The following is a 72,089-nucleotide window of genomic DNA, read 5'->3' as shown; positions in this document are numbered from 1 at the left end:
CTCAGAAGGATCTGAATATGCGACAGCGCAGATGGCTAGAGCTGGTCAAAGACTACGACATAGATATCCTCTACCACCCAGGAAAAGCCAATAAGGTGGCAGACGCACTTAGCAGAAAGTCTGATGCTACCTTACTATCCCTAGCAGCCAGGTCACCGCCCCTATAGAGAGAGATCACAGATTTTGGTCTTGAACTCATAGTTGGACAGCTCCTTACGATGACATTAGAGTCTACCTTGCTTGGTGACATCCAGACAGCTCAGGAACAGGATCCTGAAATTCAGAAAATCAAGCAAGGGATAGCAGAATCAGAAGGTAGAGAGTTTAGAGTGTCCACTAGCGGGGTGTGTATTTCGGCGACAGACTTTGTGTTCCAGATCAGGAGGAGCTACAGAGGAAGATTCTGGACGAGGCTCATAGGACTCCCTATGCGATGCATCCTGGTTCCACCAAGATGTACCAGGACTTGAAGAAACGTTTTTGGTGACCTGGGATGAAGAGAGACATCGCTAGATATGTCAGCACCTGTCTAACTTTCCAGAGAGTTAAGGCAGAACATTAGAGACCAGGAGGAGTTCTGCAGCCTATCCAGATTCCAGAATGGAAGTGGGAAGACATCTCCATGGATTTTATAGTGGGACTACCCAAAACCACGAATGGTTTTGATACCATTTAGGTGATAGTCGACAGGTTGACTAAATCAGCCCACTTTTTAACTATCAGGATATCCTACTCCATGGAACAGCTAGCTCAACTATATCTCAAGGAGATCGTCAGACTACATGGAGTCCCAAGGACCATCATTTCGGACAGAGACAGTAGGTTCACCTCTCACTTCTGGGAGTGTGTACAGTCAGCATTGGGCACGAAGTTAAAATTCAGTACAGCTTTCCATCCTCAGACAGATGGTCAGACGGAGCGAGTAAATTAGGTACTTGAAGATATGCTCCGCGCCTGTGCCCTAGACTTCAAGGGAAGTTGGTGCAAATATCTGAGTTTAGCAGAATTTGCATACAACAACAGCTATCAGGCCACCATCGGTATGACACCTTACGAGGCTCTCTATGGGCAGAGGTGTAGATCTCCAATCTGCTGGTATGAGAGTGGTGAGCAGAAGGAACTAGAACTCCAGACAGATCTAGTAGCAGATACCACAGCAGCTATACAGTAGATCCGCCAGAGAATAGAGACAGCTCAGAGCCGCCAGAAAAGCTATGCTGATACACGACGCAGACCCTTAGAGTTTTCAGTTGGGGATTCAGTATTCCTCAGAGTAGCTCCCATGAAAGGAGTAATGCGTTTTGGGAAGAAGGGCAAATTGAGTCCCAGATATGTGGGACCATACCTTATCACTAGAAGAGTTGGCAAGGTAGCATATGAGCTAGAGCTACCCCAGGAGATGTCAGTCATCCATAATGTATTTCATGTCTCTATGCTGAAGAAGCATATCCCAGATGCCACCCAGGTGATTGAGCCCGAGTCAGTACCAGTCCACGAAGACCTCGGCTATGAAAGTCAGTCTATTCAGATAATAGACCGAGCAGTTAAGAAATTGCGGAACAAGGAGGTACCATTAGTAAAAGTCATTTGGCAAAATCACACAGCAGAAGAGGCTACTTGGGAGACAGAAGCCAGTATGTGACAGAAGTACCCAGAGTTATTCTAAGTTCGAGGATGAACTTTTTATAAGGTATGGGGGATTATAACACTCAAAATTTCTTAAAATAATTATTAGAAAGACGCAAGGAGATCGTCGAGAAGATCGTCTCCACCGGAAAACTAGCGACTAGATTCATAAGAAAACTAGCGACAAGAGTTAAGAAACCCCTCACCTGCAGTATAAGTAGCTTTCGTATGAATTTTAAGCTTCAGTTTAGTAGCATGTAGACTTTCGGCACAAAGGATGCGAACTAGCGCATACCAAGTGTTCGAATAAATTGTTAGCACAGTTAAAATGCAACTTAGGCATTTTATTAGCTTAGATAAATGCAATAGAAGCATTTTCACAGCTTATTTAGTCTTGCTACAGCTCTTATAGGACTAGATGTCCAATGGGTGGGCTCCCACAGTCGCCTCTAGGTTCAGACAACCTAGCTCTAGGTTCAGATGACCTAGAAAGAGCAAGACAAGTAATAATTAGCTATGTTCAGTATTTTACTTTCTCAGTGGCACTGTACTGGATTAGATATCCATTGGGTTGGGCTCCCATAGTCGTCCCTAGGTTCAGCTAACCTAGTAAACCCTACTAGATTCAAAATTTGCAACCCCAGGTTTAGTTAGGGATGCGCACACAGCAAGTACAGTTGTCGGGCCCAAAACAGCAACATGATTATTATTTTAATCTACTTATGAATATAGTTTTCAAAACTTCACAACATAGTTATGTGAATTCAGTACAGCTTTAGCATCAGTTTCGTATTAGCTTAGCTCTGCTTCTGTATCAGTTCAGTTTTCTATTGACACAACGTGATAGTTATGATTAGCACTTATGCCATGATCAGTTACTTATGTTTATGTTTTGTCTGCCATGCCATGCTTTAGCATATTCAGTGCATATTTCAAATAACATGTTTTCAAAGCATAAATCGTATCGCATGCATGTTCTGTGAGGTAGATGGTTTCTTACTAAGCTCTCAAGTTTACAGATACTTTTTCCTTATACTGCAGATAAAGGTAAAGGAAAGATGGACTAGCGGAGGCTGGAGGTCAATGCAAGGAAGATGTGTGTGGGTGGAACTTGGAATAAAGATCCTAGGGATCTAGCCAATTTTGTTTTAAGCATTAGAACTCTGTAGTTTTTATTCATTCCGCACTTTAGCATGTTTAAATGCCATGAACTAGTGAACTATGCATTAGACTATGCTTAGAATACTAAATATTCGTTGTTAGATTGTTTTCCAGTTATATTAGAACTTGTGTATGTGAGTTAGGCACGAAACAGTGCTGAAATCAGAGTTTACTGCGAAATCAGAAACCCCAATCGATCCGTGGATCGATTGGGGGCCCTCAATCGATCAGAGGATCGATTGGGAGCCTGGTTCCGCGAACAGTAAGCCTCTGGATCGATCAGCCGATCGATCCAGTCGCATTCTGTCGCGAACAGTAAGCTTCTGGATCGATCAGTCGATCGATTCAGTCGCGTTCTGTCACGAACAGAGAGTTTGGGGATCGATCGGGAAATCGCTTCCGCGAACAGAGAGCTCTGGAATCGATCATTGGATCGATTGATCAGTCTGGATCAATCAGCCGATCGATCTAGAATATTAACCCGAGCACAGTAGCCATCGGAATCGATCCGTGAATCGATCCGAACGTCCCAATCGATCAGCCAATCGATTGGAATGCCTGTTTCGATTGGAAGTACCTAAGTTCAGTCTTTAATCATATGTGAAGGTTAGATCCTCTCTTTTTAGTATAGGTACAACCTTTAAAAAGGTACTTTTCAGCATAAGATCAGATTTAGTAGCAATTGGCATGAGTTTAGCAAAATTTTAAATTAGATCACATTTCCGCACCTTAAAACATAGCCTAGCACAGCATATTATGACGGTCCGACCTTACAGCCTAGTTAGTAGAAGGTGGGTCGTTACAGTGTCACCTTGACCGAGACCAAGAGGAATGCGCGGTCGTGTGAAGCCACAAAACCGTGTCACTCCGACCGACAAGAAGAGGTGCACGGCCGTGTGAAACCACACGGTCGTAGCACCCTGGCCAAGAGGGAGCAGGTGATGGTCATGTGAATCCATACGACCATGTCACCCTCGCCGAGAGGGAGCAGGTGAGGGCCATGTGAATCAACACGGCCGTGTCACGAGCCGTGCAGGGGTCGCACACAACACTACAAAGGAGGTTGGTTCTCCCCTTTGTACTCCCTCTTGGCTTACCGTTCTCTCCCATTTCTTTAGGGAGAGTCTTTGACATGCTAATTATTAACAAACTGTCAATTTCATCATACACAATTCTTAATAATATTTTTATATTAAGCGAGATAAGAAAATAGGTCCATCAGTACCAAAATCTAACACATTCCATGCACTAGTAAGTTCCAAGATCACTTCCCACTATTCCGTCACACACACCAGCAAACATCGTTCCTGCTGCCCCTCCTTACTCGAGCTTTCTTTTACCTTTATCTGTTGTACAAGGAAAAGTAATATATAAGTAAACATTTAGTAAGTACCATCTACTCATAAAACAATGATTAAAAAGGGAAAACATGCTTTGCAAAACTGCTTGAAAGAACACAAAACATGCACTCAATAATTACTCATGCTAAAATCCGTAATTTGGAAATATGTACATGACAAGTATTTTTAAATAGACTCATCATGCAAACATCAACATTTTTAAATAGGATTATCATGAGACGTCAACATAAAACTCTGCTTGTATTGAAAATAAGTAATGAAAACCTTAAACTTTGCCATGCAATAGAGTTCATCAAAACTGCACCTTATAGTCTCTAATTCCCAAATTTAAGAATGCTTTCACTTAAATAAACAATGAACTTGGGAAAACTTCATATTACGTACTAGTGAAAATAATAATCAACTTGCTTTGGGTCTGTCATTGTACCACTTTGCGCGCACCCTTAATAAGATCTAAGGTAGCTAATCCCTAACCTATTAAGGTACTACTAGGTGATCTAGGGGCCTAGGGGCGATCTAGGAGCCCACCCATGGACCTTGTGTCCAGTACATGTCATCTTAAAGTAAAATACTTTCTTTTTAATACTTCTTTCTTATACTTGCACTAACTTGTCATTTCAACAAATACCTTGTGTGCACTTAATCCCTCACACTTATAGGGAAGCACTATGGGGCACTTGATTATGCTTCTTAGTTCCAAAACTTAATGGGAAGCAAATCAAATACTCTAAACGTGCTCTTAATTCCAAACTTTAGAGGGCATCTTACAATTATAACATCTATCTCCTTAACAATACATAAAACATATCATGGCATAAATCTTCTTTTAACTTACATAGATACATACTACAACATGCATCGACGAAGCAACTTATACAACAGGTGAGAAGTACTTATATCCTTTCGCTAGATCTTACTGTTATAGAGGGTGTAGGGAAGAAAATCCTCTCTTGAACGCCTTAATCTCAAAAACCCTTTTCAGCACGTACTACTTCCTTGGGAGAGACCCTCCCCTTAGATTCTCCCCTTGAAAACCTTAAGAATTGAAGCCTTAGGGTTCCTTGGCCAAAACTTGAAAGGGAGTAGAAGAGAATTTCGGCTAGGGAAAGGAAGAGAAGATGAAAACTAGGGTTTTCTCTCATCCATCCCCTTTTATACTAAGTGGAAGTTGAAACATCTCCTCCCACAAATTCTGCTTATAAGGAATTATTTCCTTTTGCCAATGTGATGCTTTACCACCACCTAATGGTTATTTAAACTAATTTCAAGTAAGAGGTCTAGGGTTCAATCTTAGCCCAGGCTATTTATGATTGTATTTTTATTTCTTTTTCTCTTCTTCTACTTCTTTTTTCTTTATTTAAATAGAGGAAATTTATGGGTGTTACACTAGGTATCCGGGTGGTCCAAGCACCTAGAGTTACTCTAGGTGCCCAGACAAACAACATTTCATCATCATGCTGAGTTGGAGTGTGACGAATGGCTGACTCATGTTAGCGGTCCAGGTGCCTGGCGGGGGTTCGAGGGCTTAGACATGGATAAACTTCCAAGATGAAGTTTCAATGAGAGCTCACCATGTCAGCATAGTCCAAGCACCCGGGAAGGAATCTAGGTGCCCGGATGGGGCAATAAATGGAGGCTTCGACCAGTAGCTTAAATACATCAATTGAAACAACTTTCACTCTTGCACGCTGCTCTGAAACGGTCTCTATGATACCTAAAAGCTGCTCCGACAACAACTACATTGAAGATCTCTTTCTATAAGTCGTCGGTATTATTTTTTTTATGTAAGTTACTTGTACTCATTTGAAATTGTATTTGTATCCTTCGATTAATTAGTGATCGCCCAATGAAAGCACTCTCACATGCGGGCCTTGGAGTAGGAGTCACCACAGTCTACGAATCAAGCAAAACTTAGCCATGTTAGAATTGCATTTTCTTTCTATTCTATCTTATTCTATTGCTTCTTACTCTCTGAGTTTTAAACGAATGTGAAAGCCACGAGCGCTATTCACCCCCTCTAGAGTTTTCAATCCTACAATTGGTATCAGAGCGGGGCTACTTTGAATCAGTGAAACCATCGTTCAAACAATTTTTTCATGGTATTATTTTTGAATTTTTCGAAGTCATCAGAATCAGTGCTATCACCCCTTCTGATCAATTTTTTTTTACAATCAAAGTTTTTTTTTCTCAAAGTTGGTACAATACCACTAGAGTTATTTAGTTTTCTTTTTATCATGCACTACTAATCTAAGATCAAGTCTTGGAACATTCTTCATTTTTTTATGTATAAGAATTATTTTTCTAATTGCCCACCAAGAAGGCTACAACACTACTCTTCCACCTCTTTTCTCTAGTGAAGACTTCGGTTACTAGAAAAGTTGAATGGAGTACCACTTGAAGACTCAAGTTGAAATGTGGATAATCATCTAAATGGGCTTCACACCACCACTCGACGAAACTGGGAAACCATAGACATGCGACAACTGGAACCCACACCTAATGAAGAAGGTCGATGCTGACGCTATAGCCACTCAGACCATATAGTGCGGACTAAGCAAAAAAGAGATAAACCAAGTCAGTCCATTCTCAAGTGCAAATTCTATGGGAGAAATTGATCGAACTACAGAGGGCACCTCTGATGCAAAAGTAAGTAAACATGACCTTATTTTAAATATGTTATATAATATTAAAATGGAGGATGATGAATCGGCAAGACAATTACACACTCGAATCCAAGACCTTCTCAATGGACTCCATGCGATCAAACAAAAGGTGGAGAATCGCAATGTTACAAGGTACTCATTAAACACTTTCCTGAGGAACACTTTGTGGGCATCCATGGTAGATGCTTACAAAGTCTCTAAGGACCTTTCTTTAATTAGATTAGACAAACTATTTTTTGAGTTTGAACTTCATAAACAATCTAATGCTACTCTGATAGAGAAAGGTATCACGTTACTTGCAGGAAAATTTCAAGACTAAGAAGGAGAAGCCCAAGTACCAACTATAACTCAAATTCGAAGACAAATCAGATTCCAAAGATGAAGACGAGATCACTGTCAAATAGTCAACCTAGTTCTGAAAATGCTTAAGAAGAAAAAGATGATCCAATCCAAGAGTAAGCAGTCAGGTCTGAATCAAGCAATGAAACTCAATCAGAAGTAATCTTCTATGGGTGTAACTAGAAGGAGCACTATAAGACGGATTGTCCAAACCAGAAGCAAAGAAGAAGAAAGGCTTTGAAAGCAATGTGGTCCGAATCCTCAGAAGACTCTAATAAAGAACATGAACAAGCGAGCTTCCTTGCTTTACTAGTACAACCTCATGTCACTGAAACTGAGTCCAAGTTTGAGTCCAGAACCATAGCTGAATCAGAATCTGAGTCCAAGAGAAGCCACAGATCTGTATTCATTTTCAAAGGGCCAAACAACACTGTAAGTTCCCCTCAAATAGATAAGTTGCATAATTTGATTAATTATTTGATGCGTAAATTAGCTAAGTCCAATATCTGTGTCAAGTCACTTCAAAAGGAGGTAACAATCCTTAAGGAAGTGACTAACCTAAGTCCCTTAACCGAACCTATTCATGCTGGAGCTTCAACTCAAGTCTAACAACTTGAGGAAGAAAATTTCAACTTGAAAAGTCAAGTCAATGAACTAAAGGACACATTAGAATGGTTCACCTTGGGTTCCAAGAATCTTGATCTGATTCTTGGAAAACAAAGAGTCGTATACAATCAATCTGGACGTGGGTATAAGGCTAAATAAAAATTTAAATCTTACTTGTCTCTAGTTAATCAAACCAATAGAAAAGTAGTCCAACCATGGGTCCCCAAGTCTAACTTGATTAATCAAGCATGGGTCCCCAAGTCTAACTTGATTAATCAAGTTGAACTTGATCAATATTGGATTTCCAAGGATCAAATCCACTACCTTGATAGTATGATGTAGGGAGAGCCAATAGAAAGACCATCTTTATTATTGGATAGACTTGTTTGATGTTTGATTTACCGCTTTCATTATTTATGCTTAGATTAGGATAGATAAGGACTTAGGCTTGATCGACACTTATTTAGATAGACCAAGGATTCTCAAAAAAAAAAAAAAATTAAATATTCAATTTCTATAAAAGACTTTGTCTAAAAGTAGTTGTAGCTCCAATACCCAAGAAGACCTCGTGCCTCGCCATAGTCTGAAAATCGATTATTGAAATGATTATTTAGCTGATTAACTATCAAACCTTAGTTTAACTCAAATATAATGAATCCATAGACTTCAACTTAAATAAAAAATAAAATTAACCATCTCACAAAAATCTTAAGGTTCCTTGATTGAAAATCTAAAAAAGGATGAGATGGATTGAAGTTAAAATTGAGAATTAGCCTAACCCAACCAAACAAAATTAATTTAATCTAATTAAAACCAAACAAAATTAAGACTAATTTACTCTAATTAAATCCAATTGAAACCAAAGAAAATTAATTTAATCTAATTAAATCCAATTGAAACCAAAGAAAATTAATTAAATCTAATTAAATCAAATTAAAACCAAACAAAATTTAATCCAATTAAATCTAATTAAAAACAAACCAAATTTAATCTAATTAAACCAAAATTAACTTAATCAATCCTTAAATTAAACAAAACTTAATCTAATTAAACCTAAATCAAGCTCTCTTAATCTAATTAAACCAAAATTAACTAAATCAAACCTAAATAAAATTAAACCTAAATTAATGTAATTAAACCTAATGAACCTTAAATTAAATGTCAATCAAACATCAAATCTAAGTTAAACTTAATCAACCATCTCACAAACACCCATAAGTATAATATAATTAAAAATCTAGATTGGGTGAGATGGAAAATAAGGGGTTGATTTCAATAAATCTATCTTATATTCCATTTAAATTAGATCTAAATCAAATACTTTATGTACAAGAACATAATGTAGTATCGATGATGTGCTAGAAGGGGGGGGGGGGGTGAATAGCACTCGTGACTTTTTTACTTTTCAGAAAACACAATAGAATAAAGAATAAGTAAAACAAACACCAAATTGACACTTTTGATTTTACTTGGTTCAGAACCTGTGATGACTCCTACTACAAGGCCCGCGATCGTTGATTGCTTACGTTGGGCAATCCACTATCAATTCGTAAAGGTTTTAAAGATATGCAAGTACACATATTAAAAACAATGACAAGAAACTATGTTACAAACAATAAAAGAGTAACTAGAAGTTCGTCGATTGTTGGAGCAATAGCTGTAAGTTGTCGAAGCACTTTAGAGAAGCACACAAGAGCGTAAGCAGTTCTGAATTCGATTGTCTCGAAGTACTGGTTGAGACCCCTTTTTATAACCACTTAAAACTGATCTAGATCCACTCATCTCGGGATCAGGTTTGACCTAACTCTGATCGGTCGACTGATCCTTCGGATCGGTTGACCAATCCTACCCAAATCAGCTCAGCTTCTAATCCAGGTTCTGTTGCTCAAATGGAAGTCTTTGTTCGGTTGACCGATCCCACTATTCGGTTAACCGATCCCACCGTTCGGTTGACCGATCCCCAGCTCATCTGGTCTGATCAACTCAGCTTGACCATGTCAATGCCTATCTACTGTTCAGTCGACTGAACCCCAGGTTCGGTTGACCGATCCCTTAGTTGAACCTGATCAGCTTGCTGGAAATCTGATCCTTTTGTTTGTCGATCGACTGATCCGGAAGTTCGGTCGACAGATCAAGGCTGAATCTAACCCTGCAAAAAGTGTTAGTCTCATGCAAAATAGAGTTAGAAAAATAACAAATAATAGTAAAACAATATATGACTTTTGACAACCTTCAGACTATCTGATTCTGACTTTCGAATTTTCTCCGGAAACTCTAGGTCGAACTGACGCTTACTGTTCCCTCTTCGGGGAACGTGTCCTCACCTACTCCTCTCAGGAGAATTTACCTTTTGCCAGACCGGTCCTCTAGACTGTCTGGACTTTTGCTCAGTGCCCAAGACTTCAGGTCTTTATGCTGGACGCCCGCTCCATGACCCGTCCAAACTTTCACCTAGTCCGCGACCACCAGGGTTTTCACTTATAGTCCCCGACTCTAGGATTTCGTCCAAAGTGCTCGACTCGCCAAGACTTTCCACCTAGGGTTACCACCGTCTAGGACCTAGGGTTACCTCCCCCTAAGATTTTCCACTAGAACTTTTGCCTAAGAACACTTAGGACTTTCCTGCAAGCTCAATCACACTTGTTAGATAACAAGACAACTTAACTTTGAACCCTTTGTCATTATCAAAACACAGGTTTGATCGTCTGGTGCTTCCCACACCAACAATCTCCCTCCTTTTTTATTATGGCAATACAATTCAAAGTTAAACATAACAATATTTACTATAATATAATGAAAACAAATTTAAGCATGAGCATAAGTAAAGTACAACAATAAGTAAAACATAACAATATTTACTGTAATATAATGAAAAGGAATTTAAGCATGAGCATAAGTAAAGTACAACAATTTTGATATATTTATTTTAAAAAAACTCCCCCTTATGCTCATGTTTTATGTTTAACTCTTAACTCTAACTTTTCTCTCTCCCTTTGCTATATATAAAAAAAGGTACTAAGTTAGAGAGAAAAAGAATCTTTAAATCTGAAAAAGCGTACTAATTTTTTAATCTTTTAAACTCTCCTTGAAGGGTAGCACATACTTGGTTTAAAAATTATTTATCTTTTAAATCTTTTAAACAAAATAGCTAAATACCTAGCTTTGAAAAGGATGTATTTGAAAAATACTTAACTCAATACTTAGCTTTGAAAAGTTTTTCTTAAAAAAAAACTTAGCTCAATACTTAGCTTTTAAAAGATTTTTTTTTAAAAAAAATTTAGCTCTATACATAGTTTTTAAAAGATTTTCTTTAAAAAAAACTTAGCTTAATACTTAGTTTTTAAAAGAATTTTAACAAAAACTTAGTTAAGTACTTAGCTTTAAAATTTTTTGATAAAACTTAGTTAAAAAAAAACTTAGCTAAATTTAAGTTTTGAAAAGAATTCCTTGTAATAATACTTAGCTAAGAAAATGATTTCTTTGAAAAATACTTAGCTAACTTAAAAACGCTATATCAAGTACTTTTCTTTTTGAAAAGATTTTAAAAATACTTAGTTAAGTATATAAAAACTTAGTTAAAAATAATTTTTCAAAAATATTTGAACTTAGTTTAGTTTTCTAGCTAGAAATATTTAAACTTCCTTTTTCAAATAAAGTTTTAAAGTTTTAAAGTTTTAAAGTTGTTTTTCAAAAATAGTTAGACTTTCTTTTCAAAAATAGTTAAGCCAAAAAAAATTTGAACTTCCTTTTTTAAAAATACTTTGATTTGAAATCTTGAAAAACAATACTATTACTTTGAGAAAACATTTAAGAAAAATTAATGTCACTCTCCCGTTAAGAGAAATAGTTAAGAAATCTTGAACTTCCTTTCACTCCCCCTTAATTAATGTAAAAAAAAAATGAATGCTTTAAGTTTTAGGGTCCTAGAGTCCAAGCATGAGACTTCAAAGTTAAAACACAAGTTTAAAGTAAAAGTAATTAGTTTCCCAATTTTTCATCTCACTCATTCTATATTATCAAGCATGTTCAACTTATGAGTTTGTGTGAGATGAGGTTAAGTTAATTTTATCTATCACCTTGAAAAATATTTATGATATTGAAGAATATTTAAGTTTGAGGTTACATTTGGATTTAAAATATTGAATTTTGAATTTTAAGTTTGAACTTAAATTTGGGTTTAAAATATTAAATTTTGAATTTTAATTTTGAATTTAAAAATTAATTAGAATTTAAAGATTAATTAGATTTGAACATTTGAGGATAATTAAAATTTTGAAGATTAATTATTATTTGAAAATATTTAAGATTTTGAAAATTTATGATTTGAAAATATTTAAGATTTTGGAAATTAATTATGATTTGAAAATAATTATAATTTTGAAATTAATTATGATTTGAAAATAATTATGATTTAAAATTAATTATAGTTTTAAGATTTGAAAATAATTATGTAACGACTCAATTTTCCTCATTAGGAGTTCTAAAAGTTCTTAAAAATATTTAGAAATACTTTAGAAAAATTCTGGAGATTTTTAGAAATTTTTAGAATATTTTTATGTAATTTTTGGGGTCGTTTGGTATTTTTACTAAACGAAAGAAGTTTCGACAAAAAAAATGTCCAAGCCAAGTTTCGAACCCGAGACCTCCGACCAAACCAAACCTTGATCAAATCCAGCTAGTCAACTGTTCTGCAAGAGTTTTGTGAACATATAGGAACCAAATTATACTTAAGCCATAATAGGAACAGAAATACCAAAATAAAGGGAGCCAAGCAGAGTTCGAACACGCGACCTCCAACTCGCGCCAAGCCGCGGTTGACCAAGTGTTCAAGCCGCCGGTTCTATTTAGAAAAGGTAGCAAATTTATTTAAAGAAGTTAACCGAATATGAAGTTATAAAAGAGGAACTTAACTTAGGGCTTGATTACCCGTGACCTAATTTCTTACCTCTCCTTCTTCTCTTCGCGCGGCGTCGACTCCTCCTCTCGGGCGAAACCACAGCAAGGAGCTAGGGCTTCTCCGGTGGCCGGCCAAAGGGATTCCGTGAGTTCTTCTCAGATTCGAGCTTCCCTTGTCAAGAGGGAACTGTTAACACGAAGAAGGGCTAGAGATCTCAAGCTGTCCGAACCCTAGAAGTTTTTCCCATTCGGTTTGAATCCAAGAACACGCTGTAAGTGCTTCCTCACCTGCAGTAGAGTAGCTTCGGATTCGTGTCGGCTTCTTGTTTTGATTTCGAAGCACATTTTTAAGGGAGCTAGGTTTTTGTGCTTGCTGCCGTGTGTTCCAAGGGGAGAAAGGGGATGATTTGTATAAGCTTGAGCATGTAGTTTGAATTCTTTCACCTCTATGATCAAGTACATCCGATTCAGACATGTTTAGATTTGGGCATCTGTTGTGTCGTTTATGTAATGGGTTTTTATGAAAAGATCTATCTTAACTTTGGAGGTTGATCTAAAGAAAGATGTATGAAAAACTTCGGAACATCTGATTCAAATTATAGGGTTTGGGTGATACCAAAAACAAAGAAACTAAGTATTTGAGCTGCTTTTAAATAGGAGAGTGAAAGACAACTGCTAACCTGCGCATTAAGAAAACCAAGTTCTCAATCAAGCTTCTTTTGGTGTTCGTTTAATCAACTGATAGTCGGAGTGGTACAAAACTATGGATATAATAGCATAGTTTATTTTAGTATAAGACTAAGTTGTAGCTCATCTTGGCACAAATGATTGGATATGGATATACATCTAATTACTAGTTAATACGAATACAAAGCATATTTTTTCTGGATAATTATCAGTTTTGTTAGGAAATTGTTTACAAATGGAGATGATTGTTATCATTAAGCTCATAGATCTGTTCCTCAAGTAGTCCACTCTAATTTTGTATGTCAAAACCAATTTATCTTAGGTTCAAGACCTTCAAACTTTATATTAACTGGATATTGAAAATGTAAGGAATTTGAGTCGTCATGAACATCTACCTAGGTAATGCGCAACATGGTAACGTATGCAATTTCAGTGAATGAGAATTGAAAATTTTACAATATTTTGTATAATGACTAAGGGCTAGTGACTTATTATAGGTCTAATGATTTGTTATTCATATAGAAATTGAGTCTAGGTTTTTCACATAGATTTATAATCCGGTTCTAGGATGAGGTTTAATTAGTTTGATATGAGCAACGTATGTAAGTTCAGTTAATGGATTATTGTTTTTAGTTCTTTTTAGTATGAGATAGTTCTATGCTTTTAGGTTGCTTGTGACCTTAAACAGATTCAGTTTTGTTGGTTTAGCATTGGAATAGCTAGAGATTTTTGAGTAGCACGCATTCTTTGCTCTCTTTCTTTTATCTATGTTGTAGCAAGATTTAAGGTTTTAATTCCCACAAGTTTTAGATTTAGTTTAAGCTTGTATGATATGCAGACTTTCATAAGTATTGCTTGCAGATTTTGATAAGTATTGCATGCAGAACTCCAAACTTAGAATAGATTTTTATTAAGCTTAATATGCAGAATTTTATTAGTATAGTAGGCAGATTTTTGATTTAAGCATTTTAAAGTTAGAATTTGCTTAAACATTTCAGTTTCCTTTTAATGAAGCATTCTTTTAGAAGTATTAACAAGTATAAGAAAGATAAAGAAAAGCAAGAAGAAAAAAAAGGCCAAGGCCTTAAGTAGATCCCAAAGTCAAGACTTTAGGGATTTTTGGCACACAAGGGGCTTGTTAAAATGTCGAGGCATTATATATTAGAAGTATTAAAAGATAACAAGTATTTTACTTTTATCAGTGGCACTGTGCTGGACTCTCAGTTGTCCTTGGGTTGGGCTCCCATAGTCGTCCTTAGGTTTAGATAACCTAGTAGTAACGGCACGGGCAACGGTCGACGGTCGATGACCCGAGGGTCGCCAAATGGGCCGCCAAATGGGTCAGGTCGTTACAATAGTAAACACTACTAGATTCGGGACTAGCTACCTTGGGTCTAGTTAGGGATGCGCGCATAGCAAGTACAGTTGTCGGGCCCAAGAAAAAAGTTGATTATTATTTTGAAGTATTATAAGTATAAGTTTTTGAACAAGTAAAACAAGTTTCACACAAGTATAAAAGTATTAAAGTAAAAGTTTTAAACAAGTGGAATAAAAGAATAAGTTTAGAACAAATGAAATAAGTTTCATTTTTATTTTAAATCAGCAAGTTTAGTTTCCTTTTATGCTAGCATGTTATTTAGATTAGCTTACTGTTCTTTGCTATTAGAAGAGCATGAGTAGCTTTACATGTTTAGCATTTCAGTATGTTTGTTTCTTTTACTAGTAGTTGAGCATGAGTAGTTTTCCTTTTTAGCATTCAGTTTTAGTTTTCAGTATATTCACATGCATATCGAGATTTTGTGAGTTAGATAGCGCTTACTAAGTATTTTGCTTATAGATTGTATTTCCTCTTACTGCAGATAAAGGGAGGCGACAAGGAGGTGCGGGTGGTGTGTGATGCCAGGACTATGGGAGAGACTTGGGCATTTTTAAGTTTCCGCATTTTAGTGATTGATAAATATTTGAGTTTGTATCTTACATTTCTTGTCATTGGAGATTATCTGGTTTTAGATTGTATGCTGAGATGAGTTTGACACTTATTTAATTGCGTGGTTGTTTGTTATATGTTCCAGTCGCCTGTGGCTGATGTATACCATGTATGTATCTGAGTTTATGATCACCGGTACAGGGGAGATGCTGCCGAAATTTTTCGATAGAGACTCCTCGTGGTTTCGATCATACCGGTTAAGTAGAGTTTGTAGTTAAGTAATGGTCATCCTTAGAGTGTAGTAGTAGTAAGAAGGGTGGTCGTTACAAATTATAATTTTGAAATTAATTATGATTTGAAAGCAATTATGATTTGAAAATAATTAAAATTTTAGAAATTAATTATGATTTGAAAATAATTAATATTTTAGACATTAATTATGATTTGAAAATAATTAATATTTTATAAATTAATTATACTTTGAAAATATTTTGGAAATTAATTATGATAATTGTAATTTTGAAAAAAAATTATAATTTTGAAATTAATTACGATTTAAAATTAATTATATTTTTGAAATTAATTAAGATTTAAAAATTAATTATTGTTTTGTAATTAATTAAGATTTTAAAATTAATTAGGATTTTAAAATTAATTATGATTTAAAATTAATTATTGTTTTAGAATTAATTATGCTTTTTGAAATTACTTATGCTTTTAAGACTTTGAGATTAATAAGATTTAAAATTAATTAGGGTTTTGAAATTAATTATGATTTAAAATTAATTATAGTTTTGAAATTAATTAAGATTTAAAGTAAATTAGGATTTTTAAATTAATTAGTATTAAAGTGACTTAGATTAATTAATTTGAATTAATTTTAATTGAATTGAGCTTAATTAATTTGAATTTGGTTAAGTACTTTTTATTTTAAACCTAGGTCTATCTCACTTTTTTCTAAATTTTCAATCAGCGAACCTTAATGGTTTTGTGAGATGGTTAATTTAATCTTCACTTCAGATTAAAATCTAAGGATTGATCTACATTTGAGTTAGACTAAGGTTTAACAGTTAGTTAATTAAATATTCATTTCAATAATTGACTTCCAAGGTGTGGCGAGGCACTAGGCCTTCTTGGATATTAAATCATCAACCACTTCTAGACAAAGCCTTTTAAAAAAATTAAATATTTAATTTCATTTCTAAAAATCCTAGGTCTAACTAGTAAAGTGTGAACCAAGCCTAAGTCCTTATCTACCCTAATCTAAACATGAATAATAGAGAGCAGTAGAACATACATCAAACAAATTTACCTAATGAATATAGTTTTTCTATTAGCTCCCCCGGACCATAACCTTGATAGGGTCTATCAAGATAATGGATTTGATCCTTGGGGATCCAATATTGACCAAGCCTAACTTGATTAATCAAGTTAGACTTGGGGACCCATGCTTGGATTATTTTTCTACTTGTTCGATTCACCAGTGCTAAATAAGATCTAAACTTGCAATTAGCCTTATATCCAAGTCCAGATCGATTGTATACGACTTTTTATTTTTCAAGAATCAAATCAAGATTCTTGGAACCCACGCTGAACCGTTTTAATGTATCTTTCAATTCCTTGATTTGATTTTTCATACTGGAATTTTCTTTTTCAAGTTTTTGGACTTGAGTTGAAGTTTCATTCTGAACTGATTCTGTTAAGGAACTTGGGACAGTCACTTCCTTGAGGGTTTTGACCTCCTCTTGGAGTGACTTGATCCGGAGGTTGGACTTTGCTAACTTTTTGGACAGGTAAGAAACTAAGTTATGCGATCTAGTTAAAGAGATACTTACATTGGTTTGGGAACCTTTTGAATCGGATACGGATCCGTGGCTTCACTCAGACTCATCTTCCGACTCTGTCTCGGACTTAGATTCAACAACTTATTCTCGGGTTGGAAGTGCGAGGAAACTTGTTTGTTCGAGGTCATCCTCAAAGTCTTCCGATGAAGATTCATCCCACATTACTTGTAGCACCTTCTTTCTTCATTGCTTCTTCACTTCTTTTTATTTGGACAGTTAGCTTTGATGCGGCCCTTCATGTTGTAGCCATAGCAGGTGACTTCATCCTTAATTTTGGAGATTGGGCTTGGTTGCATCATCTTTGACTGGATTACCTTTTTGATCTCCCATTTTGTGAAGCCCTTCTTTTTCCTATACAGTTTTCATACAAGGTTGATGAGTTCGGCAGTGATCTTGTTGTCATCCTCTGAGTCTGACTCGTCTTCAAGCTCAGGTTTGGTTCGGCGCTTGACTTTTGGTTCCTTTGTTCTGTTTGTACCTATAATAAGAGTAATACTTTTCTCGACCAAAGGTGTATTAGTATGCTTATGTAATTCAAATTCTAAGAACAATTTATCTAACCTAATTAAGAAAAGGTCCTTAAATACCTTGTAAGCATCTACCATTGATGCCCACAAAGTGTTCCTAGGAAATACATTTAGTGCATAACTGATGACATCACGATTCTCTACCTTCTGACCGATTGCGTGGAGGCCAATGAGAAGGTCTTGGATGCGTGCGTGTAGTTGACTCACCGATTCACTATCCTATATTTTTATGTTATATAATTTATTTAAAATTAGATCTCTTTTACTTACCTTAGTATCAGAGGTCCCTTTGTGCAGCTCAATTAGATTCTCCTACAAGTCTTTGGTGCTTGAGAAAGGGCCTACTCGGTTTAGCTCCTCTTTTGTTAAGTCACAATAGAGAGTGCATGCTACTTTGGTGTTAGCCTCAATCTTCTTCATCAGACTTGTATCCTAGCTTTCGCATGATACTAGTTTTCTAGTGCCGTCGAGTGAAAGTGTGAGGCCAGTTTGGATGATCATTCACATCTCGACTTGCATCTTAAGGCGATACTCCATTCGACCCTTCCAGTAGCCAAAATCCTCATCGAAGAAACGAGGTGGGTGGGTTGTACTGTAGCCTTCTTGGTGGGCCATTGTTAAAGAGAAATCTCGCACACAAAAAAATGAATGTTCCAAGACTTGGTCTTGGATTAGTAGTGTGGGAGAGAGAGAATATAGTAAAACTTGAGTGGTGTTTACACTGACTTTGAGAATAAAAAAAACTCAATCGATAAAACTGATCAGAAGGCGCCAACGTATCCAATTCCGATTAACTATAAAAAATTCAAAAATTACCACGAAAAGAAATTTACATGAATGGTGGTTTCACCAATTCGAAATGACCCCGCTCTGATACTAATTGTAGGATCGATGACGTGCTAGAGGAGGGGGGGGTGAATAGCACTCATGGCTTTTTCACATTTTGGAAAACACAAAGTAAATGCAACGGAATAAAGAACAAGTAAAATAAACACCAAGTTGACACCTTTGGTTTTACTTGGTTCGGAGCTTAGGACGACTCTTACTCCAAGGCCCACGATAGTTGATCACTTATGTTGGGCAATCCACTATCAATTCATAAAGGTTTTATAGATATGCAAGTACACGTATTAAAAATAATGAAAAGAAACTGTGTTACCAACAATAAAAGAATAACTAGAAGTTCGTCGATTATTGGAGCAGCAGTTGCACGTTCTCAAAGCACTTTGGAGTAGCACAGAGGAGCGTAAGTAGTTCTGAATTCGGTTGTCTCGAAGTGTTGGCCGAGACCCTTTTTTATAGCCACCTTAGACCTGATCCAGATTCACTGATCTCGAGATCAGGTTTGACCCAACTCTGATCGGTTGATTGATCCCCAAGATCGGTCGACTGATCCTTCTCGAATTGGGTCGGCTTCTTGTACAGGTTCTACTACTCAGATAGAAGTCTTCGTTCAGTCGACCGATCCCACCGTCCGATGGACCGATCCCCTGCTCATATGGTCTGATCAACTCATCTTAACCACGTCGATGCGTATGCACTCTTCGGTCGACTAAACCCCAAGTTCAGTCGACTGATCCCTTGGTCGAGCCCGATCAGCTCACTGGAAATCTGATATTTTTGTTTGAGGGTTCGGTCGACCGATCGGACGTTCGGTCGACCAATCAATGCCGAATCTAACCCTATAAAAAGTGTTAGTCTCCTATAAAATAGAGTTAGACAAATAGAAAATAATAGTAAAGAAATATATGACTTTTGATAGCCTTTGGACTATCCGATTTTGACTTTTGAATTTCCTTCAAAAACCCTAGGTCAAACCGACGCCTACTATTCCCTCTTTGGGGAACACGCCCTCGCCTACTCCTCTCAAGAGAGTTTACCTTTTACCAAACCAGTCCTCCAGACTCTTTGGACTTTTGCTCAGCGCTCTAGACTTCAGGTCTTCATGCTGGACTTTCGTTCCACGACCTGTCCAAACTTTCACCTGGTCCGTGACCATCAAGATTTTCACCTAGAGTCACCAACTTTAGGATTTTGCCCAAAGTGCTCGACCAGCCAAGACTTTCCACATAGGGTTACCACCCCCTAGGACCTAGGGTTACCTTCCCCTAGGATTTTCCACCTACCTAGTATCCATTAGGACTTTTGCCTAAGTGTTGGGACTTTCGGGCCGCAAAAATCGCTTTTTGCATTGCGGAAACCCCGAAGTCTTGCCACCGAATCCGTGCGAAGATTAAAATAAATTCATGTACTTGTTTCTATCCTAGATCTACTCTAGATCTACATGGTAGAGATTTTATACCTTTGATGAGAAGCCCTTCACTTATCCCACTCGTCCAAGGTTGCCGGATCTCGAGAGTGTCAAGTGAACACTCCTCTATATGTATCCACACGAACAATGAGATGGAGAAAAGACACTAGAGTGTGCTAGCACTCTTTGTGGCTCACGGCAATGGAGGAAGAGGGAGAGTAGAGAGGAAGAGATGAGGAAGAAGAAAGAGTGAATGATCACACAATTGCATTCACTTGCAATTAAGTGGCCGACCACTTCATGGAGAGGTTATAAACCTCCATGGGATACCAAGAGTCATGGCTCTTGGTCTCCCTCATGAGGTGGCACACACATAAGCCAACCTTGATGATGTGGAGCATCATCATTGACCCACCTTATTCCAACACACAAATGATGTGGCATTGGTCAAGTCAAACTTGACCTTTCATCTTTCCTCTCAAGTCAAGTCAAACTTGACCTCTTATCTCCCATGGTTGATCAAATCTAACCATTGGTTCAAGTCAATTTGATTTAATAAATCTCTATTCATTGAATTAAATTGACTCAATGAGTCCAAGTCTAAATTAGACTCATTTAACACATGAATCAAATTGAGTCTAACTCAATTAGTTTAATTTGGATTACTCTTAATCCAACTTGGTTCATCACATGAACCTAATCCTCTTGGTTCATCAAATGAACCTAATCTCCATCTAATTGCCCTTTGTGTGTGACCCTATAGGTTCTTGTAACGTTGGCAATGCTCCTAAACCCATTTAGAAGCATAAGTAATGAGCGGTATCTAGCAACACATCATTACTACCCAAGTTACAAGAATGTTGAGATCCAACATCACCTTTGTGACTACTAATTGTAACTCTCACAATATGTGACAATGTCCTTCTATCCTTGACATCTAGATTGATCAATGTGAGGCATAGATCGTGTCATCCTCTAATCAATCGAAATCTTGAACTCCAAGTAGACTCACTCTAATCAAATGAGCTCAATATCTCATATTGACTCATTTGAGCATGACCATGCACTTAGTTGTCTCACTCTATCAAGAATAATGATGTCACTCCTATCATATAGGAGGGATAGATCTCATCTACATTACTCACATCCCTCCGTATAATTTGTTACATACCCAGTAATCGCCTTTATGGTCCACCTAATTACGGGTGACGTTTGACGAAGCCAAAGTATGTAACTCCTTATGTAGGGAACCATGGTGACTTCAGGTCCAAGGACTAATAGTCATACTAATAGCCACATGAGAAAGTATATGACACTCATATAACGATCCATGATACTTTCTCATGGCGGGTCATTCAGTATACATTCTCCAATGCATACCCATATGTCAACTTGATATCTCTATATCCATGACTTGTTAGATCAAGTCATCGAGTTGACTTACATGCTAGTCTCATCGCATTAACATTGTCCCTGAATGTTAATACTTGACTAGGAATGATTAAGAATAGTGTTCTCTATATCATCTCACTATCGAGTCAACCAATCGATTGATATAGATAAGAACCTTCTACTCATGGACGTTATTATACCTAGTTATTTGGCGCCAATACAAGTTAGTATAATAACAATAAAGAAATGTCTTTATATATATATAGGAATATGATACATCGAGTCCATACAACAATCATCATATGATTGGCTCTAGGACTCTAACTAACACTAAGAACACTTAGAACTTTCCTACAAGCTTAATCACACTTGTTAGATAACAAGACAACTTAACTTTGAACCTTTTGCTATTATCAAAACATAGGTTCGATTGTCTAGTGCTTCCTGCACCAACACATAATGATTTTGAACAATGGATGTTGAATAGTGGATACTTTAGACAAATGACTAGAGACAGATTGAAGTTGACCAAGCTAAAACTTAAGAACTTAGGTTGGTTGTATTGGCAACGACGAAAAACTTAAGGTAATCAGAACAGGTAATATTGAACTGAGTTCTGGTTTTATTATTTGAAAAGTACTATTAGTTGAAAATTTTAAATTTAATTTACTTAGCATAAGTCACACTACAACAAAAAAGCTAAAAGACAATGAATTTTATTTGTTGTCTTTGTCTTTCCAAAATCATTGTAACTGATGGTGTTGTTAAATACCCCACTCAATGATAATGATTTTTAAACAGTTGTCTTTTAATACTAACAACAAAAGTTTTGCAACGTTTAAAAACCATTATCCTTTAAATGCGATAGATAATAGTTCTGTAATGATTTTAAACTGTTGTCTTTTAATACCATAGATATATAGAAGATAAATGAAAAATTAAATCTACTTCAATTAATAACATATTATTAAATAAACAACCAATATAAGTATACAAATTAGCATCCTTACACTTCTATAACAAACATAATTACTTGCACACAAAGAAATTTTAATTAGAAGACACTCAACACTAATCCTCTTTGTTAGATATAACACCTAAATAATAATAAATAATAAATATTAATAGAGGGATTACCTTATAGAAATTTATGGGAATTTTTAGAGATTTTTTAGAATTTAAACGGAGGTCGTATGACACATTTAAGTGAATGAGTCGATTTGGCTTAGAGAAAACCTATTTGGAATATCCATTTATTTGGGAGTTGATTGAGGAATTTAGGGTTTAATTATATTAAACCTAAGTTATTATAAGATTTATTTTTCTTTTCCACTGATCTCCGCCGACCAAAACTCCTGATAGCCATCATTTTGTATTGATATTTTGATTCATATAAGCATGTCATTTGATCTTCTCATGTGTTACTTCCACATTTATATCATATTTCATGAGTTAGAGTCATTTGTGGACTTAATTGCAAATTATATCATATTTGTGGTATTTGATGCTAATATTTGGTTGTATTCTTTGTAGGCATCAAAAGGGCAAGGGCTCAATCGGATCAGACCAAATTTGGGTTCAAATCTAGGGCTTAAATGAAGAGATCAAGCTTTGGAGTAATATGGATCGTCCATTCAAGACTTGAGGAGATCTGAGCCATTTATCATGATCCAGTCCATCCAAGCCACAGGGGAGGAGATCACGACCATTGATCAAGATCTGAAGATTTGGAACAGATTTGGAGCAATTTTCACCGTTGGATCGATCCGGATAAATCACAGCCATCTGTTCTAATCTTGATCAGTTTTAAATGGGATGAGAAGCTACAGTGATGGCGCCAATTTTGCTACAGTAGCTTCGCATTAAGAACAGAGAGGCGGGAGCAATCTTGCTCCGGCGATCTTGATTCCATCCACCACCGGCGAGCAAGCGAGGTCAAGGGCATCCCTTCCTCTGGCTGAAATCCATCTATTAGCAACCGGCGACGCCACTTCATCCTTCTGTTCCAGATCTGACTGCAATTTCTGCCGCGACTTCGTGCGAGGAAGAAGAAGCAAAGAAGGAGAAGAAATTCGGTGGTTTGAGCCGATTCCTTTGTCTTACGGCCGGTTATCTTCCTTTCTTGAAGCTTCACACCCATCTCTAATTGAAGCTTTGCTGATCATCAACAACGCCGAGTTATTTTCATCGCCGAGTTCTTCATCCGATGCACACCAAATCCAAGCTAGGGTTTCTTCAGTTTGATTAGTGTGAATCCTCTGAATGCTAGTTTCTTCATCTCTGTTTGAATTTTAGTTTTGTTATAGCTGATCAATGCATAGTTGATTCAAATTCCCTTGCTATTGCTTTGAAACCTTCGGTTAAGGTCATTTTTCTTGATGTCTGATCAATTTAGATTTGCTTAATTATTGCATTAGGTTATTCTTGTTTGCCATTTCTTTTAATGCAGTAGTTTAAATTAGTTAGCTTCTTTGTTTGTTAATTTCCATGAGTTGAATTTACAAATGTAGCATAATTTTAGGTCCTTACTTCTTCTCTTTGTTCAAAAGTCAATTCTGAAATCCCCAATTTATACAGAAAACCCAAGCCAACAATAATTGATCCCAAGACTATCATTTTACCGTTTACATTCGTTGGGAGACGACCTGAGTCATCTCTATGCTACATTAGTGTAGAGTGAATTCGGTACTTAATTCTTTTGATATCCATTTTGCGACAAAATTAGGGTAAATCAACTGTCGATCTCTTCTCTCTCGAATCTCCCTCTTCGTGTATTCCATTGCCGCCTTCGAATCACCCAATGTCACCGACCTCGACTCGGTGCCACCGTTCCTCTTCGGCCACATGCAAGAGGTTACCAATTGCCCCTCTTGTTGCGAACCCTAGGCAAATCCACTCGCTATGCCGCCCGATCGCCAGTCACCTATCTAAGCTGAAGCACAACCTTGACACAGCGAGCAACCCACACCCATGTCCTGATGCATTGTCGATCGTCGAAATTAGTAGCGGCCCTTTTTCCCCGATTTGCCGACGCATCACCTGTTACTTCTCTTCACTATGCCCTATTTTGATCGGTGTTGCTTCATTCTGTTAGAATTCTGCTGATCCTCTATCTAGACCACCATGGTGGTCCATGGGTTGAGGCCGTGTGCTTCTGCCGACAACAACAACCTTGATCTCCCGACCTTTCATTTCCTTGCTGTTTGAGAATATAGATTTCGGTGATCCCCTAATGGCATTGCTTTGCTGGAGTTGTTCGGGTCATTGTAGCTCCTATTGTGAGCCACCAACGATCACATTGGAATTGGCATTGGCCAACACTTTTCACCGGCGATCCAGGACTCCAACCATCTCTTTCAGCCATGGGTCACCTTTGGCCGTAAGCCATCAGCAGCTACTATTGCATTTGGTAAGTAGTAGGGATGAATTTTGGCTAAAATTAATCTAATCAATAGAATGAATTGATTAGGGATAATGATATGGCTAACCCAAATTTGGTTATTGAATTAGATTAATGAAGTTAACTAATATTTAGGGTTAGCTAATGATTGCTTCGATTAGGGTTACCCAAATTTGGTTTGGTATTTGATTTGGCTATTTATTTCATATGTAATTAGCTAAATAACATATGTTGATACAAGACTTTAATTCGAGACGAGCGTCTTGATATGGGATTATTTAGCATGATCGATAGATAAAGGCAGGTACTTTCTTTCCTTGCTTTCATAATTCATTGACCTTACTGTATGATCCTGTTATTTGTATTCATTGCATAGTATTTTACCTTGATATCCACCTGTGTTACTTCTTGAGTGGGACCTTTCATTGCTTGATCTTATATTTTACTCTTTTTTGAGATTCATACAGTCTTATTGTTGTCCACGGTATTTGTGGCTCAGACTATCATGCTAGTGATGCTATATCATAGTATAAATGTAGAATATTGAAATAAAATAACCGCTTGATATTTATTCGTGCCTGAGTATTTGAAAGACCACGCCATAATATAGGATATCGAGTATCATACATGATCTTTGTTCGTTATTTTGGTTCAGGCCAATACACTAGTAAGGCCATACTATAATGTAGGATATCGAGTATCTTATGAGGTTTTGTTTGTTATTTAGCCTCATGCCTAAATGCTAGTGAGGTTAGACCCTTCTATTAGTACATTGTTATACCCGGTGTCGACCATTATCTCCCATTCATGGTTGAGAGGGTCGTCAACAACTGTTGTTATACTTGATATATGCTAGTGAGACCATACCACAGTGTAACTAGCAGAATTCGCTCTTGAATGTGATTGCTACTTAACATTTTTAATTTGTACACTTATATATCTTGTCTTCTCACGGGTCCATCCGTGGTAGAGCGTTCTCCCACAGAAAGTGGTTATTTATTTATTCTATCTGCCCACTCAACCATTCATGGTAGAGCGTTCTCCTGTAGATAATGACTATTTATGTATCATGACTGCCCATGGACCCATCCATGTTAGAGCGTTCTCCTGTAGTCAGTGGTTAGGGAGCTAGACAGCTACCTCATCCTATCTGCCTAGGGGACCATCTGTGGTAGAGTGTTCTCCTACAAACAGTGACTAGTTATATGTCTTGACTGACCACGAGATCCATTCATGGTAGCAGTTTGAGCTAGTCAGGACTTGTTATATGCTTGTTGTATGCTTGTTATGCATATGTTTGTGCAGATTTAGAGGTGTGCACTCGTGATTTATTGGTCACACTTGATTAAGCAGGTTAGTGGAGTATTATTATTGTTGGTTATGCTTCTAGTTAGTAAGTGATTATAGTGACACTCTTACTTTTGTAGTAAGTATTTTTCTGACATTATCCCCTTTGATTTCCTTATGTTATTATTATACACTATCTTCTTGTACCTTCGGAGTATGTTATACTCACTACCCCTTGCTTTCCCTTCTGTTTCCAGGTTAGTAGGTAGGTAATATGTCATGTTGCTTAGAAGTTATGATTGCCAGTCCCACGTCGCATTGAGAGTTTTTGTTTCTGCTATTACTCTTACTCGTATTTTGATTTTCCGAACTAGTTCATGTATTGTATAGCTTGTGTGTGGATTTTCATACTTGTGGTGTCCTTTTTATCTGTTATGTATTTGTTGAGGTAAGTCGTACTGTACGTAGTCTAGTTTCTTATTTTGCATGATTGTATTTGTTTTCAGCTGTGTGGGCTATAAATATTATCTTGTATTGCCTTGTGGTCATATATCCAGATTTCATATGTTGTCATAATAGGGGAGATGCTGCCCGTTTATTGGGAAGAGACTCTCTCGGGGCGTGACAATTTTATTGGTATCAGAGCTAGGTTGCGAGGCTTATTTTGTGTTTCGGATTTCATGATTTGTTTTCTCGATACGACTTTTTAAGTTTTGAGACTAGGCAGTGATAGGGCATCTCTGAGCTATAGGAAGGAAGCTATATCTCTGGTGTTGTTATACCTATTTTGGTTCACTACCTTTGTAGATACTGTTTGATTAGTTGAATGTTGTAAGCCTGAATCCATAGTGGAGACTCCTTATGTTGTCGACCGACGACCCTCGACCGTGTCGTTACTCACTAGGTCTTCCCACCCTTGGCAAGTGGATTTTTGTCTTTCCCAAGATTCGAACTCTAGACCTCCAGGTTAAGTACTAGAGTTTATAAATCCTGATAGCCAAGTGAGTGTTATTGTAACGACCCAACCCCTTGGGCGGCCCAACTGGTGGCCCATTTGGTGGCCCCTTGACGGTCCCTTGGGCGGCCCAACTGGCGACCCAAGGGACCGCCAAATGGGCCGCCCAAGGGGCCAAAGGGGCCGGGTCGTTACAACCTTGTTTAGATACTGTTAGATCAGTTGAATGTTGTAAGAATTAATAAATGGTTAGTTAGATTTTCTCCAACTTATTTGGATTGTATAATTTTCTCTATACCTATTTGTTAAATACTCACTGATTGATGTTAGCATGGTGACACTAAGTGAGTCATGCTTAATTGTAGTCGGGGTCGAGAATAATCTTGAATGCGACAAGTTGACATTACAGGACCCGAGCCTAACACATAGAATATAGATTCTTCTGTGACAACAACTGATATCGAGTTGGATGTAGGTGACGGATCCATCAATAATCTATTGGATATTAAGGATGGCAGTCTTAGGAAATACCAACAACCATAACTACCGTTAAAAGATATGATTAGGTGTATTATATAGTTTGATTATCACTAATACAAACATGACTTAAATCATTAATTAATTTAGCCTGATAAGTTGTAGAAAGAGTCGTGCCTCTGTATTCTACCATCGCACTCAACTTGACCACAATGATTGGCATCTTGCCTTTTCAACCCCATTATTCTAATGTACAGTGCTTGGTTGATCTGCATTTATACTTCACAATCTTCAAGTATCCATAATCACAATATAGGAGACTCAGGTATTGGAGGTTCTTTAATTGCTTGCTAACTGATGTGACAGGGGATCTTGGAATTTGCTAATCGTGCTTATAAGGAGATGTTGAACTTTATGGATGTAAGATAGATCAACTTTCCAACTAGCCTCTTGTACTCCCTCATATGATAACCCCCCACTAGTTCAAGCCCACAGGAGCATCTGTGTTAAGCATATATTTTCATTAAGAGATAAAAACTCTCCCTATCAGACAATCTCTATTTTAAGGATGTACTTCAACTTGCAGAGATCGTCAACTATTGATGGAAGGTACGATTTCAGTCTTACAATTTTAGAAAATCATTATGTGTTATAATGATATCATTGACAAGAAAACATAAAAAATGCATTGATTACAAGTGAAGTGAGTGAAATATGTGGACTCGGGCATTTATAGTAAACAATGAAGCACACAACTCATATCCAGTAGAAAATAATGATGTCAAAGATTGTTTTTCCCTAAATCCATGTCTCGTTCTTTAGAGTATTTATTTTAGTGATATGATCTTCTGTAGAGTTCAAATAGTTAGAACACCTCCATTTATTCATCATTAAAAAGGGCATTGATTGTTATTTATAAGTTGCTTAAATTGCTCTACAAAAAGGATGCCCAGTATAGTTAGTCCATAGGGAAGATTAACCTTATATTTTTCATCAATTTGGATCATGTTTTCGTACCTATGGTAGGCATGTTTTGATGGTTCAGGTAAATTGATTATCTGTAACATTGTAGATTGGCCTTGGTAGGTAGGAAGAAAATGAGCACAGCTTGAGTTGCATGAATTTTAATCTCGACGACAATATGAACTGCATGGGGGATGCCCTTTAGATTAACTTTTGGTTGTCAAATGTCAGAATATGAAGGTTCACATTATGGCAATCTGACATGAACTCTTCGAAAACGAAAATTTTACTGACACCCTCCAATCACTACACCATTGTCTGACAATCTGAACTTGAAGGTTAAGATCTCTACAACTGAGGTGGAAGGAAGAACAATTTGCCATAGCACATGACCTAAATAAACAAATGCCAAAATGTCTCTTCAAAACTAGCATTAGTCCAACTATTGAAAAGCAAGCTCAATGCAAGTTGCAGCAAATCCTGACATTAACAATTCACAAACTAATGATGCCCATTAGTTTAGTAGGACAAGAGTTTCCTAGATAGGTCCCTTGGTAGTAAGATTCAAGATTGTCATAAATTTTGCATCAAGTACCATGGGCGCTCCACTATTTTCTAAGTCCAGACAGGAGTTTCTTGTAATCAATGATGACTTGTTAGAGTTTGTGCACCTTGAGTTGCAAGCTGAACTAGAAAAAGAATTTTATTTGATAGTTTAAAACTGGGATTGGTAAGACTGAAGTCCTATTGAAATTATTAGGATGAAGGGATAGTAAGACATTGTTATGTGTTTGTCCTCTTTGAAGAGCAAACATCATCGTCATCTTCAAGTGCAACTATTGTGTCTCTTTTTGTTGTTTCATTCACATTCATATTAAGTACTCACTCCAGTGTTCTTTTTTTTTTCTTCACTCGGGGTTGGTTTCCATGTAAATCTTCATATTTTTGTTATCTTCATTCTGTGTGTGCCTTATCTGTTAAATATTTTATTGTAGTAGTATTTGAGTATGCGTAGCTTGGATGATTGGATCAATTGAGTTAGAATTAGAGTCACATCATTGCTGAAATGATGCTTCACTTCTCATCCACAACATCAAATTTGCCTTACGGCAAGTGAAGATGTCAGTAATCCTTGCCTAGATGAATTTGGATGATGCCTTGGTTTTGATGCATAAACATAAATGAAGAAGCACAAAACCAGAATTAAGAATGTTGGCCGATCAAATTTCACATTTTAATCAAATTTGCTAAGATGTTGTTGAGTATAGATGATCTTGGACGCAGCATGTTACCTACTTGAAGAGAAATTTGCTCTCTTTAAATGCCCTAGATACAAGAGGATTTATGTATACCGATCCAGATGGAGTTCTATAGGTTTGTGTATTCAGGAAAGAAGGAAGGAATGATGACAAGCAATGTTTTCTAGATAGTTCTATCATACTACACTTACTAGTTGTGTTTTAATATCAGCCTTGTCCTTGTCTAGCACAGATATGCAACCCAGTTATGGCATATGCAACTTGGTTAGGCAAGTGAAAAAGTCTTCATGATCTGAAAAGGTTGGTTATGAACTGTTCTAGAGAGTACATTGTGTGATTTGATAGCAGAAAAATATCAATTTTAGAAAAATAAAACATCACATCAATGAAATTTTAGATTACTTAGATTATGTGAGTTTCCTCTCATTCCAAAAAGAATGAAGTGTTTGAGACATTCAAAATGTCAAAGGTGTCGATTGAGAAGACCATTCCACAACATAGATCACTTCACGTTAGTGTTCAGTAAGTTCTGTAATAATGAGGGCATCATTAGACATACAAGCATACAACAATGCTAGTGATACCTTAAAGGAATTTATAGATCGTGTGGATGAATTAAACAACTGAGAAAGACATGACTTCTTTAAACTCAGGGCCATGGGAGATAGTTTAGGCCGAAGCAGCAACTGCAGACTTATTATTTGGTAAATTAGACCCTATATGTAACCTCCAAATTTAAGACTCAGGCGAAGGTTTTGTACATTGGAGACTCTTATTCCAGACCGTTTGAAAGAACTCTAGAAGATGATTCTTTGGCCGACTAATCCACAAGGTTCTTTGTAGTGGTATTATTCGGGCTGAGGTTAGCATTTGACAAAGTAGTTGAGGCTTGAATATAAGCAGAAATAAGATGCACCAAAGCAATGCCTATGTGCGATTATGCATTTATGTGTCTGCATTACTTGTATTTGACAAAATAGATAGCATACATTAGTTTTAGTTATTCATTTTTTTGGATTTCAGCAATGCATGCAGAAAAACAAAAGTTAAAGTTCTAAATGTGCAAACAATATTGCTACCTGTCATAACTGAGTTTTACCATGGGTCTAATGATACTTCATGTTCGAAGGATAAGATGGTGATGGATGATGATCTTGTAAAAGATTAGGCCTATATGACCCACCTAGATGTTGGATCTACTATGAACATGTATAAAGGACTTTGGAGGTAACTAGATGAGTTACTCTTAGTGGATTTTATCTACAATAGTTGGCTAGACAATAATGTGAAAATGATAACAATGTGGGAATAATACAAGTATGATGGATTCATAACCCATAGAACGATAATAATTTACTTTAGAAGTAGATCAATAGAGTATAAGAGAACCTTAAATCCCTCATGATTAAAAATTTATTTATAATAATAGGATGAAATGTATATGAGAGTGTTGCTTAGTTGTTACCTTTCGATGAGGATCGCTTAGTTTGAGTAGTAAATTTGGAGATCAAATTTTTATTGGTGAGCAAAAATATTAGATATGACACCTAAATAATAATAAAATAATAAATGTTAATAGAGGGATTACCTTGTAGAAATTTATGGGAATTTTTAGAGATTTTTCATAATTTAAACGGAGGTCGTATGACACGTTTAAGTGAATAAGTCAATTTGACTTAAAGAAAGTCGATTTAGAATACCCATTTACTTAGGAGTTGATCGAGGAATTTAGGGTTTTATTATATTAACCCTAAGTTATTATAAGATTTCTTTTTCTTTTCTACTCATCTCCGCCGACCAGAACTCCTGATCTCTTCTCTCTTGATTCTCCCTCTCGTGTATTCCACCGTCGCCTCTGAATCGCCCAATGTCGCCGACCGTTCCTCTCCGGCCACATGCAAGAGGTTACCAATTGCCCCTCTTCTTGCGAACCCTAGGCAAATCCACTCGCTATGCCACCCGATCGTCGGTCGCCTATCCAAGCCGAAGCGCAACCTTGACACAACGAGCAACCCGACGCCCATGTCCTGATGCATCATCGATCGTCGAAATCAGCAGCAACCCTTTTTCCCCGATTCATTGCTGGCGCATCACCTGTTACTTCTCTTCACTATGCCCTATTCTGATTGGTGTTGTTTTGTTTTGTTAGAATTCCGCCGATCCTCTATCTCAACCACCATGGTGGTCCATGGGTTGAGGCCGTGTGCTCCTGCCGACAACAACAGCCTTGATCTCCCGACCTTTCATTTCCTTGCCGTTTGAGAAGATAGATTTCGGCGATCCCCTAATGCCACCACTTTGCTGGAGTTGTTCGAGTTATTGTAGCTCCTGTTGTGAGCCACCAACGACCACATTGGAATTGGCATTGACCAACACTTTTCACCGGCGATCCAGGACTCCAACCATCTCTTTCAGCCATGGGTCACCTCTGGTCGTAAGCCATCAGCAGCTACTATTGCATTTGGTAAGTAGTAGGGATGAATTTTGGCTAAAATTAATCTAATCAATAGAATGAATTGATTAGGGATAATGATATGGCTAACCCAAATTTGGTTATTGAATTAGATTAATGAAGTTAACTAATATTTAGGGTTAGCCAATGATTGCTTCGATTAGGGTTACCCAAATTTGGTTTGGTATTTGATTTGGCTATTTATTTCATATGTAATTAGCTAAATAACATATGTTGATACAAGCCTTTAATTCGAGACGAGCGTCTTGATATGGGATTATTTAGCATGATCGATAGATAAAGACAGGTACTTTCTTTCCTTGCTTTCATAATTCATTGACCTTACTGTATGATCCTGTTATTTGTATTCATTGCATAGTATTTTACCTTGATATCCACCTGTGTTACTTCCTGAGTTGGACCTTTCATTGCTTGATCTTATATTTTACTCTATTTTGAGATTCATATAGTCTTATTGTTGTCCGCGGTATTTGTGACCATTTATGCTTGGACTATCATGCTAGTGATGTTATACCATAGCATAAATATAGAATATTGAACTAAAATAATTGCTTGATTTTTATTCATGCCTGAGTATATGTAGGACCACACTGTAATGTAGGATATCGAGTATCTTACATGATCCTTGTTCGTTATTTTGGCTCATGTCAATACATTAGTAAGGTTATACTGTAGTGTAGGATATCGAATATCGTACGAGGTTTTGTTTGTTATTTAAGCTCATGCCTATATGCTAGTGCAGTTAAACCCTTCTATTAGTACATTATTATTTCGACTATTATCTCCCATTAATGGTTGAGAGGGTTGTCAGCAACCGTTGTTATACTTGATATATGCTAGTGAGACCATACCACAATGTAAGTAGCAAAATTCACTCTTGAATGTGATTGTTACTTAACATTTCTGATTTATACACTTATATATCTTGTCTGCCCACGGGATCATCCGTGGTAGAGCATTCTCTTGCAGATAATGATTATTTATTTATTCTGTCTGCCCATGGGACCATTCATAGTAGAGCGTTCTCCTGTACTTATTTACAAAATTTTGTTTTTACTTTATGTTTGTTTTACCCTAACTTAACTTGGGTTGCTCACATCAAAAAGGGAGAGATTATTGGAACCCCAAGGTATTTTGATGTGATCAAACAAGTTAAGTTAGGTTCTTTTTGTTTTAACCCTTGTGTCTAAGTGTGCAGGAGCTTAGGAGCACAAGAAGTCGAGCGGAAGATGCGGCTAACGAGAAGGACGGCATGGGAGAGAGCCAATGGGCTCGGTGCGTCCGAGGGACGAGGTGACCGCGAAAGAGTACACTGGTGGACAAGAAGAACGCACGCGACGTTCAAGGGACGAGAAACCAGGGAGGAAGGCTGCTCGAGGAGAATGCTGGAACTTGGGTTCGGGTGAGCCCTATTCCGGATGGCCGAGATCACCCAAGCTAATGGAGCCAGAGCGAAAGACCCAGATCGAGACGAGCTGAACCGGAGCAAAGGTCCCGGATCGAAAAAAGTCAATTCTGTTGACTTTCCTGGTCCGGGCACCTGAAACCATTCCGAGCGCCTAGACCAGTCCGGGGCGCCCGGACCCGACTTTTGACCAGATCGAGTTTTGACTCGATCTGAACGTTAGGGAATAAAATTTTATCCTCCCCAGGCGCCCGGACCCTTCGGGCCGCCCCGAACAGTACTATAAATGTAGCACTGTTCTGCACAGTTTATTGAACTCACTTGTAATCCAGTTCTTTCATTTCTACATTTTTGTTTGTGTTGTCAACGCTGTAACGAGGCTACTCCGCCCGAAGGAGATCGTCAGATAGTGCGCTACACTTTCCTTAGATTAGCAATTCTCTGATTGCAAACTAAGTAATTCTTTTGTGTCCGTTTCTTTTAGTCTCTTTCTGTTTTAAATTACAAGTGCTATTAATTAAGTTGAAAATCTGAGAAGGGTTATTTTATTTTGTAGGACAATTCACTCTTCCCCTCTTGCCAGTCTCCAAATGGACTAACAGATATGAATTAAGAAGATATATATACATAAGCCTAACTTAATTCAAAAATCACACGTATCTCTTGTAATGTTATCACATTTACAAGTAAGGCGAAACATAGGCATAACTAGAACAAATCTGAATCACATAAAGATTAACATGTAACTCATTATGTTTTCATGATAAAAAAAATCAGAAGAAACATAGGCATAAAAAATAACATGTGACTCACAGAGTTTTCTTGATAGGTAGCAAGAAGAAACATAGACATAACTAGAATAAAAATATGAAACACATAAAATTGACATGTGACTCGTTAAGTTAGCAAGATGAGAAGCAAGAAGCAACATGAACTTACCTAATCTAGGGGTCCGAAACCTAGATGTAGCATATATATATATATATATATATATATACACACACACTAAACATGCATAAACTTGAGGAACTAAAATAAAACATAATATGAGATAAACATGAAGAAAACGTAGAGCAACATCGTGATGAATATGGCTTACAACATGATTTATAAAAAGTAAACTTACATGTCCGAAACTTGTAGTCTATTATATAAATTGAATATGCAAAGTTCTCTAATTCTAAGTAAAAAATAAAATCTCTAACTTTTAAGGGTAAAAAAATAGTAAACCATGAAGCAACTTGTAGTGTAACATCATGATAATTAAACCTCTAAAATAGAATTTAAAACTACTCTTATGGATCCAAAATTTACTAGTTTTATAAGTTGAGTTGAGCATAGAAACGTTTCTTGTCTCCTAATGGAAAATAATTAGAAGCATGGCCCAAATTGTAGTGCAACATACAAATACATAACTCTTAGAAACAAAATTCAAAACTACTCTTATATGTCTGAAATTTACTAGTTCTATAATCAATGGGAACATAAATAATTCTCTAGCTTCCATGTAGAGATGAGAAAATAACCTAAGCCATGATATCATCTTCTAAAAATACAAGAGAACATAAAGATCCATAAAATAATTCAAAGCCTACAAGTCCTAAAATCAATAGGAGCATAAACAATTTTCTAATATCCAAGTAGAGATGAGGAAGGAACCTAAACCATGGTAGCAACTTCTTAGAACCGAAAAGAACATAGGAATCTATAGAATCCAAATTCCACAAGACATAGAAACTAATTAAATCTTTAATAAAGTTGAGAACATGCCTTAAGTACTTAGCTACTAACTCCTTGCCTTCCCTTGAAGCTCTAGCACCGGTGGAAAAACAAAGGGGGAGGGGAAACCTTATTAGGGTCGGTGGCAATATCAAAGGTGAGACTTTTGAAGGTAAGGTTAAATAGAAGAAGGATATATATATATACACACACTAAGTCATTAATTGCATTAATTTCATACACATTGATATCCATATACTAATTTCATATTTATATATATCCATATATATATCACATATACATGGTAATATATAATTCATATTATAGTTTCTTAATACTAAGTTATTGCATTAAATTTCATAATTATACATCACACACACACAAACATATATATATATATATATATATATATATATATATATATATATATATATATATATATATATATATATATATATATATATATATATATATATATATATATAGACACACACATTAGGTACATAGGTTGATATATTAATTCTCATTTTTTTTTCTACATTTATAAAATTTATACACTAAGTCTTTATAAAATTTTATACATATTTACATTCTACTATTTTCTTAATATAATTGATTAATCTGACTTCCATAATAACTTTTTAATTAAATCAAACCTACTTAAATCTGTAGACCCTCTTAATTGAACAATTGATGTTTTGGGCACTACACTTACACCTATGATCAAAATGAAATACCACATCCTTCTGCAGCAAATAGGTCAGTGGAAGGGCGATTTTGCTGATATCTCTAATAAAGCGCCTGTAGAAACCTGCATGGCCAAGAAAAGCTCGAATCTCCCACACACATGCGGGGTAAGATAGGGAAGATATAACATAAATTTTAGTAGGATATACTTTAATACCCTTCCTAGAGATGATATCACCCAAAACTTTGTCATGCTCAACCATAAAATGATATTTCTCGAAATTCAAAACTAGATCCGTCTAAATACATCTATGCAAAAATCGCTACAAATTATCCAAACATGCATCAAAAGAGGAGCCATAAATTGAAAAATCATCCATGAAAACCTCCATGCAATGCTTTAATAAATTACCAAAAATACTAACAATGCATCACTAAAAGTTCCTCAGCAATAAAATTTGATAAGTCCAAATTCAATGTCAAAGTGGACTCTAAATTAACAATTTGTATCCAATGAATCCCTTAACTATACAACGATGCTGTAATAAAGAGCCCAAGGTCGAATTCTCTCGAGGAACTAACAATCGGATATTTGTCTTAGACTTAAAATTATTTTTTGAGTTTGCTCCTTACAAATGGGGGTTGTTAGGTTTTCAAATTTAAATCCTAAATTACGGAATGAAATTCAACTAAATAAATAAAATGGAAAGTGAATAAATCTGATCTAAAATAGTAGTTAAATCCTAGCTAAAAGAGAACTAATCCACTAAATAGAGCTGAAATCTAAGCTAAAGCGAGATTAACAACTACTTGAGACTCAATTGAAACTAAATTACCAACTATAAGATAGAAACTTACTTAAACAATTCACTAATCCACTTAACAATGACACCAATGTAAACAACTTCTTAACATAATTGAAGCTAATGGGAGCTTGAGACACACATTACAACTTGACAAAACCAAACCCACACTAAGTAATGCTAGGTTACGAAAACTACTAATGAGACTTACAACAATTTTTTGAATTACTTGAAACCTCAATTGAAGAAACTAGGCTATCCGAAACAAGATCTAAGAACTAATTATATGAATTGAAAGTGCAAAATTTAATTGTAGTAACTCAAAAACTTAAGGAAGAAACAGAATTGAAAGTGTAGTAACGAAGTGTACAAAAACTAAAAACAAAATTGGAATTGTAGGAATGAAAACTGAAGAATAGAATTGCATCAACACAAATTCAGAAACTAAAAGACAAAGACATCCCAAATCCCTAATCACACTCCAACACTTCTTCCCCTTGCTGTCACACAAGGAACCACAATGACTACTTCACGCAGTGTTGGAGGAAGAGAACTTCAGCTACAAGCTCAGTCCTAAACAGCTGAGAATACCTGAGAAACCTCCAAAGTGAATGAAGATCAATCGGGACTGTCAACGAATGAAAAACTAGAATTTTGCAAATTAGAATCGCTGAACGTTGATGAAGACTGTGGAGGATGGATTGTCATCGGAGAAAGCTCAGTGACACTGGAGGAACGCCGCCCGTGTTGCTGAAGTGAAGATGAACCGCTAGATCAGAGGAACGCCTCCAATCAATGACGAAAATAGAGAATCGAGGAAATGGAATTACCACCGGGAAACCTCTCGCTGATGGTTCCTAATGATTAGAAGTTGGATGCCAGTGGTTGAAGACCTTAATGTCGATAAAGGCGTGCTGAGATGCAGATCTGGAAGAGGGGATGAAGTTGTGCGATCGCGCGAAGAAGATGACATGGTGAACAATAGCGCATGCTACTATTCACCATGCCAAAACCTGGGTTAAATACCTGGGATTGGTTAGGTTCAAAACAATGGACTTGGGTTGGGTTCAAGTGGGATTTTTAGGGCATTTAGTAGGAGATTAGATTTGGGTTAAGCTCAATGGGTTTACTCCTTGAGATAGGTTGGAATCGATTTGAACCCAAGTAGGGTTTGGGCTTCTTTACTTGGTTGAATGAATCAAGCCTATCCTTGAATCATATATCAATTTCAATGTCCTACAAGACCAAATTCAAATTGTGAGAAATATATCATGAATTAAGAGAAGAAATACAGTTTAGCTCAAAACAATTCTCAATTTGTAAACAATCTAAAATATATCAATTAACAAATGTCATTAGCTCAAAATCACCCAATATCAAACAAAAGGATGTGTCGAATAAATGAATTATCAATCCACTAACCAATTAGGGTTTAGGAGCATGATTCTATATAAATAACATAAGAAATAATGGAAATGGAATTTTCTTTTAGTATAAAACTCTATGTTGGTGATGGGTACATAACATGTAACCCAAAAGTTAGGTTAATTATGATCTGACCAATTATATCAAATTTGCAGGTGTAGGATGGCAAGTATTAAATTCCTGGTTATGAACCAGGTAGTGATCAAGTTCTAGTGAATCTAGGCATGAGTTAAGTCTTGGTTGGAGTCAAACAAACAAATTCCTAGTTGAAAGATAGGTGAATCAAGTCTAAATGATCAAGACTTAGCAGACAGATTGCTTGGTGGAAGCAAGGTGAATCAAGTCCAAGTAGTTAAGACAGGGTAGACAAATTCCTAGTTTAAGGTTGAGTGAATCAAGTCCAAGTGGTTAAAGCCCAGCAGACAAATTTCTAGCTGAAAGTTAAATGAATCAAATCTAAGTGATTAAGGCTTGGCAGACAAAATTCATAGCTGAGTTTAGATGACTTGAGTCCAAGTGTGTGGAATCAGCTAGAGGTTGATTGCTTGGTAACAAGTCCAAGTGAGTGGAGCTAATTGCTTGGCACAAGTTCAAATGTGTGGAATTAGTTGGAGGATGATTGCTTGGCAAAATCGAACTAGACGGGTTAATTTACTCAAGTATGAGTAACTTAAGATTCTATATCATACTCATTACGCATAACAACTATAGGAAAGTATGCTAAATTGTTCCATGCAACTCAATGGAGTTCGGAGACGACTAACTGGTGACAACTCTCGATGAAGGGATTTAGAAGGATCCAGGCGATCATATGGGTCCAGGCGATCGGGTATACAATCGACCAAGCAGCTTTCAAGCGATCGTGGAGTAACATTATCAGTAACCTGAACATAGCTGTCAAGATGAAGTTTGACCCCTGCCCAAGCGATCGGGCGGTACACGGGTAACCTAGAATCTTCGTTAACATTTTCTTATGGATAGAAATTGCATCCATGTCAACACTTGTTCAGGCGACCGAAAGGGCTACAAGCGACCGAGAGAATACTACTATATAAGGAACTTCAAGGCAGAACTTTCAAATCATCCATTTCTCAATCATCTAGTCTTGTCTAGTGCTTTGAGTGCTCTTTTCACTTTATGTGCTGCAACACGCTATGACACGTTTTATTTTTAATTGGTAAGTCCTAGAGTAACATTTTCATATTATTTTAATGTTGCCTTAATATTTTTATTGTATTTAATTTGTAGATTATTTTTCTGTAAGATTTCTCCATTTAGGAGATAATAGAAATAAAAATTAATTTTTTAAATTGACGTGTGACTATCCTTTTGACTTGGTTAATCAATTTGCATGCTTATACTGTTAGATTTTAATATAATATTTATTTTACTTGATTGAATTAATCTAAGTTAAGTTATTATTTCCGCTATACTAACTCTGATTAATTTAATTACTATCTATTAATTATTTTTATTTTAAAAAATATTAATAGTATTCACCCTCCTTTTAACATGATCTCGATACTATACTATAGCCCTTTTTCTTCTTCTACATTTTTACTGCTTTATTTTCTTCTATAGTACCATGATAATTTAAGGGTAATTTTGCATGCAGTCCCTATTGGTAAATAAATCTTTGCATGCAGTCTCCATCCATGAAAATCTTTGTTTTCACTCCCCAGTCAAACATCTTTACCTAATTGCCCATGATATTTTTAGGTACAAAAGTCTAAAAATCAGTATAAATCTTCTTAAATTGAGTATGTTAACTTAGAATCTAGTATATTTTCTATCAAATTGAGTACGATTCTTTTTTCACCTCAAAATATACTCGATTTTAGTTTAATGTGTTGAATTTAATAGGAATTATACTCATTTTTAGACAATTTGTACAAAAAAATATGAGGGTTAATTTCGATAAAAAAAAATATACTCGATCCTAGTATAAAGTACTAGATTATAGTGTAAAGTGCTGAATTTAACATGAATTATATTTATTTTTAGACTTTTTATACCTAAAAAATAAGAGGGATAATTTTGATAGAAAATATACTCTATTTTTAATATAAAGTACTGACTTTAAGAAGAATTATACTCATTTTTGAACTTTTTGTACTCAAATTTGGAATTTTTGTACCTAAAAAATTTGAGGGGCAATTTAGGTATCAATATTTGCATGAGGGAGTTGAAACAAGTAATACTTTGCATGCAGGGAGTGGAAACAAAATTTTTTGGACATGGAGATTACATGCAAAATTAACATTGTGATTGGAGATTTTTTTCTAATTTACCGATAATTTAAGCATCAAAGAGATCTCACTAGGATGGCTCTTGACGAGTCCTCAAGGCGTGTTAATCTATACAGAAAGTGTTGTCATCGAGGTCCAGAGAAGTGGTCAAGTTTTGCAGCATCAACAAAAAAAAATTCTCTCCTCTTCAAAACACAAAGAAATATGAAAAGATAAGGAAATTTAAAAAAGTTCTTCCTTCATCCAAGTTATTTTCCTAAAAAGAAATGCTATGTTTTTTATTAACCAACTATTGTTTTCAAAAATATAAGTTTTCTTAGTAAAAATTAAAAGAATGTTTCAAACTATATAAATATTCAAACAGGCGTTCCTTATTGAGAAAAAGTACAAAGACGCTCCACCACTGCTATAATATGAAATTTTAACTATTTTATTTTAATCATAATTATTATACATAAAGAACTATAATATCAAAATATTTAAACTCCATCACTTTTAATTATTTGTGTGGCTACTTAGCTAGTTGCAACCTTCTTAAAACTAAATCTTAAATCCTAAAATATAAATATTATTATATCAAAATATTTTTTTATCAATTTAATTAAAATTATTTAAACTTCATCAAAATTATTTTAAATTGATCAAAATTATTTTAAAATAGTATAACACTTATTTAATGGTTGAACAATACTATAACAATTTGATCTTTAGATGTTTATAAAATTGAGAAGACATCATATCGTTACACCATTGCCTAAGGACAAAAGTATTTTCAATATCAAACATGATAGAATGTAAGACAGATCTAAGAATTAAGGTTTGGGTGGAACTTAATATAATAAGCTATACATTATTATTTAAAAATATAATAAATTATATATATAATAAAAAAATCATTACATTATATCATACTTTTCAATAAAAATGATGAAAAAAAAATATAAATCATATCCTTTTTTAAATGGTCTTGACTAACTCCGACAATAAAAAAAATGATAAAATAAGAGCTGTAGACTAGGATGGCTGTTGGTTAGATGTAAAATAATAAAATAAAAGAAAGAAGGAGGATTTGCTCTTGAGAAGAGAGAGAAAAAATTAGAGTGATTGTTAGAGAAGGAGAAGAGAAAAATAACTAAATTAGGATTGGAAAAAAAAATATATAAGAAAAAGGAAAAAGAAGAAGAAGAAGAAAGTGGCATGTGAAAGCTTGCTCATGAAGCCGAGAGCGAGGCAGACTGTTTCTTTAAAAAAAAAATCTGACTTATTTTAAATCAATTTAATTAATTTAATTAAATTAAATTAAATTTAGTTGACCAAATCAAATTCAAATCAACTCCAATCAACATATTCCTAATTTCCATACCTATCTGATGAATTTTGTTTGATCCGAATCTAATTTAAATTCAGCATATTCACTCCGTGTTAAAAAATTTAATATTTATTATTATTATTATTATTATTATTATTATTATTATTATTATTATTATTATTATTATGTGTTTATGGAAGAGATATTCATTTGATAATTCGTTAAATGTGAAACGTCCATTCAATTTTTATCCATTTTCATTGCACTGAACACTCAAAATAATCTATAAAAAATTCCTCAAGAATATTCTATCAGCCCATGAAGCGCACTTTGCAAATAAAAATAAAATAAAATAATCTAACCTCTTTAATTTTTTTCCGCCGACTAGAGTTATTCAGAACGGAATATACTTATGAATTCGCTGCTGAAGCAGCCAGCAGCATGAACGGAGGCGACCACTACAATGACAGCACCGCGGTATCTTCCCAGCATATTCTCCTGCAAGGAATCCCCAAGATTCCCTCCGCGATCCCCTCAAGCACCTCTCAGGAGCATCTCGGCGGTCCGTCCTCCTCCAAACAACATCGTGCCCCTTTGTCCTCGATAGCGAATCCCAATGCAGAATATTCAAACGCTGTTCCCTCATCCTTTCTCCTTTACCTCCCGTCGCCGACGCGCCGAGCCATTTCTGAACAACTCCGCTCTCTTCCCTACCTCATCAAACATGGCGATGGCTGAGCGGCCGGCCCAGGGGTGTCTCGGCGACTACATCAGGGCGCTCGAGGAAGAGCGCAATAAGATCGAGGTGTTCCAGAGGGAGTTGCCTCTTTGTCTCCAACTGATCACGCAAGGTAATCCTCTGTTTCCATGCCGCGCCTTTCTATGGGATCGATTTCATCTGCACAATGAGCTCAATGTGACGATCTGAGACATCGTTGCAGCGATCGAGACTGCGAGACTGCAGATGGCGAATAATCGGCCGGTTCTGGAAGAGTCGCTTTCTCTCAGGCGGAGCCCCACGTCGACGGAGGAGGAGGAGGAGGAGGAGGAGGAGGAGGAGGATGCCCCATCGGAGACTAAGGCCGATTGGTTCATATCGCTCCAGCTCCAAAATCGAGTGAGCTATATCGACAAGTAAAACAGTTAATTGTTGCTTTGATTTGATTCGATCTGATCTAAGTTTGCGTTTGAAGGAGTGGCCGAAGAAGCCAATAGCGGTGAGCCTGAAGAAGACGGGCGGCGGCGCATTCCGGCCATTTGAGAGGGGAAATCACAGAGCCACCACGACGGCGGTGACGGCGGCAAGCAGCTCCGCCACTGTTGTCGCTGAGGGCGATGGTAATGATGACGAAGACGTTGTCGTAGTGGATAAAGATATGGGGAAGAAGGAAGGCGAGGCTCAATCTCATCGGAAGGTGAGGCGGTGCTGGTCACCGGAGCTCCACCGCCACTTCCTCATCGCCCTCAACCACCTCGGAGGTTCCCACGGTAATAATAATGCCACGATTGAATTACAAATCAATTATTTTAAGATTGCGAATCCTAATTAAACTTGGATTCATGGATCGCAGCGGCGACGCCAAAGCAAATCAGAGAGATGATGAAGGTGGACGGTCTCACCAACGACGAGATCAAGAGCCACTTGCAGGTCAATTTGATCGATGAAATCCGTAACCTTTTGATCCAGAAAGTTTGAAGCTTTGGATTTTGTTTTTTGGTTGATCAGAAATATAGGCTCCACCATAGGCGACCGAGTCCGGCATCTCAGAGCAGCAGTCATGGCTATCAGCAACCGCCACAACTTGTACTGATCGGAGGAATCTTGGTTCAGCCGCCGGAGTACGTGATAGCCACTGGCGCCGTACCACAACCGGCTGCTATCTATACGCCCGTGCCGTCAAATCTGCCTCCACTGGATGCCGGCGTCAACGCAACCTCCCCAGCAACCTCGGCAACTACTGCAGATTCCATCTAACTCATCGGCGATTTAGATTGCTGGGGTTTTTTAATTAAATTTTGCAGGGAGAGAAAATGATTTCTGTGATTGGAGATGAAAAGAAAATTGAACAATTAGTGAAACAATCAAAGATAAATGGGGAAAAAATTGTATCAAGGGAACTTTTATAAGTTCAAACTCCAAAGTGATTCAACCATTTCGAAATTACCAAATTAACATGGATAAATTATGATAATTATTAGCTATTAGTGCAATAGTCAAAATATGAAGAAAGACATAATAAAACATGTCAAATTTTGATCTCATGATCTAATATGACAATATCTCATGCCTTAATCATCATACTATTAAGAAGGAACACTACAAATTTCAATGATCAATAACATAATTGATAATACTAACCTTATATACTCTATTGACCTGGGCAATCCACAACATATGTAACTTGTTATATAGTCCACGACATGATTAATTGTATCCAATACATTACTTGAGGTTAGGAAGACGAAAGCCTAGCAGATGTTCCTTCTTAGTATGTAAGTGCTTTCGTCTGGTCAGTAGTGAGCGACTCATCACAAACCGTTTTTCCCATTATGATAAATTGATAAATAAGGTGTTCTTTTGATTTTTCTCTAGAATATTATTAAATTCGCAAAACTTTTTCCCTATGATTGAAATGGAATGTTTTTCAAAAAAAAATATTTAAGATATAATAATAATAAAATTTCTACCCGTAATAATTAAAAGATTTCATTTTTATTATCATAAAAAAAAACAACCCGTACTGAAAAAATTAACAAAATAAAACTCGTTAAATTTTAAATTATCCTCTTACTCGACCAATCTAAATACAAACAAGATTGAACAAAAAAACATCAAGTTTATCGTGGTAAGATATCTTTGAATCTTAAATAAAAGTTTTATAAAATGATGATTAACCTTGTTATATTATATACAGCTAAAAATTAAATGATAAATAAATAAACAAATAAAGATGAGAGTTACAAATATAAAAATATTAAAATAGATATATGAATATAAGAAAATGAATAAAATAAAAAATAAAAAACATTAGAGAAAAGAATCAAAATTACACCTAATGAGGAAAAATCTAGGTTTAATAAATATAACAACAATAACCAAACTTTTTCCCACTAGGTGGAGTCGGCTGTATGAATCCTTTTACGCCATTGAGATCTATCTCCTATTATATCATCATCTATATTTAAATAAATTTTATCTTATTTTATTGTTGCTAATCAAGTCTTGTTTGGTCTTCCTCTTCCTCGTTTGATATACATGTTTATCATAATTTCACATCGTTTAACTGGAGCATTTATTGGTCGTCTAAGTACATGTCCGTACCATCTTAAACGTGTCTCTCGGATTTTATCCTCAATAGATGCAACTCCGACTTTCTCTATAATGCTCTCATTCCTTATTTTAACCATCTTCGTATGTCCACACATCCACCTTAACATTCTCATCTCTGCAACTCTCATCTTATGCTCATGTGCTCGAGTCATAGCTCAACATTCAGCTCCATATAACATAACAGGTCTAACAGCAGTTTTATAAAACTTACCTTTAAGTTTAAGAGGTACTTTACGGTCACATAAAACATCCGACGCTCCCCTCCATTTCACCCATCCTGCTTGTATTCTATGTAAGACGTCTCTCTCAATCCCTCCATCATTTTATAAAAATGATCCTAAATATTTAAATCTCTCAGTTCTAGGCAACTCGTCCTCTCCTATCTTAACAATTGTTTCATTACTTCTAATATTGCTAAATTTAAATTTCATATATTCTGTCTTTAATCTACAAAGCTTAAAACATTTCCTTTCTAGTGTTTCCCTCCAAGATTCTAGTTTAGCATTTACTCCTTCACGTGTCTCATCTACCAAAATAATATCATCTGCAAATAACATGCACCACGGTACTGTGTCTTGAATGTGCGCAGTGAGTTCGTCCATAATTAGTGTAAAAAGATAGGGACTCAGGGTTGATCCCTGATGTAACCCTATCTTTATTGGAAATGATTCGGTTACTCCGCCTGAAATCTTTACTCTGGTCGTTGCATCCTCATACATATCCTTAATTAGTTCAATATATGTTACGCTAACACCTCTCTTTTCTAAAATTCTCCATATAATTTCTCTTGGGACTCTATCATAAGCTTTTTCTAAGTCAATGAATATCATGTGTAGATCTTGTTTTTGCTCCCGATATTTTTCAATTAATTGTCTAAGGAGATGTATAGTTTCTATTGTCGACCTTCCAGACATGAACCCAAATTGATTTTCTATCACTGTGGTCTCCTTCCTTAATCTTTTTTCTATTACTTTTTCCCAAAATTTCATAGTATGACTCATTAGTTTAATACCCCTATAGTTTGTACAATTTTGTATGTCTCCCTTGTTATTATATAAAGGAACTAGAGTACTTATCTTCCATTGATCAAGCATTCTTATCGTTTTCAATATCATGTTAAATAATTTTATAAATCATTCAATACCTTGTTTCCCTAAACATTTCCATACCTCTATCGGAATATCATATGGTCCAACGGCTTTTCCATTGTACATCTCATTTAAAGTTTGTTTTACTTCTGAAGTTTGAATTCTACGATAAAAATTAAAATTTCTATGCTCATTTGACCTAATTAAATTACCTAAGTTAAGTTGGTCACCTAAACCTTCATTAAAAAGTTGATGAAAATACCTCTTCCACCGTTTTTTTATTTCTCCATCATTTACTAATACCCTATTACATTCATCTTTAATATATTTTATTTGGCTAAGATCTCTTGTTTTCCTTTCTCTCACTTTAGTTATTCTATAAATATCTCTTTCCCCTTCTTTTGTATCCAATTTTTGATATAACCGTTCAAAAGTTTCATTTTTACTTCACTCACTACTTTTTTAGCTTCTTTCTTGGCTATTATATATTTTTTAAGTTTTTCTCGTTCTTACAAATATATAATTCCTTATAAGCTATTCGTTTTTCCTTCACTTTCTCTTGTACTTTCTCATTCCACCACCAAGATTCTTTACTTAGTGGTGCATGCCGAGTACACTCTTAGCTACTATTTTCAACTTTGATATCATCTTATCTCATGTTGTATTAGAGTCATCGTATATTTCACCTAATGCTTGTACTTCTACCTTCTCCTTAAATATATTTTGTTTCCTATCCTTTAACTTCCACCACTTAATTCTAGGAATTGTATATATTTTCTTTCTATTGATATTATGTTTGAGGCGTATATCTAACACTACTACCCTATGTTGGGTAGTTAAGTTTTCTCCTGGTATGACTTTGTAATCTTTACAAATCTTTTTATCCTTCTTCCTAATCATAAGAAAGTCAATTTGCGATTTATTATTCTCACTTTTGAATGTGACTAAGTGTTCTTCTCTTTTCTTAAAAAACGTATTAGCTAATATAAGGTCATATGCTATCGCAAAATCTAATATAGTTTTCCCTTCCTCATTCCTCGTTCCAAACCCATAACTCTCATGTACTCTCTCATATTCCTCATTTTTCACTCCGACATGCCCATTTAGATCACCTCCTATTAAAATCATTTCATTTGCTGGAATATTTTATAATATTTCATCTAAGTCCTCCCAAAACCTTGATTTAATAGCTTCATCTAATCCTACTTATGGTACATATACGCTAATTATGTTCATAGTTTCTTTCACCATTATTATCTTAAGTGTTATAATTATATCCCCTTTTCTAACTACTCCTACAACTTCATCCTTTAACAAATTATCTATAATGATACTCACTCCATTTTTTGCTTTACTCTTTCCAGTGTACCATAACTTAAAACCCGAGTTCTCTATCATCTTTGTCTTCTCGCCTATCCATTTTGTCTCTTGTACACACAAAATACTAATTTTTCTCCTAATCATCATATCTACTACCTCTATTGATTTACTAGTGAGAGCTCCTATATTCCATGTTCCAAATATTAGATTATTAGTTTTCCTATCATATTTATTCTTATCTAACCTATGGTGTGAGAACTTTTGCCTATTTAACACTACACCCAAATTCTCATGAAGATATAGCGGTCCTTGCTGAGACGTTACAGTCGGACTCTGTAATGCAAACTCTTACATATTTATCACTACACCCGAGTTCTGGAGATGTAGTGGTCCTTGTCGAGACGTTACAGTCGGACCTTGCAACGCGTTCCTTCCAAGGAACAACATAGCATTAGCACAATAGTTTAATGGATCCATTCATTAAATATTTGTCATAGTTTGACGCTGGCTGACAACCTAACGTAACCCTCCTCCTTTATCCGGGCTTGAGACCGACCATGACCGGTCATCATGGGCCTATAAAAAAAACTTATACTTATATATATATATATATATACCTCGCCATAAAGCCTATAATAAATATGCACATTAAAAAAAAAAATCCAATAAAACTTAATTAACAATAATAAAATAAAATTTATTTAAATATAAATAAAGATACAATAAGGATCAATCCCAATGATATAAAAGCACCTATATAGTCAAAATCTTTATAATTATTGTTATACTCAACCAGCTCAAATATTAGCTAAACCTGCTGCTTATAATATTAACTAAAACTACTACACATTAGACCAATTATGTATGAAAAAGGATACTTACAAGAAAGCAACTTAAGATAAGAAATCCTCTAAATTTTTTAACATAGGAGGCACTTTTAACGATAAAAAAAAATATTCTCATAACCTTTGCCTAATTTGAATTTGTATACTTGCCTTTTCCTTCAATTTTGTACAATGCATAAAGTTCAAAAAATCATCTTATTGATCAAATTACAATTTTTCTGAAGTAAAATATTGGCATGCTTGACAATGTCCAAATTTGACCATTATTTTTTTGAAATTTTAGGAACTTTATAAATGAAGAAAGTCTTGATGGCCACATAAAGAAACCTGAGATGCTGTTGATGCGGTGGTGAGCTACTTATTGGGGCAACTCTGGCAATAAATAGAGACAATTTGCAAGCTACTTGTGTGGAATCAAATGCTGGAGAAGAAGGTTTGAGACAATTTCCACCTCCCTATCTTATATTTAGATCATGAACCTTTTATAAACTTACAGATGTTGGTCACTAAAGGAAGCAAACCAGTGCGATTTCCAATCCAGTTTGCCTCAACGATTGATCTTTTTTTCTATGATGACAGAGAGAAATCACCTACAGTTAGTGCAATAACGGCAATCAGTAGATGGGGCTTCGAATGAGAAACCAGACCCAGAAGAATCAAATATTGCCATGGCCAGCTTAAGGAAAAAAAAAACTCTCGAGGACTTCAAGACATCATTGTCAATGTTAGTTTAAGAATTGGATTTTTCGTCTCTTGGACAGTACCTGAATCCAATTGCTGCATCTCCTGGCCACTTCCGGAATCCAATTGTTGTGCCTCTTGCCCAGTTTCTGAGTTTCCGCTTCCACAAGCACCTAGTAAAATAGATAAAATGAAGACTCACAAAGGATCGAGCAGTATTCCTCCAGCTTTGAGGTTAATAAGATCACATAATACCTTCCTCGCCCTCCATGTCAGAGCAACTTGAAGATGGATCGTTGGAGGAATTATTGCCAGCACTATGCAATAGCACTGACTTTTGCCTCAGTGAGCTTTCCACGTTCCTCTTCCTGTTTTGTAAATGACCTGTGTTTTAGAGAAATGACAACAAACCAAAGGAACAGATTGTTCTAATCTGCTATAATCATGAGCGTAAATCATTATATTGACCAAATGATTAAAATTGATAACTTTAAACTAACATCATAAACAAAATGGAGCAACCCTTCTGGAGTTTTCACTCAATATATCTTCTATTTATTTATTTATTTTGCTCCAGCTTGAACAAAACAACATTGCATACCAATTCCAATAGAATCAACAGGACCAGCTAATCAGATAAGGTAAATTGCCATATAAACATAAAAAAATTCAAACGGTTACATGTATGGCCAGAACTCCGCCCATGACAAATCAGTCATGGCCGATCCCAAGCACAGATAAAGGAGGAGGGTTGGGTTATGTTACCAGCCAGCATAAAACTATGACAAATATTCAATGAATGGATTCATTAAACTTGTGATAATACTAGGTTGTTCCCCGGAAGGAACGCGTTACAAGATCCGACTATAACGTCTCGACAAGGATCGCTACATCTCTAAAACTCGGATGTAGTGCTAAATATGCAAAAGTTCGCGTTGCAGGGTCCGACTGTAACGTATCAGTAAAGACCACTACATCTCTATGAGAACTTGGGTCTACTGTTAAATAGACAAGAATTCTCACACCATAAGTTAGATAAGAACAAATATGATAGGAAAACTAATAATCTAGGATTTGAAATATGGAACGCACCCTCACTGATAAATTAATGTAGGTAGTAGATACGATAATTAAGAGAAAAATTAGTATTTTGTGTGTACAAAAGACAAAATGAATAGGCAAGAGAAAACAAAACTGATAGAGAACTCGAGTTTTAAGTTATGGTATATAGGAAAGAGTAAAGCAAGAAATGGAGTGGGTATTGTTGTAGATAATTCGTTAAAAGATGTTATAGTAGTAGTTAGAAGATAGGATAGAATTATAGCTCTTAAGATAATATGGCAAAAGAAACTATGAACATAATTAGCGTATATGCACCGCAAGTAGGATTAGATCAAGCTAACAAATCAAGATTTTGGGACGACTTAGATAAAATATTACAAAACATTTCATCAAATGAAATGATTTTAATAGGAGACAATCTAAACGGGCATGTCGGAGTGAAAAATGAGGAATATGAGAGGATACATGGAGATTATGAGTTTGGAACGAGAAATGAGAAAGGGAAAACTATATTAGATTTTACGATAGCATATGACCTTATATTAACTAACACATATTTTAAGAAAAGATAAGAACACTTAGTCACGTTCAAAAGTGCGAATAATAAATCGCAAATTGACTTTCTTATACTTAGGAATAATGATAGAAAGATTTGTAAAGATTACAAGGTAATCCCTAGAGAAAGCTTAACTACCCAATATACGTTAGCAGTGTTGGATATACGCCTCAAGCATAGTATCAATAGAGAAAATATATACAACTCCTAGAATTAAGTAGTGAAAGTTAAAGGATGGAAAACAAAATATATTAAGGCGAAGGTATGAAATATACGGCGATTCTAATACGACATAGGATAAGATGGTGTCAAAGTTGAAAATAGTAACTAAAAATATACTCGGTGAGTCAAAAAGACATACACCACTAAATAAGGAATTTTGGTGGTAGAATGAGAAAATACAAGAGAAAGTAAACAAAAAACGAATAGCTTATAAGAAATTATATATTTGTAAGAACGCAGAAAATTCAAAAATATATACAATAGCCAAGAAAAAAGTTAAGAGAATAGTGAATGAAACAAAGAATAAAACTTTTGAACGATTATATCAAAAATTAGATACAAAAGAAGAAAAAAGAGACATTTATAGAATAGCTAAAGTGAGAGAAAATAATACAAGAGATCTAATCCAAATAAAATGTATTAAAGATGAATGTAATAGGGTGTAAACAATGGAGAAATAAATGAAGGTATTTTCATCAACTTTTTAATGAAGGTTTAGGTTACCAACTTAACTTAGTTAATTTACGTAAGTCAAATGAGCACAAAAATTTAAATTTTTATAATATAATTCAAACTTCAGAAATAAAACAAGCTAAAAATGGGATACATAATAGAAAAGTCATTGGACCAGATGATATTCCGATAGAGGTATGGAAGTGCCTAGAGAAACAAGATATTAAATGGCTTATAAAATTATTTAACATGATATTAAAAATGAAAAAATATCTAATCAATGGAGGATAAGTACTCTAGTTCTCTTATATAAGAACAAAGGAGACATATAAAATTGTGCAAACTATAGGAGTATTAAACTAATGAGTCATACCATGAAACTTTGGGAAAAAATAATAGAAAGAAGATTAAGGAAGGAGACTACGACGACCGAAAATCAATTTGGGCGCATGCCTAGAAGATCGACAATAGAAGTTATACATCTTCTTAGACAATTCATTGAAAAATATCATGGCAAAAACAAGATCTACACATGATATTCATTGACTTAGAAAAAGCTTATGATAGAGTCCCAAGAGAAATTATATAAAGAATTCTAGAAAAGATATGTGTTAGCGTAATATATATTGAACTAATTTAAGGATATGTACGAAGGATGTAACGACTAGAATAAAGATTTCAGACGGAACAACTGAAATATTTCCAATAAAGATAAGGTTACATCAAGAATCAGCTCTAAATCTCTATCTTTTTACACTAATTATGGGCAAACTCACTGCACACATTCAAGACACAATACAGTGGTGCATGTTTACAAATGATATTATTTTAGTAGACGAACACGTGAAGAAATAAATGTTAAACTAGAATATTGTGGGAAACAGTAGAAGGGAAAGGTTTTAGGCTTAGTAGAATAAAGACAGAATATATAGAATTTAAGTTTAGCATTATTAGACATAATGAGACAATTATTAATATAGGAGATAATAAGTTGTCCAGAACCAAAAGCTTTAAATATTTAGAATCATTTTTATAAAATGATGGAGGGATTGAGAGAGATGTCTTATATAGAATACAAATAAGATAGTTGAAATGGAGAATATATAGAATTTAAGTTTAGCATTATTAGACATAATGAGACAATTGTTAAGATAGGAGATGATAAGTTGCCCGGAACCGAAAACTTTAAATATTTAGGATCATTTTTATAAAATGATGGAGGGATTGAGAGAGAGGTCTTACATAGAATACAAATGGAATAGTTGAAATGAAGAAGAGCGTCAGGTGTTTTATGTGATCGTAAAGTACCTCTAAAACTTAAAGGAAAATTTTACAAAACTGCAGTTAGACCTGCTATGTTATATGGAGTTGAATATTGGGCTATCACTCGAGCACATGAGCAAAAGATGAGAGTTGTCGAGATGAGGATGTTAAGGTGGATGTGTGGACATACGAGAATGGGAAGAATAAGAAATGAGAGCATTAGAGAGAAAATCGAAGTGACGTCTATTGAGGCAAAACTCCGAGACACGTTTAAGATGGTATAGGCATGTACTTAGACGATCAATAAATGCTCCAGTTAGGTAATGTAAAACTATAACAAACATGTATATCAAATGAGGAAGAGGAAGACCAAAAAAGACTTGGTTAGCAATAATAAAACATGATAAAATTTATTTAAGTATAGATGATGATATAGTAGATGGAGCTCAATGACGTAAAAAGATCCGTATAGCCGGCCCTACCTAATAGGATAAGGCTTGGTTGTTGTTGTACACATATGGCCAATCATAATGTTATATATGATTATCCATGTCAACACTCCAGAGTATCCATTCATTAGTTCAAACAAAAGAACTTTCTAATTTTTTGCATTATTATTTAGTGGAAAGAGAGAGCGCAGAAAGGGGAAAGTTATAGGGAAGTCCTTTTCCGGGCTGTGTTGACATTCATTCCTAACTATAAAAGTTAAATAACAAAAACAGGGTTAGTAATTTCAACTTGAACTTATTCAAACCAAAACTAGCATTTCAATTTGAACTAACAGTTGGACTTGTTGACTTAGGTCGTTCGACTAGGTAAACAGCACTAACAAATATTAGTTCACAGTTTGTTTCATACCGCAAAAAGGAAATATCTCTCTCCACTAATTTATCTTCTTCTTCTCCATATGCATACCATTTATCCTCAAGCATCACCGAATCCCAACTCTGTAAAACTGCAAAAGAATAGAGTCGCATATCAACTGTCCTATAAGAACACATAGAAGGCCACATAATAATTTTAGGAAGAAAAACCTTGGTGTAAGATGTTGGAGCCACCATAATAGCTTCCCAGTTTCCAATAAACATGTCCCTCTCCTTCCAAGTATATAGACTCTGTCCGTACAGCATGTCGGCATATGCTATCAAAATCTGCTTTACAGATAAAAAGAACTGATAGATTCAAAGTGGGTGGTAAAGATGATTTATCACTCAGTCAAGAATATCACTCTGAAGATAATGCCAGAGGAAGCAAGAAAAAGGAAGGCGCATGCACATACATTATAAAGTCCAAACTAACCAATTACAGAATAAATGAACTCAACCAGATTTGAATTATATAATAGCATCTTTGCAGTGCAGTGAGTAATGAGGTGCTGATAGAAACTACTCTGCCCAACAAGTTATAAGTCAAAACCGAAAAATGGTATCTTGCCGGTTGCTAATAATATTGATTTTGTCTTAAAAGGGAACCCCTTCATGAGAAATATATATGGATATCATTTGCTTATAAGTTTATAAAAATGTAGGGGGAAAGCCAATTAGCAAATGTGCTTGAAGGAAATAATGTGTTCAAGACTGTTATATTTAGAACGAAAGATTTAACTTCATATTTCTCTATTGGCTGAACAGTGAGTAATAGAATGGACTAGCAGAGCAAGTTTTGACGATGTAACTATAATTTGATTTTCTTTAATGTATAAATATCAGGAACACTTTTCATGTCAGTATTAGAGTTATCTAGAAATAATATCTCACTAGTTATAGCATTGGTGGAGAATAGTAGTGGGAGGCAGCATAAGACCAAAGATTCATTGATATCTTGATATAATTACACAAATGATGCCCACACTTCTTGTTCTAACTCTTCTTGTATTTTGTAACTACTGAAGGCTTCGGAAACAAAGAGAAGATGCATACAAAAGAAATATCTAACAAGGACAAGGTTATTATACAGAGAATAGATAGTATTACAAAACATTTGAATTTATCTCAAATGCAACTAAAACTTGTGCTAAGAAATGATACACACTAACTTATATTACCAGAAACTTCTTACACATATGTAGAGGTCAATCATCAAAACTGAAGAATAGATATGTATTCAGTCAACATCAATACATTATATCATTGGTTCAGCACATGAATGGTTACTATGATGATACCTAAACAAAGAGAAGAATTGCATGAGTATAAACGTACTCTTTGGTAATTGTTCCATTATCTCTTGCTTCTCTGCATGTGCTTTCTCTGTCTCTGCTCTTATCTGTGACATAAGATTTTCATGGTCCTCACTAGAAATAGGTCCATTCAAAGAAAGTGTTGCTTTGGCCATTTCGTCCTTCAGTTTTTTCTTTAAATCCTTTTTCTGCAGAAAATCTACAAGTTCAATAACTAAAAATCAAACTAGTATTAAATATTTTAAGACCTTTTTCTTTCAGACACTCCATGAAGAAAACCAGCATTCTATTTGGGGCAACAAACCTTTTTGTTAGCTGCAACAATTGTTCCTTTAGCTTCCTTTTTCCTTTCAATGTATCTTTGATTCTCTCCATCAATCCAGTCCCGCAATTCCCTATAAAGGATTGACTAACAATAACTAATTGAGCATATTCATAACAACCAAGACATTAACACATACTTGGTCTCTAGTGTCTTATCACAGAGAAGGTTCAAGAGTCGGAGCTTATCCGATGGAATCCAACTGTCATATTCCAAAGAAACCTCATCCAAAACACCCAAAGGGGCCTTCCGGTCACCGTCAGAGTCATTTAAACATTTGATAACTAATTGTAGCCATTTATCTTCATTCATTGTTGAATTTGAGACAGACCTAATAAATTGAAAATAAGAAACAGTACGAAAATACAAATATATTTTAATAAATTTAAGAGAAAATTAGCACACCTATCACCACCCTTGCCATTTTGTATAAATGACAATAGTTTCATATGGAACTTTACAGTAGAGGAATACTGTCCTCTGCGCCCAACAGATCCTTTAGCAAGTTCCCAAAGAACACTTTTTGGTTCTCCCTTCTTTATATCAAGTACCTAAACGATGGAAATTTCATTAAAATAGAAACCTATGAATCATATAGCCTGAACATAATGTTTCATTTCAGACAAATAATAAAGTCATAAACTCAGATAGCATATAGCCAAATTAAGTATGAGTTATGAATTGATACCAAGAAATCAAGAATGTGATTGGCATGTTAATTTTTTGCTAAACAAAGTTCTTGCACTGTTAATTCTTTTAATAATGAGCTGGTCCTGGACTCCTTACAATCTTTCCATAATTATTCTCATTGCTCAAACCTTCATCATCTATAACTTGTTTGGTTTTTCATAAATTATGATATCATGATATAAATAAGATGATGGAAAACAGGATATTAATCAACAAACCAATCAAATTACAAGTTCAAACTTAGAGATAATCATAACCAGAGCATCCAAACAGACAATCAATATTAGCAGATACAAAATTCATTCAAGGTTTCAAATTACTATTCAGAATTGGTCAGACTAATCCACTATACAGAGAGACGAAAGAATGAGTATGACTGACTGATCTAGAGTGAGTGAGGGTGACAACTAAACCAGAGTGAGGGAGCGTACCCCATGTTATCGAATCAGTACCGAACCGGCTGTTTCTACAGGAGAAAAAACCAGACCCATGACCCAATCTGATCTGGTGGTTTAATTGAATCGGATGTGCATGTGTCCCAGAACCGGCTGATTTTTGTCAAAGATGGGAATTTCCAAGAACATGCTTCATTGTCATTTGATAATGCCGGTATAAATCTTTCAATAATTAAATAATACTCTTAAAATAAAGCATTTTCTTTGTCACACTGAAACACCTAAACCGAAGTGGTCTCGATATGTATCATATCAATCATTTTGATAATGATGTTTTATTTAAAAAAAAAAAAGACAGCCCGGTGCACGAAACTCCTGCCTTGCAGGGTCCCGGGAAATGATCCATTGTACGCAGTCTTACCCTGCTTTTTACAAGAAGTTGTTTTCAGGATTCAAACTCGTGACCTTTTAGTCACAAAGCAACAACTTTACCGTTCCGCCAAGGATCCATTGACCTTTTTGGATAATGATGTTTATCCAAAAAAAATATATCATATTAAAGATTATTTAACTTTTGATTATTATATATAATTTCACATCTTTATAACTTTTTTTGAATTGTAAATTTGTGATGATTATATTTTTTAACAAAAGTTGGAAAATTTTAGTAGGTTTTCAAAATTAATATTCAACAGCTTATCATAGCAATGTTAAATATTACACATTCCTGGTTTTATTAATATATATTTTTAGGTGCTAAAAATTAAATATGTATTTGTATTAATTAATTTTTAGATATCTGATTTTTGGTTCCTAGTTAGCTTGGCTGAGTTGAGTTCCTATTCAATATGCAATTCAGCCAATTGAACTACCGGTTTGACCAATAAGTCAATGACCCTTTTCGAGCCAATTTCCAGTTCAGTTCTGCTAACTATGAGAGTACCACCCTACACCGGGTAAGGGAGGGTACCACATGAAATAGAGGGAGAGTACCAACCAAAATCAAGGGAGGGAGGGAGGTACCAATCAAAGAAGTATTCTATAATAAGAAAGTATTTTAAGTAAATGTAGCAAATAATAAGTAAATTTTATTTAAGCATTAACTCAATTAAGCAAACTTCCAATGTTCCATATAGACAAATTAGACAGAATAATAATTCTCATTCTAGATAAAATAAGCTTTAATGTACAATTGTCTTGCTGCATTTAACATTTCCATTTACCTATTTGTTATGTTACACAAAACTTTGAAGATAGAATATTTGCATATACCAAGCATGCTAACATAGTATATATTTCCATGTCAAAAGACAAGCAATACAATATATACCTAAGAAATGAATAACCACAATTTGTCTTTTGCAATGGAATTTATGCTAAAACCAAGGTCAGACTACTCTACAAAGTGATATGAACAGACTTTCTTTGCCAAAAGGCTTTATTGTGTTTCTTCTATAGTTGGTTGTCATAGTGATCGCTCAATCTAGTAATAGGCAAGGCGAAGACACTACCAAGAGCCTAGGTGTACAGAAACACGTGCATTAGCAGCCATTAGACAGAGCTGGGCAATGCATGCAATGAGCTCAATTATTAGGACATCAAACGAGCAAAGACAACCGTTAGTAGAAGGATCTAGAGGACCATCCTTTGTGATCAAGGAGTGTCATCTATGGATCATACACCAACCCAGTTGAGGTATGCCAAGTATATGGATCAATTGACCTTGATGTGTGCAAGGTTGGGTATTACGTACAGAACCTCTCTAAATCCAACTTGGGTGCTTATAATGAAGCAATAGAAAAAGTTGACAATAAGCGGGAGATCTAGAAGGATGTCGACAAAATCATGCGATCCAACAAATCCATCGTGGAGGCTGCATATCGTCCTTACCAACTTTAGCAATAAACTATCAGATGTACATACAAGTGTCTAGTTCTACATTTTGCTAATTTCTATCTTTCATAATGACATCTATACTAAAGCTAAATCACGAGTGCTAAATACAAAATAATGCACTCTTCTAACCAATATACATGGAAATAGACTTTTTCCTTGTAATATTTTAATTCATTGCTTATGTAATTTTCAAAGTCATTTTGCAAATTTTTAAGAAGATAAAAAACAAAAAAGTATACAAAAGAACATACCATCTATGTGGATTATGGATTGCATAGCCCACTAGCACAAACGACCCATTGGTCAAGCACATGATGGTCATGAGCTTATGCTTATGCTTATGCTAGCGTGATGAATGCAACCAAATCCCTTCTAAGGATTTCAACTTCAATTTTTAAGGGGTTACATGCTTTTAGATAGGGATTGTAATAGCAGCTCAAGGTGCATGTGAAGACTATTAAAGATTAGACTACTTGTAGAATTGAGGTTTTCATATCAAGTTCTTTTTGTGGAATGCATGAGATCATTACTAGTATTCACCATTAATGTTGAGGGAAGAGCCTACGAAACATGGTCGTAAAGTTTGTAATCGGAACCAAAGGATCTTATGAACTTCTAAACCAAATTAACTTAAGCAATCTAGATGTTGTGTAGGATTTGAATTGGACTCAAATCTTAGGAATCCACGATCTAAAATTCCTATATATGATCTTGATTACAATAACCCTAACTAAATGTTGTGTAGGATTTAAATTTACTTTCTTATAGTCATTTAAAGTTTGATATTTATCGAAAGCTAATAAACTTTTGGAGTCATGTCCTTTGAAAAGAAAAAAAGGCAACTCGGTGCACAAAACTCCCACCAATGCAAGGTCCCGATGAAGGATCTATTGTACACAGCTTTACCTCTACTTTGCAAGAGGTTATCCGAAACTCGAACCAGTGACCCCTAGGTCACACAACAACAGCTTTACCGCGCCCCTTTGAGAATATGTTTAATTAATTGAGATTCTTTTAACTCCTAATTATAAAATAACCTTTTTATTTATATTAACTAGCATCCATCGCTCATCTTATAGAAGTTGTTTACTTTTTACCTTATGATACAACAGTCGAAGAATTATATTGAATTGTTCATATATTTACTATTGCGTCAAAGTTTAGGATTGTAACATCCTACAATTTAATTAAAATGAATTCTACAACTATTATATTTAGTTATTATAATTCAAATATGGTTCATGATATTTGACTGATAAAAGTAGAAAATGTTCATATTACTTTTATCATATATAAAAAGTTAGTACATATTATAAATTATAATGACTAAATATAATAGTTGTACAATTCATTTTAATTAAATTGTAGGATGTTACAATCCTAAACTTTGATGCAATAACTCGAACTTTTAGGCCTCTTCTTGTTTCCAAAGAGGATCACGATCCTAAAACCTTGCTGGGAAGGTAGAGAGTTTTCTTTTGAATGATGCAAAATAGTTGTCCAAATATCTTTTTTTTTCACTAACATTTTAAAGATTTAAAATTCTCAAAACATATACACTTAAAATCAACTTTTATCATTCTTGTTTCTCTTTCGTATTGTGACATTTGGTGTTTATGTGTTGGCAACAATTATGTATTGTTTCTATCATGGGAGATGAAAGAACTTGGAATGTTGCTTAACGGTTGGTAGATCCGTAGTCAATCTAGGAAAAATGGTTTGCTATAGAAGATTGGGGCATTTACTTTATTGGATATACAATATCAATGTTATCTTGTTAGCATTTATCCTAACATGACTCAATCACAATTCACATAGAGCATGAAACAAAGTCCCCGTTAATATTAGATAATTCTACTTAAATTTATATTGTTAGTCAAAGGCCTTTTTTGTTCTTTTCCCAACCTATTTAGTCGGACTCCAATACTAATATTAAGATACAGGGAAGGATCCATGTGTTTGACACATGATTTGCTTTCAAAGAGGATGCTAATCTTTACCTTTGCTCAACACCACCCAAGGTAGGTTCTGCACCCTTCCCATGCAACACCACCCTCCCAAATGACGTCACTACCATGCAATCCTCCCTACACGACACTGTGTGCAACATGAGCCTCTCTTGTGATAACCCTCCCTTCTCTACATGGATCTTCTTCCCTCCCTCTCATGATGTGAGATGTTTGTGAGAAGATAACTTCCTCGTTTAAATCTTCTTTCTCGTACTTTTGTTTTTTTCGTCCCACGAACAGAGTCCAACTTGTTGAACTTGCATTTTTTATACCATGTCCTAGTCGTGCCATTATTGATACAGTTATGGGAAGGGGTAGTAATGAGTCTAAATAAAAAACTTCCGACCATAAATAATTAAAAATGAATCACCGAAGATAATTTAGATTACAAGTTCAAGATGAAAAGTTAGCTTTTTCCAAAATATAGAAAAATTTTATCCTCCACATGATTATGGGTTCTCTCACAGTTTATATATGAATCATTAGCAATGTTACAAAGTGAGCTCATCTATCATCTGCTCGTATACATGTTTTTCTAACTCAAATGCTCACAATAACAGAAATAAGGAGCAACTTCACCAGATATCATTGCAGGCTTCAAACCAAGTAGCACGTCTGTAGTTTTAAACTTCAAAATATATAAATAAGTAAATTTATGTTATTTTTCAGTATTTGATATTACTTGTGAAATGACAACATGATCATCACATAAATTGTCCAACTAAATAAAAGTTATCCTCTATACTATTTTGAGCGTGTTCTCATGGTCTACAAGTTTGTTGCCTCTTTATCTTACAATGATAAAGTAGGAAAAAATTCTTATATATAGTAACAAAACTGTCCACACTCCTCTTACATCCGTCCTTGTGCATGCTTTTGTTAACTTAAATACTCACAACAGTAGAAAAATAGAGGACAATTTCATCAAAGACATCATTTGCAAGTTATAAGCATCAAAGAAATATAGATTTAGTTACTATATAAAATATCATAACCATGCTAAATAAACGTAGTTAGTGGAAATGTAATGACTTATGATACATTAACATACCATATTTTATTATCAGTAGAATGCCTAAATAACAATCAGTTTTCCAAATATAACTTTACTTCAATTGCAACTTAAATTTGGACAACCACTCAGCGACCTATATTTTGTACACCCATTGAGCAACCTAAATTTGTGCAGCCATTGAGTGAGAATCATTCATAGCTCCTACCAAAGTTGCATACAAAGCTTCAGTCAGAGCAGTATTATTTGGAAAATAGCAGACTAGAATAAGAAACAAAGACACTACAACAGTATCACAAATCCTTATTTAACGTGATGGTTTACTGTAACCACATGAGTGATGCAGCAATATACCTCAGAAAATGCATTGCAGAATTCCAAAAATTGCAAGGCTGCTCCTACATCCTCATCTGCCCATGCAGACTCTGCAACCTCTGTTAACAATTGACCCTGAGGAATCACAAATGCCACATTGCCATCAGAATTATACATGGCGGAGTCTGCATGCCTTCGTTTCTTTGAAATACTTTTCTTCTCCTTTTGTGCAGATGTTTTAATGTTTTTATCATCGGATCCAGAAGATTCAGGATCCCTTAGTTCATCAAGGCAATTCTCTTGATCAACGATCCTTCTAGGAGATATTGACAGCTTAAAAACCAAATGCAAACTGTTCAGCAATAGAATCAAAAGAATAAAACATGGAAATTAGAAAGTGATGTAACACCTTTTTAGAGGTGTCCATTTTTGAACTTCTTAATCTGTTTGAACTTCTTAAAACATCGGATCCCTGCTTCAATAGCAGTTCATGGACTGAAGTAAATCCAGTAGACTTTGCTCTGTGGATTAATATTCCAGTCGGTTGGTGACCCTTCTTTTTCCTATAAAACCAAAACACAGACATTTTTAAGCAAGAGAAACCAATACCATACGTATATTGTATAGTAATGGTAAGTGTATCTAGTGAGACGATCTGACGCAATGGAAAATAAATTACATGCAGAGACTGCAGTTGCAATCACCGCGGCACTTGGGACAAATCCAACTCTCCAGCAAAGAAGCATCCTCAGGTTTCTCCCCGTACCTGAATCACCAAAAATCACGCCATCGCTTACCTCTGACGAAAACCAAAGCCTCAAAAACTAATAATACCTATTGAGGAGGCATTTATGACAATACTTAATGGGGCAAGGTTTACCCCGCCGGATCTGCCCGCACGGCGCTGAGAAATCCGTCCTCTTCTGCCGGCACTGCGAGTATTACAAAAGAAACACAAAACACGAACGATAAAACCGGGATCAGCAGGAGAAAAGAGATTGCAGCGAGTGTTTTCAGCGCACCTGATGGCAAGTCTTCGGCTTCCCGGGATTGTCAGCATCGTCATCGAGGCCCGGAACGACGAGTCGGTCGAAGGGCCGGGCGGGGGAGGACGCAGAAGCCCCATCCGGCTGGATGCGTTCTTCGGCAGCGAGGCTTCCGTCAGCAGGGGAGTTCTGCGGCACGGCCATTGAATCGGAGACGGTGGTCAGAGTGCTATCTACTAGCGAAGACCAGGGCCAGGACGAGGAAGGAAGAGAGGAGATTTGAAAAATGAGGGAGATACTTGTTCGCTGCGACCGGGCGAATGCAGGGAGCTCGATTTGAAATGGCGCCCTAAAATTTAGGGACGAAGGGAGATGTTTTCATCGAGTAAAGAAGCCCTACAACTGTTTGCGCACACGGTAAATCTACGAACTCTCTTTAAATGGCTCAGAGACCTCGTATCGGAGCAATAGTTAGAAGGGTAGATCAGCAGGTAAAACTATGCGTCTATGCCTCTGTCCGGCGTCGAGTCGCTTCCTCTCTCGGCGTCTGGGATTCGGTCATGCGGAGGACCGGTAACGGCGATGACAGGGAAAACGTTGATCGCGTGAACGGTGGGTAGAACTGCAGAAATCTTCTGTCCCGAGAATGCGCCTGTCCCTCTGTCCCACGCAGAAAACGACAAGATTGTCTCGTGAGAAACACGTGACGCAGAGAAGCTGGGAGGAGTCTGATCGGTCTGTAGACCGATCAGCCTATGGGTGGATCGGTCCACAGACCGATCCCCCTCTCGCAGAAAACGACAAGGTTGTTTCAGAAAAATTAACTTTTGCCGCGAAAACCTCTTCAGCGAAAACCTCTTCGCGACTTTTCCCTCTGCCCTAACCTTTCTGTGCCCTAACCTTCCTCACGAGACAACCTTCCGCCTCCCGACAACCTTCCGCTGTCCCTCCGAAGCCCCGCCGGTGCGAAATCCCAACGTCTTCCAACTGTCGACGGCAACAGTGATCCCAACGAGGCGCCGCCCTTCTCCTTCCAACCTTCGACGCGAATCCTTCCCACCTTCGACAGACAGGTGCAGGCAACACCCCGCCGAACCAGTTCGAAGATCCTGCTAAGTCGCCTTTCAGGTATAAAGGCTCTAGCAAATTCAAATGCATTGCTTCAGTTCTTTACCCGATTTATGGCACGTTAACGCTGGAATCTGTGTTCTTTATTTGTGCTGCGTTTCTGTATCTGTTTCTTGTGCCAATTACTTCCTTCATATGCTGATCGTATAAGGCAGTTTCAAGTTCTCTGGCATTAATGCAACAGTTTCTCTCATATTACATATTCAGTGCATCCATTTCTTAATAAAGACTAAGGGATCACTTGTGAATTTTCAAGATTTAAGTGTAAAACGAAATAGCTTTTTGTTTCTGTTTAAGGAATTCAATTTGCACTTAATCTTGCTGTTTTTGTTTATTGTGCCAATTTGCACTTGTGCTAATTCCTTGGTCAAAAAATATGATCTGTAGGAGATCATATGCTTCTGAGTTGCCAATTTCTGTGCCAATTTGCACAGAAATATGATCTGTAATTTTTGTGCCAATTTGTACAGAAATATGATCTGTAATTTTTGTGTCAATTTGCACAGAAATATGATTGGTTCTAGCCAGTGTTTTCTTGACATAATGGCCCTACAATATGATATGTGTAACCATTATCTATAACCATTTTGTCATCACATTGTAGAATTTGTATTGTGAAATGTGTAAAAAAATATATACATCTCTTGATTGTTTTTTTTTTGTTCAGGATTAAAGTAATTATCATGGACTTGTCGTTGGTTGAATCTACGAGTTGTCGTAGGTTAAATTTTGATGTAAACGAAGATTGTCGGGATAATGAGTTTGATGTTATTGATGAGGGTACAGACTCTACCATGTTATTGATGAATTCTGACACATCTATCATAGAAGAATTGATGCCAAAAATCGGTATGGAATTTAAGACGGAAGAGGATGCCTATCAATTTTATTTGAAATATGCTAAACAAGTTGGATTTGGCATAAGAAGGAGTAAAAGCCACAATGATAAATCGGGTAAATTAATTGACAGGATTTTTTGTTGTTGTGCACAAGGAAAAAGGGGAAAAGACAAACGAGATGTTTATGTGAAATCTCATCGTCCTGAAACAAGGTTTGGTTGTGAGGCTAAAATGAAGATTAGTTGTCGAAAAAATGGCAAATTGAGTGTGGAGCAATTTGTTAAAGAGCATAATCATTATCTTTCAAGTCCAAACAAAACTCATCTCTACAGAAGTCATAGAAATATTTCTTCTTCTGCTGCAATACAAATTGAGATGGCAAGTGATGTGGGAATCCCCCCAAAAGCATCTCATGATCTTATGGTGAAACAAGTTGGTGGGAGGGATAATTTAGGTTTTATTCCCCAAGATTACTACAACTACTTGCGATCCAAAAGAACAAGAAATATTAGAGTTGGTGATACAGGAGGTGTATTGGAATATTTGCAGAAAATGCAATTTGATGATCCTAATTTTTTTTATGCTATTCAAGTTGATGAAGATGATTTGATAACTAATATTTTTTGGTGTGATGCTAAGATGAGAGCTGATTATGGCAATTTTGGAGATGTTGTTTGCTTTGACACAACATACAGGAAGAACAATGAAGGTCGTCCAATTGCGTTGTTTGTGGGTGTTAATCATCATAAGCAGTCCATAATTTTTGGTGCAGCTTTATTATATGATGAAACATCTTTGACATTCGAGTGGTTGTTTGATACATTTACTAAAGCTATGTGTGAAAAAAAACCAATAACTATTCTTACAGATCAAGATGCAGCAATGGCAAAGGCTTTGACTTCCAAATGGCCTGAAACACATCATCGTTTGTGTATTTGGCACATTTATCAGAATGCGGCAATACATTTGAGTGAAATTTTTTCTGAGTTCAAAGAGTTTACTAAAGATTTTGCCTCGTGTATATATGATTTTGATGAAGAAGAAGATTTTATTTTAGCTTGGAACATGATGTTGACCAAGTATGCACTTGAAGACAATGATTGGTTGAGACGTATGTTTTGCATAAAAGAAAAATGGGCTTTAGTATATGGACGACATATGTTTTGTGCAGATATGACTACAACCCAAAGAAGTGAGAGCATGAATAGTATTCTGAAAAGATATGTCTCTTATCAACACAAGTTTTTAGACTTTTTCAATCACTTCCAAAGGTTGCTTAATGATCGTCGATATGAGGAGTTAAAAGCTGATTTTAGATCACATACAAGTGTTCCATGTCTATTGTATCCAATTGAAATTTTAAAGCATGCATGTTCTATTTATACTCCTGAGGCATATAAGTGTTTTGAACAAGAGTGGTACAAATCTCATGATTCTATTATACACATTTATGAGGATGTTGGATCACATACAAAATACAAAGTTACTTCTCACAAAAAGAGTTACCATCATATAGTTACACTTGATTCATGGGGTCAAAAGATCGAGTGTAGCTGTAGAAAATATGATTTTGCTGGGATTTTGTGTTCTCATATTTTGAAAGTATTTACGATGAAAAATATCATGAAAATCCCAAGTGAGTATGTATTGAAAAGGTGGACACGGAAAGCAAAAGATGGATACTCTGGAGTTATTGAACTTGTTGCAGACAAAGGTAGTTTGGATCCAAAAACTTGCAACATTATGCGATATAAAGAATTGAGTGGATTATATGTTCAACTGGTTACCAAGGCAGCAGAGAGGGAAGATACTTACAAGGTTGTTAAAGATGGTTTGTTGAGTATGTTTCAGATGGTGGATGAGAGGTTACAAGTTAATGAACCAACTTCCCAACACTCTATTGAAAGAGAGTTTGAAAGTGGCGAAGGAAACTCTCTTGGAGTCAAAGGAATTAAAACAAAGAAGAAACCGGTTTCAGGTAAGAGATTGAAAAGTGGCTTAGATAAGATTTCAAAGAAAAGAAAAGCGGCGAGGAAAAACAATCAAACTTCAACAATTCTTAAGGTTTCACCTCTTTTCTTATTAAAGTGTTGTTTATTTGTTGTCATTTCATTTGAAAAAATATATAGAATTAAATCATTATATTTTTGTATACCAGGCTAGAGAAGATCATTATGAAAGTACAAGTTGCATGGCTAGTGTTGAAGGTTTGAGTATGGCCGAAACTCAATTTCAACCACTTTTGTCAACGCAACTATCTCAGGTTAACTCTGATATTGGTTATTTTCAAACAAATGACTCGGAATGATGGTAAGAAACTAACTCTTATAATGGATATTTGTATCTTTGTACCAGAATCTTTTTGGAAACTATCTCAGGCTTTAGTGCTGTTAACTATACCAGAATCTTTGTATCTTTGAACATACCACAATCTTGATATCACTAATATAACTAAAGTATTGTTGGTTGCTAACTCTTTTCCCTTGCATTGCAGTTTCTACAGCGGGTTTTCAGCATAGATACAATTGTGAAACCTCTTCCTCCTGCTATGCAATATAACGTCTCCAGGAATTTGAGTTTTTTTACTCGGATCTTTACAAAATTTTGGGGTAAGTCTTTGGTATGATTAACTTATTAAAAGTGTATGATTATACAGATCAACTTCTGTAGCTGTTAGCTAACTCTAGATTCTTGGTAACCTGATCCAGCCATGGCGAGGTTTGCTTAGTTAGGCTTTGGTGGACTGATCTAGTGTGTGATAATCAAATGGAGATTTCATAAGGCGCTGCCTGGCAGATTTATTGCAATGTGGACTGATCTTTTGTCTTTAAATAGCATCAGAAAATTTATTGCAATGAGAAAATTTATTTCTTTTGTCTTTCTTTTCATGAGCCGCTGGCTGGTAGATTTATTGCAATGAGAAGTTAGCATTGATGATGAACTTTGGAGTTTAACACTGTAACGCTGAAAAAGGCAAAATTGAGGATTAATATGGGAGTTGTTTCTTAATTTTGAAGAGCTGTTTCTTAATATGGGAGGCTTAATTGCAACGATGGCAAATCTTATTTTTTTAAAATAAAGTTTTTTCTTAATTTTGAAGAGTTGTTAAAACAATTTATTTTATGATTTATTTTTTTAAAAAAATCATTATTGTTGTATGGGTTTGGTGAATTTAAATTGGGCTTTAGATAAAAAACAAAAAATAAAGTTCACTGTCCGAAATCTACGCACCAAAATTCATGCCTTGCTTCACAAAATTCATATACAATTTTCTTAGTCTGAAGGCAGCAAAAGTGAAGCAGGTAAAATCAAGATTTAGGAGAGTTTTGAGTCCAGTTAATGCATCATAACTGCATAAACCTTGATCCAAAACTAACACAAGGTTATCTGGATCGGTCGGCAGACCGATCCAGTGATACGGTAGTCACCTGATCGGTCTCGTGACCGATCAGTGACCACACAGAAAGTCTCTTTGGGTTATCTGATCGGTTTGGGGACCGATCAGTAACCACACAGAAGCATTCTGTGGGTTATCTGATCGGTCTACAGACCGATCAGAAAGAAGTGATCAGAAGACGCTGGGACTCAAAGTGAGAGGGGGGATCGGTCTGTGGACCGATCCACCCATAGGCTGATCGGTCCACAGACCGATCAGACTCCTTCCAGACCGATCAGAAGCTGGGACTCAAAGCGAGAGGGGATCGGTCTGTGGACCGATCCACCTATAGGCTGATCGGTCCACAGACCGATCAGACTCCTTCCAGACCGATCAGGATGAGTCCTGATCGGTCTGGATCGGTATATTTTTTAAATCCATCGCCGAAGAAGTTTTCGCCGAAGTTAATTTTTCTCTACGTCACGTGTTTCTCACGAGACAATCTTGTCGTTTTCTGCGTGGGACAGAGGGACAGGCGCATTCTCGGGACAGAAGATTTGAGCTGGTAGAACTGCCGTTGGGAAAATGTGGGGCCCACAGTCTAGTCGTCAATCTGGTTACTGATTATTTCTATTTAATAATATTTGTCATACAAATAATTATTAAAAGTTAAAACTATTTTTTTATTATCCTTGAACAGTATTCTCCATATTAAAAATTATATCAGAAGAATATTTTAACCTAAGTTTTTTAAAAAATATTTATATCGCTGATCCAATAATATTATAGTAATTTTAATTAAAACTAATATAATTTTTTAAATTATTAAAATAAATTTTAACCGAGACTTCAAACTACATGGAAAATTATTATATTGTATTGTTTTTCAAAAATTTTTTAAAAAATATTATTTATCTTCCATATCTAATAGATTTAGATTGTATAGTAATTACTTAGCTTATGTGAGACTGAATGTCATCCTAAATTTCATATTATCTAGTTTAATATTTGATCAATAGAAAATTTTAGACTCTTATCCGGTTATTGTATAGTAATTTAAAGCTTTTTTATATATTATAGTAATTTTAATAAAAAATATTATAATATTTAAATGAGTTTAGGGGGAAAAAAATTAAGTTGGAAAGTATTTTTTTTCCAATAAGGTCTCCTGTTTATAATAATAAAAAAAATATATCCAATAATTATTTCATTCATTTATTAACTTTTCACGTTGGAAGGCAGAAGCTGAAATTATCAAATAAATTAAAAAAAAATAATCAAAGACTGAAATCATTTATTAATTTTATGTATTATGTGAGATGTCTGGGAAGCCATTGAATTGGTAAGGAATTCATGCATTCCTAGCTAAATTTGTGAAAAAGAAAGACAAATTAATACTGGCATACAGGAGCAATGTATAAAAAAATGAAAAAAAAAATTACTCATGTATAAATTAGAAGGCATTAACAAATTATTTATGGTGAAACCAAAAACCCTAATTTTTGTTGGATATATATGGTGACAAAAAACGAATACGTTCACCTCAATCCTTCCCAATCTTGCTGGATATATATGAATGGAGAAGAGATGGAAGAGGGAAAAAGTTCCATTGTGAATGGGACTTTTAGTCCCATATTGGGAGTTTCAAGCCATATTAGTTGATTTATATTGATTCACATGTATTGATATGTGAACAAATGCATAAAGAGATACTCTCTCTTACGTATATATGCAAGGGGGCAAATTCATGATCCGAATTGCACTAAATTATGTTAACTCTTGTGTGAGCATGACATGAGCGTGTCAAATGTCGAACCGATTGGGACAAAATTTGTTCAAGTAGAATAATTTATATTTTGTCATCTGGATTCTTTTTGTTTGCCCTTCAAGAAGGTAATAGAAGCATTAACTATGGTTAATGGTGATTTCGTAACCTTCCGAATAGTAATAGTCATCGACTATCATTACTCGGCATTTAACGCAGGTGAGGGATGATGCTCCTATATAAAAGGAGACCATGGTCTTGAGAAAAAGAGAACACACAAAAAAATTAAAGCTCTCCACCTACATTCTCCCTCCTCCTCTATTGTGCATCTCTTCTCGGTGGAGTACCCGTGATAGCAGTCTGGTATCTCTCAGTTCACTATGACCACCAGTACTTATTAGTGCAGTTTGTACTAACAGTCGAATTCAAGTTTTGATGAATGACAAGTAAGCTAAGTTAGGTGTGTTTGTGATCTAATTAGTTTACCAAGTGTGCAGGAACAGATGGTCTAAAGGACCTGACACCAGGTAAAAATCCAGTTAGGTCTACGGAACCGGATAGTTAGTGTGAAGTCCAGATGGGTCAATGGGCCGACTTGAGATCTGGCAGAAAGTCTAATTGGGTCCGCGGGACTTGACAGCCGGTAGAAGTCCAGTTGGGTCTGCGAACCGGACAGCTGCATAAAGACCTGGTGGGTCAAGAGGCTAGTCAACCTACTGCAAGTTAGTAAGTAAAGATAAGTCGGTGGAGGAGAGTGACTTGGTGAGGGAGCGTCCCAGTTAAGAGATAGTAGACGTCGATCCAGTTTAGGTCCAGTTTGCTGTTCAAGAAGGTAATAGAAGCATTAACCATGGTTAATGGTGATTTCATAACCTTCCAAATAGTAATAATCGTCGACTATCATTACTCGACATTTAACGCAGGTGAGGGATGATGCTCCTATATAAAAGGAGACCATGGTCTTGAGAAAAAGAGAACACACAAAAAAATTGAAGCTCTCCACCTACATTCTCCCTCCTCCTCTATTGTACATCTCTTGCTTGGTGGAGTACCCGTGATAGCAGTCTGGTACCTCTCAGTTCGCTGTGACCACCAGTACTTGTTAGTGCAGTTTGCACTAACGGTCGAATTCAAGTTTTGATGAATGACAAGTAAGTTAAGTTATGTGTGTTTGTGATCTAATTAGTTTACCAAGTGTGCAGGAACGGATGGTCTAAAGGACTTAACACCAGGTAAAAATCCAGCTAGGTCTACGGGACCGGATAGTTGGTGTGAAGTCCAGATGGGTCAATAGGGCGACCTGAGATCTGGCAGAAAGTCTGATTGGGTCTGCGGGACTTGATAGCTGGTAGAAGTCCAGTTAGATCTACGGATCGGATAGCTGCATAAAGACCTGGTGGGTCAAGAGGCTAGTCAACCTACTGCAAGTTAGTAAGTAAATGTAAGTCACTGGAGGAGAGTGACTTGGTGAGGACGCGTCCCAGTTAAGAGACAATAGGCGTCGATCCAATTTAGATCCATTTCATATCCCTAAACTGAGACTTCAACTAGATCTTGGTCTCAGGGGAAATAGGGTTTAATTACTACTTATATTATTGTGTTAACACTTGTCTTGTAGGTTATTATTTGATTTATTGAACTAACACGCTTTGCAAGGCAAGAAGAGCACAAAAAGCTCGGGTGAACAGTACCCGAGGCATCTTCCAGGGGATGGAAGGCGCCTTCTGTTGGGAATTTCGGGCCGCAAAAACCGCTTTTTCACATTGCGAAAACCCCGATTTCCATGCCACCGGATCCGTGCGAAGTAAAATTTTCGAAAAACATTACGAGTACGAGTTTCTTATGCTAGTTCTAAACTAGATCTACAAAGAGAAGAAATTTACCCTCGATGTGATGCCCTTCGCAATCCCGCTCGTCCAACGGTTCACCGGATCTCAAGATCGTCAAGCGTACGATCCTCTAGAAGTATCCACACGAACAAACTAGGTGGAGAGGTCAAACAAAAGGTGTGCTAGCACCTATGAAGTGTTCGGCCAAGAGAGGAGAGGGAGAAGAAAATTGAGAGCAAGGAAGAAGATAAGTTGAATGCCTTGAATTGCATTCACTTGCAATTCAAATGTGGTCGGCCACAATTGTAACCCCCATTCATTTAATGTGGTCGGCCATTAAAGAGGGGACTTGTAACCTCCATAAGGTGGCACACACATGTGCTAACTATGATGATGTGGCACATCATCATTAGTCCTCATAATGTCAACTCACAAATGAGGTGGCAAATGGTCAAGTCAAACTTGACCTTTCATCTTCCTTCTCAAGTCAAGTCAAACTTGACCAAATCTCTCTCATGATTGATCTAATCTAACCATTTGATTCAAACCAACTTAATATAATGAATCTAATTCATTTAATTAAATTGATTCAATGAGTCATAATCTAAATTAGACTCATTGAACACATGAAACAACTTGAGTCCAACTCAATTAGACCAATTAGGATTACTCTTAATCCAATTTGATTCATCACATGAATCTAATCCTCTTGGTTCATCATATGAACCTAATCTCCATCTAATTGTCCTTTGTGTGCGACCCTATAGGTTCTTATAACGTTGGCAATGCTCCTAAACCCATTTAGAAGCATAAGTAATGAGCGGTATCTAGCAACA

At 35.8% G+C, this 72,089-nt stretch overlaps 3 protein-coding genes across 9 annotated transcripts; 2 read left to right on the top strand and 1 right to left on the bottom strand.

Moving 5' to 3' along the window:
* The first annotated feature begins 31,357 nt into the window (after nucleotides 1–31,357).
* Nucleotides 31,358–43,852, top strand: LOC121996374 (transcription factor NIGT1-like). 5 transcript variants are annotated; one of them, XM_042550337.1, is made up of 7 exons: nucleotides 31,389–31,525; nucleotides 31,771–32,085; nucleotides 42,125–42,542; nucleotides 42,633–42,808; nucleotides 42,885–43,179; nucleotides 43,263–43,339; nucleotides 43,418–43,852. In XM_042550337.1, exons 3-7 carry the CDS (start codon nucleotides 42,308–42,310, stop codon nucleotides 43,664–43,666), a joined length of 1,032 nt encoding a protein of 343 aa, XP_042406271.1. In that variant the 5' UTR covers nucleotides 31,389–31,525; nucleotides 31,771–32,085; nucleotides 42,125–42,307; the 3' UTR covers nucleotides 43,667–43,852. The 5 variants fall into 5 exon arrangements, 2 of the variants coding, with proteins under 2 accessions (XP_042406270.1, XP_042406271.1); XM_042550336.1 differs by having other exon boundaries at nucleotides 31,384–32,085; nucleotides 42,080–42,542; XR_006116065.1 differs by lacking the exons at nucleotides 42,125–42,542; nucleotides 42,633–42,808; nucleotides 42,885–43,179; nucleotides 43,263–43,339; nucleotides 43,418–43,852 and adding exons at nucleotides 32,294–32,380; nucleotides 33,293–33,351 and having other exon boundaries at nucleotides 31,386–32,085.
* A 4,754-nt stretch (nucleotides 43,853–48,606) lies between these two features.
* On the bottom strand, nucleotides 48,607–62,936 carry LOC121996372. 3 transcript variants are annotated; one of them, XM_042550334.1, is made up of 14 exons: nucleotides 62,353–62,936; nucleotides 62,165–62,262; nucleotides 62,010–62,096; nucleotides 61,740–61,893; nucleotides 61,370–61,663; nucleotides 55,419–55,564; nucleotides 55,153–55,344; nucleotides 54,996–55,086; nucleotides 54,714–54,879; nucleotides 53,547–53,666; nucleotides 53,371–53,467; nucleotides 49,212–49,324; nucleotides 49,040–49,129; nucleotides 48,607–48,865 (listed from the first exon to the last, which is right to left on the bottom strand). In XM_042550334.1, the coding sequence occupies exons 1-14, from the start codon at nucleotides 62,518–62,520 to the stop codon at nucleotides 48,843–48,845; spliced, it is 1,839 nt and encodes a 612-aa protein (XP_042406268.1). In that variant the 5' UTR covers nucleotides 62,521–62,936; the 3' UTR covers nucleotides 48,607–48,842. The 3 variants fall into 3 exon arrangements, 2 of the variants coding, with proteins under 2 accessions (XP_042406268.1, XP_042406269.1); XM_042550335.1 differs by having other exon boundaries at nucleotides 53,547–53,663; XR_006116063.1 differs by lacking the exon at nucleotides 48,607–48,865 and having other exon boundaries at nucleotides 49,212–49,340.
* Nucleotides 62,937–64,127: 1,191 nt separating this feature from the next.
* On the top strand, nucleotides 64,128–66,953 carry LOC121994807 (protein FAR1-RELATED SEQUENCE 5-like). Its single transcript, XM_042548723.1, has 5 exons — nucleotides 64,128–64,812; nucleotides 64,876–66,347; nucleotides 66,442–66,546; nucleotides 66,778–66,892; nucleotides 66,940–66,953. The coding sequence occupies exons 1-5, from the start codon at nucleotides 64,128–64,130 to the stop codon at nucleotides 66,951–66,953; spliced, it is 2,391 nt and encodes a 796-aa protein (XP_042404657.1).
* The last annotated feature ends 5,136 nt before the right edge of the window (nucleotides 66,954–72,089 follow it).

The sequence above is a fragment of the Zingiber officinale genome, chromosome 6A (genome assembly GCF_018446385.1).
Source record: "Zingiber officinale cultivar Zhangliang chromosome 6A, Zo_v1.1, whole genome shotgun sequence".
In the NCBI taxonomy this organism is placed as follows: domain Eukaryota; kingdom Viridiplantae; phylum Streptophyta; class Magnoliopsida; order Zingiberales; family Zingiberaceae; genus Zingiber; species Zingiber officinale.
The sequence above is the reverse complement of the archived record's forward strand: the minus strand, read 5'-3'. Positions and strand labels throughout refer to the sequence as shown.

Excerpts from the sequence above, each read along its gene's own strand:
- LOC121996372 (XM_042550334.1), bottom strand. The coding sequence starts at position 62,520 with ATGGCCGTGCCGCAGAACTCCCCTGCTGACGGAAGCCTCGCTGCCGAA. Across the intron at positions 55,087-55,152 it reads GATAAGACACTAGAGACCAA|GGAATTGCGGGACTGGATTG; the intron begins GTATGTGTTAAT and ends AATCCTTTATAG. Across the intron at positions 53,667-54,713 it reads AATGGAACAATTACCAAAGA|CAGATTTTGATAGCATATGC; the intron begins GTACGTTTATAC and ends TTATCTGTAAAG.
- LOC121994807 (XM_042548723.1), top strand. The coding sequence starts at position 64,128 with ATGGACTTGTCGTTGGTTGAATCTACGAGTTGTCGTAGGTTAAATTTT. Across the intron at positions 66,348-66,441 it reads AAACTTCAACAATTCTTAAG|GCTAGAGAAGATCATTATGA; the intron begins GTTTCACCTCTT and ends TTTGTATACCAG. Across the intron at positions 66,547-66,777 it reads TGTCAACGCAACTATCTCAG|TTTCTACAGCGGGTTTTCAG; the intron begins GTTAACTCTGAT and ends CTTGCATTGCAG.
- LOC121996374 (XM_042550336.1), top strand. The coding sequence starts at position 42,308 with ATGCAGAATATTCAAACGCTGTTCCCTCATCCTTTCTCCTTTACCTCC. Across the intron at positions 42,809-42,884 it reads CGCTCCAGCTCCAAAATCGA|GAGTGGCCGAAGAAGCCAAT; the intron begins GTGAGCTATATC and ends TTGCGTTTGAAG. Across the intron at positions 43,340-43,417 it reads AGATCAAGAGCCACTTGCAG|AAATATAGGCTCCACCATAG; the intron begins GTCAATTTGATC and ends TTGGTTGATCAG.